This window comes from Rana temporaria, chromosome 10, assembly GCF_905171775.1.
Source record: "Rana temporaria chromosome 10, aRanTem1.1, whole genome shotgun sequence".
Classification (NCBI taxonomy): Eukaryota; Metazoa; Chordata; class Amphibia; order Anura; family Ranidae; genus Rana; species Rana temporaria.
Window position 1 is genome coordinate 22835665 of NC_053498.1, and position 62045 is coordinate 22897709.

At 44.1% G+C, this 62045-nt stretch overlaps 1 protein-coding gene and 1 pseudogene across 1 annotated transcript; both read left to right on the forward strand.

The window, feature by feature from the left end:
* Positions 1-8417: 8417 nt before the first annotated feature.
* LOC120915810 lies at positions 8418-25640 on the forward strand (annotated as a pseudogene).
* An 11480-nt stretch (positions 25641-37120) lies between these two features.
* Positions 37121-58668, forward strand: LOC120916436 (interferon-inducible GTPase 5-like). Its single transcript, XM_040327404.1, has 2 exons — positions 37121-37280; positions 55573-58668. Exons 1-2 carry the CDS (start codon positions 37267-37269, stop codon positions 56789-56791), a joined length of 1233 nt encoding a protein of 410 aa, XP_040183338.1. The 5' UTR covers positions 37121-37266; the 3' UTR covers positions 56792-58668.
* The last annotated feature ends 3377 nt before the right edge of the window (positions 58669-62045 follow it).

Sequence of the window (62045 nt, forward strand, 5' to 3'; positions counted from 1 at the left end):
TACCGAACCTGCCCCCAGCCAGTCACCCACAGCTTCTGTATGGCAACAGATTTGTGTGTGACTATCTTGATTACTTGGGGAGCCACAGCCTGGTCTAAATAATGTGTCCGGGTTTCAGTCTGCCTAAAACCCAGACACAAAATTCAAAACCCGGACTTGTCTGGGTAAATCCTGGACAGGTAGCAACCCTAGCCAGAAGTTGCCCTCTGTTATGGGCTCTATTTAGCCATCTTGGGCAGGTCAGCCAAAATCCTATAAGATTTGGGTGGCCACCTGGGAGGTGCCTATCTGGGAGGTGCCTAAATAGTAACCTGTGCGTTATTTAGGTGTGCCCACAGTGAGCGCATAGGACAGGGACTTAACCCCCACTTACCAGGGATAGTAAAGGCATAGGGGAAGGGGCAAGAACAAGATCAGAAGGGACTGTGCAGGATTCCCTGCCAGGATAGTACAAAAAGGGCCCTATACTCCTCAGCCAGCCTTCACGTCTAATTATGGACTTTAATACCAGATGAATGAATGAATGAATGAAAAATTTATATAGCGCGGCACATGCGAACTGAATCGCCTCTGGGCGCTGGTTGTTTGTGTCTCATGCCATCAGAAGAGCAGGGTCTTGATCTGCCTTCTAAACGACAGGTGGTTTTGCTCCAACCGAATGCTGGTTGGTAAAGCATTCCAAAGCCTGGGGCCCTGGAAAGCAAACCTTCTTTCTCCTTTAGATTTGTATTTGGTTTTAGGAACCATGACCAATTTTTGGTCGGTGGAACGCAGAATGCGGTTGCAATTGTGCGGTTTGATCTTATCGTTATACAACTACTATACTACTGTATACTACTTGATTCTTTCATTCTCAGAATGTGTTATACTTGTTTTGCCCTACTATCCTGTCATTTTTACATCTTGTATTGAACTGCATGAGGTTATCATTTTTTTTTGTAGTGCGCTGACATCTAGTGGCAGTTTTGGGCCACTGAAACTTGTTTATTATTTGATTTTAGTATCTTCCTCTGTCCTCCACTTCTGTTTAGAGCTAGTTAGTTTATCCTTAGCTAGACTCTCCCTACTTCTTCTATGTTCCCTCAGTTGGTTCTGGTCATTCAAAGAGACTCTGGAAAGTTATTATCTTCTTACCTTTTGAAAAGCTGGAGAAACACCCTCTGCACTGCTATTAGCTGAAGTAAAATTGTGTTGGATTAAAATTATTAGCTAGATTCAGGTATGTGAGCCTAACGCTACGCCGCTGTAAGTTAGAGAGGCAAGTGCTGTATTCACAAAGCACTTGCGTCCTAAGTTACGGCGGCGTATCGTAAATGTGCCGGCCTAAGCGCGCCTAATTCAAATTGTGAAGAGGTGGGTGTGTTTTATGCTAATGAATCGTGACCCGACGTGATTGATGTTTTTTACGAACGGCGCATGCGCCGTCCGTGGACATATCCCAGTGCGCATTGCTCCAAATTACGCCGCAAAGACTTATTGGTTTCGACGTGAACGTAAATTACGTCCAGCCCCATTCACGGACGACTTACGCAAACGACGTAAAAATTTCAAAATTTGACGCGGGACCGACGTCCATACTTAACACTGGCTAGGCCAGTTTTTTGTTGGACTAACTTTACACCTGAAAACGCCTTACGTAAACGGCATTTCTTTACTGCGACGGGCAAGCGTACGTTCGTGAATAGGCGTATCTCGCTGATTTACGCATTCTAGGCGTAAATCAGCGTACACGCCCCTAGCGGCCGGCCTAAATAGACAGCTAAGATACGACGGCGCCCGCTGTCGTATCTTAGCTAGATTTAAGTGTATCTCAATTTGAGAATACACTTAAATTTAGGACGGCGCAGATTCAAAGTTACGACGGCGTATCTACTGATACGCCGGCGTAAACCTCTCTGAATCTGGCTATATGTGTCTTAGAGTTAAGCTGCCTGCGGATGGTGCCAAGTCAGTAGGTGACAATGCTGTCCAGACAGACTGGGTCCAAAGAGGTATGTCAATGCATGAAGTGGCATTTGAAACACAACAATACTGTACCTGTTTGTATACTTAAAAAAAAAAAAAAGCATAAACATATTAAACAAGAAAAAAGCATTGCAGAAGTGTGTTTAATTAGAAAAAATAATGTAGCGATAATCATTATAATAATAATTTGTTATATCTGCTCACTAAATGTGCACGTTTGTTAAAACCTACGATTAGGTTGCGTTTTGCCATATCATTGCTGGGTGCTTTTGCGCCACCTACTGGTAAAATATGATAATGCATGTAGCATTGATTCTCACCAATATACAATACATAGATCTATCCTATACAATAGCATCTGGCGCCATTACACATTTGCCTAAATTGCTCCCATCCCTATTAAGGAAGATTAATTGACAGTAGCATTTTTCATGTCTGTAACCCAATACTGTGACACTGGGAGGCATAGATTGTTGATTGTCACAAGGCCTTCATTGTCATACACAAGCCCTATTCCCGGGCATGTATGCCTATCGTCCCAGTCTCGGATAATTGAGCTCTGTTAATTTCATTAAATTTTTTTATAGGCCTGTTCGGTTCAGATTGATCTGTGGGTGCACGAGTGTGTGTGTGGGGCCTCACTTATGGCATTTATTGTGTCAACGTTGTCAATATGGTTTTTGTAATTGTGGGGTTTTCTTGGGGGGGGGGGGTACTGTCCAATATGATCCATTCCAACTGTGAGTCATTTTTCAATAAAACTTTTTTCAATGCTAGTAACGGAGGTGTATAGTGTGTGTGTGGTAGTGTTACTTGCAATCAAAGGGTTAAAATGTATTAGTGAATATGTGGCGGACAATCTGACACTGTCTGAGATTGATGCTAACTGATGCTAACGCTATCTGGTGTCACCCGTGACACTAAAACAGTGATCAGAAAAAGATCTGTACACTGTACTAATGATACTGTGAGAGGGCAGTGAAAGGATTAACTGCGGGGGGTGATCAGGGGGTTAAAGAAAACGTTATTAGGGAATATGTGGTGGATACCCTGAAGCTATCTGGGACTGACGCTAACGCTATGGGGGTAATCAAGGGGTAAATGTGCCTTACTATGTGTTCTGGTGTCAGTGTAGTGCTTGTACTCACATTAGATGTTATCTCTTCGCACACTGGAACCGAAAAAGGGCTCCAGGGGAGAAGATCGCATCACTTCCTGTGTATTTGTATTGTAAAGACAGACACGGGAGGTTCTGTGATTTGTCAGAACTGATCAGCAGGTCCAGACCATAAATCATTGGCTTAGACATAAACCAAATCACCGCACCGCCGGACTGGCAGGATCGTGTGCGCGCGCCCCCTGCCCACGAATCTTGTACAGGTACGTGATTTTGCACAAAGCAGATCAGGATCTCCTGGCCTCCACCCACAGCTGACAAGTGACGATCGTCACAAGGCCTTCATTGCCATGCACAAGCCCTATTCCCGGGCATGTACGTCTATAGTCCCAGTCTCGGATAGTTGAGCTGTTCAGTTCAGATTGATCTGTGGGTGCATGAGTGTGTGCGTGGGGCCTCACTTATGGGGTTTATTGTGACAACGTTGTCAATAACGTGTTTTTAATTGTGGGGTCTTCTTGGGGGTACTGTCCTGGACCTCCTGGCCTCCACCCACTAACTTCCAGAAGCTTTGCCAAGCTTCTATATCCAGGGTGGGGAACCAGAGACCTGCACTGTAAAATCATCCAGCCTGACCTGCAGTAAACCGACCTAATTGCAGACTCAAAAAGTTACCATGAGTCATACCAAAATAGATGTACCTACACGAACACGGGTAACACGCTAGAGGTGCTACTCTCCACTGCATCATCTTCACATTACACCAGGGATCACTCTGAATGGTCCCAGATTCTGGCTGAACTTTCTGACTGGTTAATAGGCCAGGGCCCTGCAGTACCCCTTCTTGCGGCCTAGTTGTTTAGCAGTTTGCATTAGTTGGTGGACTACTGATACCAGCTAGCCCGACTTGCAAATCCTATGCCCTCAGACCACATCGATTTAACACAAAACCCCACAGTCTTTCCTCTGACCTTGCACCCAGCTTCCCTGGCATGCCTCCTCCAGATATCCACTGTGCCTTACTCACCGAACTTCTCCTGCCCTGTGTCCATGGTGAAGAACTTAACCGGACATGCGTACTGATCGCTTCTCCAGCTCCTCTGTTCCAGGACACCTCGTCAATGACCATGTAAAGATTAGGCTCCCTTCCAGCTACCGAGCTCCTCCACCGAGGCGCACACTCCCCAGATGGGGATGGGCCTCCTGCTTGAAGTCTAACACTCCATTCTTCACATCTCCCAGCCGACAACTCCCCTCCAGTGGGCTGGACCTGAGCTTATGAAAGAGGCCTGCCCCCTGCTTGGGGATTGGTCAGGGCTCCTCACATGAACTCCCTGTCATTCCAGCTCCCAGCCCTGCCCCTCTTCCAGAACATTCTCCCTGGAAGCAGGGGAGGCGCCCAAGAACTGAAGCACAGGTGGTCACACCCACTGCTACACTAACCACTCCCTGCCCCCCAGATCAAAACAAGCAGGCCTAGCCTGAAGCATAGGCCTGCCTAAATTTACACAAAAATCCTCACCTCTAGCACCTAATACAGTAATCAATGTTCATTTCCAACCTTGAGGTCCTTTTCTGTTCCTCGACAAATTTGTTCATTATTTTTTTATCAAAACAAAGATTGGCAAATTGAGTACATAGAAGGGTGATGGTACAATATTTGAATAGCAATAAAGCTAAACATATTGATTTATGAACAGGATGAGTACATGACAATGTAAAAATGTAACGAGTAGAGCAATCAATAAACCAATAAAGTATTACATAAAAGCATTAGAAAATTCCATCAGAAGGAAAAAAAATAACTAGTGACTATTGGTTCATTTTGCAAGAGCAGTAATAAGGAGATCAATCTAATAGATGTACAGTATATTAAAAACAGAAGAGATAGGGGGGTAGATTCAGAAAGAAGTTACACTGGCGTATCTATTGATACGCCGCGTAACTTCTAGGATGCTCCGGCGTATCTTTTTTCTGTATTCAGAAAACAAGATACGCCGGAATTTTGCTAAGATCCAACTGGTGTAAGTCTCTTACGCCGTCGTATCTTAGTTGCATGTTTACGCTGGCCGCGATTTACGCGAGGAATATGCAAATTAGGTAGATACGCCGATTCAGAAACGTACGTCCGCCCGGCGCATTTTTTACGTCGTTTACGTTAGGCTTTTTTCCGGCGTAAAGTTATCCCTGCTATATGAGGCGTATACTATGTTAAGTATGGACGTCGGGCCAGCATCAAATTTTCCGTCGATTACGTCATTTGCGTAAGTCGTTCGCGAATAGGGCTGTGCGTAATTTACATTCACGTCGAAAGCATTGGCTTTTTGCGGGTTAATTTGGAGAATGCGCACTTGGTTACGTTCACGGACGGCGCATGGGCCGTTAGTCAAAAACGTCAATTACGTGGGGTCAGCCTTCATTACCATACAACACGCCTACTACATGGATAATTTTAATTCCGCGGGCTTACGCCGGACCACATACGCTACGCTGCCTTAACTTAGGGCGCAGGTTCTTTCTGAATATAGAACCTGCCTCACTAAGTTACGGTGGCGTAGCGTATCTGAGATACGCTACGCCCGCACAAATTTACGCCGGGCTATTTGAATCTACCCCTATGTGTATAAGTACCACACAATATTAAAAGAAACAATTTGATCTCTTTGATCGATTTGATCGATTACTTCCATATTAGCATGAATAAGAGCTTTATTAGTTCTGCATATGGTTTCAGCTAGAATGAAACATTTAATTTTCCAGCCTTAGCAATGGTATGTTTTGCGGCTGTTAGAAGCTGTAAATGAAGGCGAAATTGATTGTGTGTGATTCCATCAGGTTTCAGGTTTAACCACTTTGTATCCAGGCCATTGTACTTTGACGGCCACAAGGTGGCTCTACAATGCCCGGAGGCCATCTATTGACGGCATGTCCGCCGCGCCACTGAGGTGCCGATGCGCATGCCTGTCGGCCTGATTCAACCTCTGGGTCTTGTGTTTGACACCTGTGTTCTAGAGGATTTTAGAAGGAAGGAGGGGAAGAGAGGTGGAGCTGTCTGGGGTGTCTCAGGGGGCCCTGACCAATCATCAACTAGGATTGGCAGGGGGCAGTCCTCCTTGATATACCCAGGGTCAGCCCAGCTGGGGAGTTGTTGTTAGGTGGAATAAGTTAGAGATGGAGCACTAGGTTGTCAGGGTCTTTGAGACACTCCCCAATCTAGGGGGCGGGGTGACCTTGGGCCTGTGGGGTTCGGGGGCAAGTCGGAGCCTTTCTGAAAAACAAAGAAGGAGATCTGGACAGGAGGCACAGAGAGGGACAGAGAAGGACAATGGAAGCTAGTGTTGCCAGGCAAGTCTCCAGGAGGGATCCACCGGAGTGCAGCGAGGAGGGGCTGATGAGTGACAGGCAAAGTTGGGAAAGCTGGGGAGGCATGCTGGAGCAGACTGGGAGTGTGCAGCCTGAAATGGATGTAGAGCCAGCAGGAGAGACTCTGATGTCATGGGCAGTGAAGTTGGGCAGCTGCAGTCGGGAAGGCTGGCAGAACCTAAAGAGGACTGACTGGGAGCAGTAGACCACCACAGGATAGCTAGTAGTAAAATACTTTTGTTCCACTATTTGTTGCTAGGGGTCCGTGGTCCTATGTAAAGGGATGTAAACATGACAGGTCCTCTTAAATATGAGATCTGGGTTCCAAAAGACCTCAGATCTCACATTTACACTAAAATGCAATAAAAAAATAATAATTATAATTTTATGTAATTTAGGTGGGGGCCATCTTTCCCTCACTCGTCTCCATGTCAGCCTAGGGAGAGGATGCAATCGCCTCCGCTGCTACCGACGGCTCCGTTAAGTGGCGGAGAGCTGCGGGAGGGGGGTCCTCTCCCGCCGCCGATAAAAGTGATCTTGCGACGAATCCACCGCAGAGACCACTTTTATATTAACGCGGACTGCCCGCACTTGAAGAGGATACCGTGGTTATGGTAGCTAGCTGCTACCATAACAATGGCAATTCCTCTTCAAAGTAGCGACGTAAAATGAAGGCGGCGGTCCGGAAGTGGTTAAAATGAATGTACTGAGGTTCGTACTGTCTGTTACATACCTGCTTGCGGCGCAGTCATTAACCACTTGCCGACCGCCGCATGTATATGTACGTCCACAGAATGGCACGTACAGGCAGATGGGCGTACAGGTACGTCCCCGCCTTTCCGCGGGTCGGGGGTCCGATCGGGAACCCCCCCGCTACATACGGCGGTCGGATTCCCGCGGGGAGCGATCCGGGACGACGGCGTAGCTATTCGTTTCTAGCCGCTCCGTCACAATCGCTCCCCGGAGCTGAAGAATGGGGAGAGGCGTATGTAAACACGGCTTCCCCCTGCTTCACTGTGGCGGCTGCATCGATCGAGTGATCCCTTTTATAGGGAGACTCGATCGATGATGTCAGTCCTACAGCCACACCCCCTACAGTTGTAAACACACACTAGGTGAACTCCTACAGCGCCCCCTGTGGTTAACTCCCAAACTGCAACTGTCATTTTCACAACAAACAATGCAATTTAAATGCATTTTTTGCTGTGAAAATGACAATGGTCCCAAAAATGTGTCAAAATTGTTCGAAGTGTCCGCCATAATGCCGCAGTCATGAAAAAAAACGGTGATCGCCGCCATTAGTAGTAAAAAAAAAAAAATTATAAAAATGCAATAAAACTATCCCCTATTTTGTAAACGCTATACATTTTGCGCAAACCAATCGATTAACGCTTATTGCGATTTTTTTTACCAAAAATAGGTAGAAGAATACGTATCGGCCTAAACTGAGGAAAAAAAAATGTTATATATGTTTTTGGGGAATATTTATTATAGCAAAAAAGTAAAAAATATTGCATTTTTTTTAAAATTGACGCTCTATTTTTGTTTATAGCGCAAAAAATAAAAACCGCAGAGGTGATCAAATACCACCAAAAGAAAGCTCTATTTGTGGGGAAAAAGGATGCCAATTTTGTTTGGGAGCCACTTCGCACGACCGCGCAATTGTCTGTTAAAGCGACGCAGTGCCGAATCGCAAAACCTGGCCTGGGCATTCAGCAACAAAATAGTCCGGGGCCATTTAAGCCCTTCTCACTATTGATGCAATCTGACGACACCCACAGTTTTGACGTGGCGCCGCAATATTGCCACATACCATTATTCTTGGGGGGGGGGGGGGGGCAAAAAAATTACCAATCCCTGGATGCATGATGTGCTAGTCTACACCACTGGCACGAAGAATGGACATTTGCTCTAGCTAAGGCAGGTAGAAGAAAAGTAAATAGCGTTGGAGCACGCCCAGTTAATGGATAATTTCCTAGGCTGGCCGTATGAAAAAAGTACCTGGACGAGTTCCAGTTTTACTTTCAGTTTCCTTTCGTCAGAATAGAAACTTTCTATAGATATATATACACCTGAACAAGAACGAGCGGAGAGAGACAGATACCCAAAGAACATTCAAGAAGAAGACATGTCATAACAAGCACGGTAACAATTGCTGGGATTTCCTTGAATTGTTTTGGATATTTTATATAGGAATGTATCCTTCTAGAAGCAGTTAGGCTGCATTTACACCTGAGCGTTGTGCTTTTAGGTGTTTTTCGGGGTGTTTTTTCAAGCTTTTGTATGCGCATCCTAAAGCGTTTGTGTACAGCGTTTTTAAGCATTTTTGAGCTTTGGCATTTTTTAATTAACCAATAGAAAAAAATATTATCTGTTTCATCATTTGTTGCTATATTTTTTTTCTTTTTTAGCTTTTTCATTCGCTTTTATTTATTATTTACTATTGTTTATTTATTATTTTATTTTTATTTTTTGTAAGTGGCTAAGGGTTAGGGTTTTATCGCGGGCCGTATCAACTTTAGGGTTGTACTCAAAGGCGCCGGCTGTATCTGTAAGACCAGATGTCCAGAGTACCGAAAATTATGTATAATATATTGCGCTGAGTATTAACTAAGATAATGTGAAAACCCCAAAGTATACGTGATTCAATATATACAAGACCCACAAACAAAAGGGAAAAAGACAATTAGTCCAGTGGATACACCAGAGTTTCTTCCGTGCACAACACCCTGTGTAATGATTGAGAGATGTTTGATCTAATCACACTATGCAGACTTCTGTTTCATATGTGCAGCACTTCCTCCACACTGATACAGCTCATAGAAGAAACAAGAGAAAAATCTTCATAGCGCAAATGGCATGAACAAATATAAGTAGAAAATTTCAGACTAGGTCTCACTCACGAATCCGCCGAGTTAAAACAGCATTTAGGATAACCTAGCACCAATCCTTCAAATTTAGCCGCTCAGCGTCTCTGATGAGCTCTCCTCATTCGGGTCTGCGATCCGTCCCGCTCGTAACTTCTCCCCCACGCGTTACGTCACTAGACACGTGACTTAATCATGGGTAACTGCTAGCCAGGTCTCAGCTGATGTTATTTATAGTCAGCGAGATACACAGGCACCAACGGGATATGCAGTAATGGAGTGTTTCATCTTACATCATCGCAGGCTCATAAGAATTGGTAATATATTCATATGTATAATTTTAATACAAGTACAATTAAAATGAGTACAATTATTTAAAATTATTATTATTTAAAAACAATCATTATTATTCAACCACTGGGGATATGTCTCAACATAGCAGCCTCCAGTGGTTACAAATGGTACAGCACTATAACCTCCAACCCATTATCCATTTATATGGACAACTGTGGGTATGAAACAACCCCCACAGGACATTAGTAATACAACACTTGTAATAGAAAATGGTAAAGGGGAACTCCAGTAACTTATCAGTACCATATTTACCATATATAATAAAATTATATAAATATATATATATAAACATAGAATATATATTTAGAACATGTTAAAATAAATTGATTTAAATTTAAAATTTAAAATTTAAAATTTAAAATTTAAAATCAGAGAGGAAGTCGACTCAAACATACACATAATTATAAAAATATATAAATATGTGAAAAAATGTATGAAAATTAAAAATCAGTAATCAGAGATGAAACAATTGAGATCAAATTCTATATTTAACCCATTCGGTGATAATGATCTCATTTCATGTATCCATCTTGATTCAGTCTGACTCAGTTGCCGTACCTTATGGCTCCCCCTCCAATGTGGATTATATTTGGCAATAGCCCAAAATTTAAGATCTTTGGGATTTTTTTGATGACACATGGAAAAATCAAAAAAATCCCAAAGATCTTAAATTTTGGGCTATTGCCAAATATAATCCACATTGGAGGGGGAGCCATAAGGTACGGCAACTGAGTCAGACTGAATCAAGATGGATACATGAAATGAGATCATTATCACCGAATGGGTTAAATATAGAATTTGATCTCAATTGTTTCATCTCTGATTACTGATTTTTAATTTTCATACATTTTTTCACATATTTATATATTTTTATAATTATGTGTATGTTTGAGTCGACTTCCTCTCTGATTTTAAATTTTAAATTTTAAATTTTAAATTTTAAATTTAAATCAATTTATTTTAACATGTTCTAAATATATATTCTATGTTTATATATATATATTTATATAATTTTATTATATATGGTAAATATGGTACTGATAAGTTACTGGAGTTCCCCTTTACCATTTTCTATTACAAGTGTTGTATTACTAATGTCCTGTGGGGGTTGTTTCATACCCACAGTTGTCCATATAAATGGATAATGGGTTGGAGGTTATAGTGCTGTACCATTTGTAACCACTGGAGGCTGCTATGTTGAGACATATCCCCAGTGGTTGAATAATAATGATTGTTTTTAAATAATAATAATTTTAAATAATTGTACTCATTTTAATTGTACTTGTATTAAAATTATACATATGAATATATTACCAATTCTTATGAGCCTGCGATGATGTAAGATGAAACACTCCATTACTGCATATCCCGTTGGTGCCTGTGTATCTCGCTGACTATAAATAACATCAGCTGAGACCTGGCTAGCAGTTACCCATGATTAAGTCACGTGTCTAGTGACGTAACGCGTGGGGGAGAAGTTACGAGCGGGACGGATCGCAGACCCGAATGAGGAGAGCTCATCAGAGACGCTGAGCGGCTAAATTTGAAGGATTGGTGCTAGGTTATCCTAAATGCTGTTTTAACTCGGCGGATTCGTGAGTGAGACCTAGTCTGAAATTTTCTACTTATATTTGTTCATGCCATTTGCGCTATGAAGATTTTTCTCTTGTTTCTTCTATGAGCTGTATCAGTGTGGAGGAAGTGCTGCACATATGAAACAGAAGTCTGCATAGTGTGATTAGATCAAACATCTCTCAATCATTACACAGGGTGTTGTGCACGGAAGAAACTCTGGTGTATCCACTGGACTAATTGTCTTTTTCCCTTTTGTTTGTGGGTCTTGTATATATTGAATCACGTATACTTTGGGGTTTTCACATTATCTTAGTTAATACTCAGCGCAATATATTATACATAATTTTCTGCACTATTTGTTTGACTTACATCATTTTATTGCTGCGTTTATTATTTGGTTATTTTGTTAATGGCATTTTTTTTAAATATTTAATTAGCGCTGTAGTACCATTTTTCACATGTCCAGAGTACCCCCACCATCAGAAGTCAAGAGTCCCCCACCCTCTCTTACATCACAGTGCACCCTCTTAAAGGAGAATTAACCCAAAAAAAGTTAATTAAATCCACAAGGGCTTTTTTTTACCATTACTTCTCCTTTATATTGGCTTTTAAAATTTACAAATGCTCCCAGGGCCTTGTATTTGACACATGTGGTTTAAAGGTTATGGGTTAATTAATTAATGTATTATTATTTATTGACTTAATATTTTTTTTTTTTTTGTTAGGTTAGGTGTTAGGTTATGGGTTAATATTAGGGTTAAGAGTTGGGGTTAGGTTTTTTATTTATTTTATATGTTTATTTGTATTATTTATTTTATTTCATGTATTTATTTAGTTAGCTAGTTATTATTATTATTATTTATTATTTATTTTTTCATTTAATTATTACACTTTTAATTATTGCATTTGAGCAGAAAAACTTAAAGGCACACAGTCTGCAGGTTATCGAATAATTATTTTGGCCACTGTATTCTCTCACATTTACATGATCTAATTCACTTGAAAAAAAAAGTTACCATAAATAACACAAAAAAATGTCCTAAAAGTGAAATTCAGGTTAGTGCCTTCACACTACAGCGACATGAAAGTTGGCATGACTTGACTTTGCAAGGCAACTTCGAGGCAACTTCGAGTCGCCTCCAGGACAGGCAACTTTGCTAGTGGCCAATCAAACAATAATCAGCTCTGTGGGAGGGAGGGGTTTGCCTGAGAAAACAATTTTCTCTTCCTGTAAAGCTGCTTGAGTTAAGACAGTGATCCGACTTTAGAGGCGACTTCCATTGAAATCAATGGGTACAAGTTGCCTAGAAGTCACCTTGAAGTAGTACAGGCATGGGCGTCCGCTTGGAAATTTTTTCAGGGGGGGGGGGGGGGCTTCAGCAGCAGCGATACAGAGTCGCATTTTACTCTTTCTTCAACCACTAGTGGGGGTTTAAAGCCCCCCCCCTCACATTAAAATGTAAAAACACCCCACTGTGCCCCCTGCATCTTTCAATATCTCTTTGTCACTACTGTGTACCCACTCTCCACAACTGCGACTCTGGACCCCTTTACATTACACAGCACCCCACAGCTCTGGACCCCTTTACATTACACAGCACCCTACATCACTGGACTCCTTTACATTACACAGCACCTTGCATCACTGGACCCCTTTACATTACACAGCACCCTGCATCACTGGCCCCCTTTACATTACACAGCACCCTGCATCACTGGACCTCTTTACATTACACAGCCCCCTGCATCACTGGACCCCTTTACATTACACATCACCCTACATCACTGGACCCTTTTACATTACACAGCACCCTACATCACTGGACTCCTTTACATTACACAGCACCTTGCATTACTGGACCCCTTTACATTACACAGCACCCTGCATCACTGGCCCCCTTTACATTACACAGCACCCTGCATCACTGGACCTCTTTACATTACACAGCCCCCTGCATCACTGGACCCCTTTACATTACACATCACCCTACATCACTGGACCCCTTTACATTATACAGCACCCTGCATCATTGGACCCCTTTACATTACACAGCACCCTGCATCACTGGACCCCTTTACATTACACAGTACTCTACATCACTGGACCCCTTTACATTACACAGCACCCTACATCACTGGACCCCTTTACATTACACAGCACCCTGCATCACTGGACCCCTTTACATTACACAGTACTCTACATCACTGGACCCCTTTACATTACACAGCACCCTACATCACTGGACCCCTTTACATTACACAGCACCCTACATCACTGGACCCCTTTACATTACACAGCACCCCTTTCCCTTGACTGAAACACTACACTATATTGACAGTATATTTATTTCAGGTCTAGAGAGGAACCTTTTGGAATGAGGGACAAATGGATTTGATTCCAGAAGAGGGACAGGCACTCTAAATAAGGGACAACTCTGTGTTTTGTTTGCTCTGTGTTTCCAGACTTGCTAAAAATACATCAGAAAATAGTCTAGTGTTACCTGTGGCAACAGATGTTGGAACAAACAAAGCACAGGCCTAGTAAACGATATAAAACGGCGCTCCCCTCCTCTATCCTCTGGCGCTCATATCGTATGTCACGGAGCTGGGTCTGTTTGCAAGGTCCCGCCCCCCTAGTTCAGCTCGTGTGATAGGCGGAAATCTCCCTTTTAAAGGCATGTTCATGTAGCACTACCCCCGAAAAAGCTGCTGGTTTGTTTTGGGTGGCACGTTACCTCTGTATCCCCGCCGTCTAGGGTACTTGATGAGAGCTGTAATAAAGGGAATGTCCACACGACAGGTGTCTTTTCTGTGCTTTTATTACCCAGCCGGGTAAAAACGATAATAGTAGAAATGGGTGAAGAGATAGAAGAATAGGAAATGGCAAATTCAGGTGTAACTGGAAAGGGAAACAGTCCTGCTTTCAACGACAACTTTACATCGCCACTCTAGCCAAAGTGGGTGTAGCGCACCTGGACAGGCCTCTCTCACCAGCCAGGCAGCCAGAGTGTCACTCGGATTTAGGATTTAGTCTCTGCCACAGACCCTCCCAAAGGTTGGAGAAAATAATGGTCCGGAATCCTCTCTCAGTAGATTCAGCACCCGGATCTCCTTCAGGTAGTTTTGGTCAAATTAGCAACTGACAGGCGACCAACATCCAGCCTCTCAGAACCAAGGTTGTCCTCCGATGAATGGACAGGCCCCTCCTGGAACACCAGCCCTGTGCTTGGTATCCTCATCGGTCAGCTTCCTCCAATTGGACGGACAGCTCAGGACCACCTTCAGATTGGGGACCCAGTCGATCACTGGGTCCGCACAGCAGATCAATTGCTCTGGGCCAACGTGGTCCCGGAACCATGAACACTGCGACACGTGCACACCCCGGCTAGGAGGGCCATTTGCGGGGGGTGTCGTGGAATGGCTACCCCAATGGTGGGCGCCGGACGAGGAAGAAGAACCCAGAGGAAATGGCGTCTGCCCCCCATTTATCCACATGTAGGGAAAGCACCATATCTTGTAGACCCCCAAAGGAGTAAAAAAAAATCAGGCCTTTCCAAACTAAAAGGCATACCAAGAATATAGGGCCAGATTCACAGAAGAGATACGATGGCGTATCTCTGATACGCCGTCGTATCTCACAGAGTATCTATGCGACTGATTCATAGAATCAGTTCCGCATAGACAGCCCTTAGATCCGACAGGTGTAATTGTCTTACATCATCGGATCTTAGGATGCAATACCTCGGCCGCCACTGGGTGGAGTTTGTGTCGTATTCCAGCGTCGGGTAGGCAAATGAGGATTTACGGTGATCCACGGCGGTTTTCGCGTTCGTTACGTCGTCGCTAGTAATAGTTTCCCGTCGCAAAGTTAAGGCTGCTTTAACATGGCTTAACTTTAGTCGAGCCATGTTAAAGTATGGCCGTCTTTCCCGCGTTGAATTTCAAATTTTTTTTTCTTGCGTAAGACGTCCGGGAATACGAAAGTACGCTACGCACGTCGCAGTTCCAAAAAATGACGTCACTTCGCACAAAGCACGGCGGGAATTTCAAAACGGAGTGCGCAGTACGTCCGGCGCGGAAGCACGCCTATTTTAAATGGCACACGCCCCTTTGAATTAGGCGGGCTTGCCCCGGAGGCCGCCGGCGTAAGTTTTCACGCAAGTGCTTGGTGAATCAGGCACTTGCGATGAAAACTTGCGGCAGTGTAATGTATATACGATACGTTACGCCGCCGCACTTCTACGTGAATCTGGCCCAGTAGTCTTAGCAAGTATGGAACTATTCAATATCCTTTTATAACTGACCCAAATAGATTTATTTTATAAGATGGAGAACAATGTAAAAAAAATCAACAAAATACCAACCAAAATTCATCTTTCTGTGCCAATATCTTTTAATGTGCCAATACTGTCCAATCATGGTTGATTTTCCTTTTGTCCAGCAGTCTGGTTCAACCATAAGAATGGATGCAGGTGCAGGTTATGGATTTAGTCCACTTTCTGATGAGGAAATACGAGAGATTGCACAAGCTCTACAACAAGGTGATGCCACATCAAGAGGGGGTACTGTGTCCGAAACTGAGCTGCGAGAGATCATAAATGCATTGCAGGAAACTACATTGTGTGACACAGCTGGCAGGATCACTGAGCAAGACAAGCGCCTGGAAAATCCTCTAGTGAACATTAATGTAACTGGAGAATCGAGATATGCAAAGGCTACTTATTTCAACGTCAGCCGGGGTCTTGATGATAATGAATTTGAAGGTGCTGCTAAAACTGGAGTGGTAGAAACCACAAAATATCCTTCAGATTACTCACATCCCCAGTAAGTATGACTTCCATCTCTTTAACCACTTGAAGACCAGGGCCCGGATTCAGAAAGAATTTACGTCGGCGTATCTATTGATACGCCGCGTAAATTCTAATCTGCGCCGGCGTATCTTTTTTCTGTATTCAGAAAACAAGATACGCCGGAATTTGGCTAAGATCCGACTGGCGTAAGTCTCTTACGCCGTCGTATCTTAGTTGCATATTTACGCTGGCCGCTAGGTGGCGCGTGCGTCGATTTACGTGATGAATATGTAAATTAGGTAGATACGCCGATTCAGAAACGTACATCTGCCCGACGCATTTTTTTACATCGTTTACGTTAGGCTTTTTCCGGCGTAAAGTTACCCCTGCTATATGAGGGGTATCCTATGTTAAGTATGGACATCCTTCCCGCGTCGAATTTTGAAAGTTTTACGTCGTTTGCATATAGGGCTGTACGTAAGTTACGTTCACGTCTAAAGCAATGACGATTTGCCGCGTAATTTCGAGCATGCGCACTGGGATTCTTTCACGAACGGCGCATGCGCCGTTCGAAAAAAAACGTCAAATACGCGGGGTCACATATAATTTAAATAAAACACGCCCACATCATCCACATTTGAATTAGGCGGGCTTACGCCAGACAACATACGTTACGCCGCCGTAACTTCGGGCGTAAGTTCTTTCAGAATACGGAACTTGCACCCTAGTTTACGGCGGCGTAACGTAACTGAGATACGTTACACCCACCAAAAGATACACGCTTGTATCTGAATCCGGGCCACGGCCTTTTCTGGAACTATTTGTTTAAAAGTTTAAATCAGTATTTTTTGCTAGGAAATTACTTAGAACCCCCAAACATTATACAGTGGAACCTTGGATTACGAGCATAATCCGTTCCAGGAGAATGCTCGTAATCCAAAGTATTTGCATATCAAAGCGAGTTTCCCCATTGAAGTCAATGGAAACTAAAATAATTATTTCCGCATTGACTTCAATTTTATGCAATACTGCAAGCGGCCAGAGCCTCGGAGACGGCCGAAAAGGCCTGAAGACCCTTCGGCTGACCTTGGCAAACCTTCGGAAAGACTTCCTACCCGAGATTTGCCGAGGTCAGCCGCGCAGTCCTCGGGCCTTTCTGTGCATTTCCGAACGGCGCTGATTGCTGTGATCGGCAATTTTCGGCTCGGCTCCGGCGCCCTTCGACACCAAAGGGCAAATGCGGTACTGCACACCGCTTTGACCTGAATCGTGCTCGTTTTGCGAGACAACACTCGCAAATCGAGTCACGATTTTTTAAAATACAATGCTCGTATTGCGAACCGCTTGTTAAAGCAATCCGAGGTTCCACTGTATATAAAAGACACTGTATTTTTGGGAAAAATACACTTTATTAAATAAAAAAAAACACACAATATTTACCCCAATTTTTTGTATTAAGTGAAAGATGATGTTACACCGAGTAAATAGTTACCCAACATGTCATGCTTTAAAATTGCACACGCTCATTAAATGGCAACAAATTACAGTATTAATAATCTCCATAGGAGACGCTTTATTTGTTTTTACAGGTTACCTGTTTAAAGTTACAGAGGAGGTCTTGCACTAGAATTATTTCTCTCGCTCTAACAATACCTCACATGTCTGGTTTGAACAGCCATTACATATGCTTGCGAGACTAACGTGTGCGTTCGCTTCTGCATGCAAGCACAGAGGTATGGGGTGCTTTTACTGTGGCAGCATGTCTCAGCTGGGTGGAACAACGTTATGTTACGTCGCTTCGCACTGTGGCCACTAGGGGCGCGCGCGTGCCTCCGAAGGCACGCACACACGCCTGCTGCTTGCCCCCGGGGCCTATGCGAGTGCTCGGTGGGCGCAATGACTGCCGGGCACCTGCGATCGCTCATGACACAGCGAGAACCAGGATCTGTGTGTGTAAACACACAGATCCTGGTTCTATTAGGGGAGAAATGACTGATCGTCTGTATATACAATGTATTACAGCGCTCTGCACTAATTGCTGTATAAATGACAATGGTCCAAAATAGCGTCAAAAGTGTCCAATGCGCCCGCCATAATGTCCGCAGTCCACGATAAAAATCGCAGATCGCCGCCATTACTAGTAAATTAAAAAATATATTAAAAATGCCATAAAACTATCCCCTATTTTCTAGATGCTATAACTTTTGCGCAAACCAATCTATATACGCTTGTTGCGTTCTTTTTGTTTTTTTTTACCAAAATTATGTAGAATACATATCGGCCTAACTGAGGAAAAAATGTTTTTGGATTCACAGACAGTAGGCGCACATTACGGCAGCCGCAGCGCATCCCCTGTCGCTACGCCGATGCAGCGCAGAGAGGCAAGCACTTCATTCAGCAAGCTATTGCTCCCAACGCTGCGTCGGCGTGGCGTAGATTTGGTGTAGGTGGAAGTGGCTTGACCCATGCAAACCCATGCAAATGAGGCGTGACCCCATGCAAATGATGGTCCGAGCGCCAGACAAGTACATTTAAGTGAACTGCGCATGCGGTCGTGCCGTGGACGCATCCCCTGCGCATGCTCACAACCACGTCGAACAACTGCTTAAGATATGCCGGATCACTGCCATACGCCATGAACGTATCCTACGCCCGCCAGACTCACGGTCCAACGGTAAACTACGTAAATACGCCGGCTTGTATTCCTTGGTGCAGACCTTTGCATGTCTGCTGCTGGGTTACACCTCCTTTATGGGCTTAACTTTACGCCGGGACGTACAACTTACGGCCACCACTCGTAGCCTGCGTCGGGCGCACTTACGTTCCTGAACCGCCGTATTTTCCTCATTTGCATATTTTAATGTCTGATCAATGGGATCGCCACCCATGCGTCCAGCCTAAATAAATGCGCCCACGCTACGCAGGCAAGTTACGTCGGCGGGATGAAGCCTATTCTTACGCGAATCTTAGTTTGTGGGTCTGGCGCACAGATACAACGGCGCATATTTGCACTTACGCGGCGTATCTTGAGATACGTCGGGCGCAAGTGCTTTGTGAATCCGGGCCATTGTGTTTTTTTTCTAAATTGTCGCCCCTCCTTTTGTTTATAGCGCAAAAAATAAAAACCGCATAGGTGATCAAATACCACCAAAAGAAAGCTCTATTTATGGGAAAAAAAGGACGCAAATTTTGTTTGGGTACAGCGTCGCACGACCACGCAATTGTCAGTTAAAGCGACGCAGTGCCAAATAGTAAAAAAGTGCTCTGGTCAGGAAGGGGGTAAAGCAGTTAAAAAAATAATCATATTTATTTTATTTTTTATCTTTACACTATCCCTTTATTTTTTTTTATTACTTTTATCCTATTACAAGGGATGTAATCGTCCTTGTAATAGAAAAAGGGTGACGGGTCAAAAAGACCCCAAATTTCCCAAATCTCTCATTTACCCATGCTTCTAAAAGTGATCCCGTGGCGAATCCGCTTGCAGGATCACTTCTTTTATGTGAAACAGAATCGGGCCATAGTAAAAAAAACATACCAGGGTTATAGAAGTTAGCTGCTGCCATAACAACTGTATTTAACATCAAAGTAATGACGTTGTTTTACTATTGGCCGGAGAACTTGTAGTACAAGAAAGGTAACATGCTACACTTGGAATGCCGTTTAACGACTCTTCCTGTTTAAATCGTGATCAGCCGTGATTGGACATGGCTGATCACGTGGTAAGAGTCTCTGTCAAGGTGAATATAATACTTCTTCCTATTTTAGGGGGAGTGCATTAGACTTTTTTTTTAAAAGGGTTTATTAACCTTAACCAAAAAAAACTTATGCAGATAACACAAAATTAGAAGTTCACTGTTGTACTGTCCAATCATACCTATATTAACAAGTGTATGGCAAAAATATTCCCATTAAATGTGACTTTAACCAGTTTTTGCGATTCGGCACTGCGTCGCTTTAACTGACAATTGCGCGGTGGGTGCGACGTGGCTCCCAAACAAAATTGGCGTCCTTTTTCACCACAAATAGAGCTTTCTTTTGGTGGGTATTTGATCACCTCTGCGGTTTTTATTTTTTGCGCTATAAACAAAAAATAGAGCGACAATTTTGAAAAAAATTCTATATTTTTTACTTTTTGCTATAATAAATATCCCCCAAAAACATATACATTTTATTTTCCTCAGTTTAGGCCGATACGTATTCTTCTACCTGTTTTTGGTAAAAAAAAATTCGCAATAAGCATTTATCGATTGGTTTGCCCAAAATGTATAGCGTTTACAAAATAGGGGAGAGTTTTATTGCATTTTTATTAATTTTTTTTTTTTTACTACTAAAGGCGGCCATCAGCGATTTTTTCGTGACTGCGAAATTATGGCGGACCACTTCGGACAATTTTGACACATTTTTGGGGGACCATTGTCATTTTCACAGCAAAAAATGCATTAAAAATGCATTGTTTTACTGTGAAAATGACAATGGCAGTTTGGGAGTTAACCACAAGGGGGCGCTGACGGGGTTAAGTGTGACCTCATCTGTGTTTCTAACCTGTAGGTGGGTGTGGCTGTAGGTGTGACTTCATTGATTGTGGTTCCCTATATCAGGGGAACACACGATCGATGACGGCGCCACAGTGAAGAACGAGGAAGCTGTGTTTACACACAGCTCTCCCCGTCTTCAGCTCCGGGGACCGATCGCGGACTCCAGCGGCGATCGGGTCCCGCGGCCGTGGTCACGGAGCTTCGGCTGGGCAATTAAAGAGGACATACCTGTACGTGCTTGTGCCCAGCTGTGCCATTCTGCCGACGTATATGTGCAGGAGGCGATCCTTAAAGCGGTTTCTCCATCCTAAAGTGAAGTCCGTGCTGATCGGAACCCTCCCCCCCTCCGGTGTCACATTTGACACCTTTCAGGGGGGTGCAGATACCTGTCTAAAGATCAGGGTAATTTGCACCCACTTCCGGCCCGGCATTCACAGGCAAAAGACGGCATTGCCGTCACATCCCGTCGCCCCCCCCCCGTTGTGTTGCTGGGAACACTCGGCTCCCAGCACACAGCGGGAGCCGATCGGCGGGCGCGGCGCGTCTCGCGCATGCGCCGTAGGGAACCGGGCAGTGAAGCCGCAGCGCTTCACTTCCTGGTTCCCTCAGCGTGGATGGAGGGGGGGAGCAGCAGGGTGACGAGCGATTGCTCGGGCTCTGCTGCGGACGGCGCTGGGACTCCAGGACAGGTAAGTGTCCTAATATTAAAAGTCAGCAGCTGCAGTATTTTGTAGCTGCTGGCTTTAATATTTTTTGGGGTGGGAACATCCGCTTTAAGTGGATTGAATCTGAGAAATAAGTTCAAACCTGTGATGGTTGAGGTGAGCAGTAATGATTAGGCCTTACCAGGGCCGGTGCAAGGATTTTTGCCAACTCAGGCGAAGGTGCATTTAACCCCCCCCCCCCCGGCGCGCATGCACGCACAGGGCACAACACATCAGGGTACAGTGCACATCAGGGCACAGAGCACAGCACATCAGGGCACATGAGGGCACAGTAAACATCAGGGCATAGCACATAAGAGTACAGCACACCAGGCCACATCAGGGCACAGCACATCAGGGCACACGACATTGAGGCACAGCAGACTGGGGCACAGGACATCAGGAAACGGGACATCAGGACACATGGCACATCAGGGCAAGGGGCACTTGGCGCACATCAGGGCATATTGGCACACATCGGGGCATATTGGAGCACATTGGGGCATATTGGAGCACATTGGGGCACAACTTTACCTGGCAGCCAGGTATGGCAGGAAGCATCTGTGATAAGTTCTCTCTCATGTCACGCTGCCCCGGCGGCCTCTCTCTTCTCGTCCATCCCAGATGAAGTCACAAGCAAATGGGGATGGACGAGAAGAGAGGAGGGGACGCCGGGGCAGCGTGACATGAGAGAGAATTTATCACACACACTGCCAGTGTGGCTGCAGCGCTCCCCTCCCTCCCTCCTCCTCTACACTTCACACACAGCAGGCATCTCCCGCTGTGTGTATCGAGCTTAGTGTGGAAAACTTGGTCGCGCTGTGAGAAAAGGTCCGCCCTCCACCTAGATCAGGCTTGTGTGATAGATGCATTGTTCTGCCTATCACACGAGCTGATCTAGGAGGAGGGCGGGACTTCTTCTCACAGCCCGGCCAAAGTTAACACACTAAGCTCCAATACACACAGCGGGAGATGCCTGCTGTGTGTAATCCTGGGACTCACAGAGACGAGAGAGAAACTGACACAGTGACACTATGAATTTTCCGCCTTGTTCCCTGGCGCCGTAAGGCAAGTGGCGATGTTGCCTTGCGCTAGTGCCAGCCCTGGGCCTTACTTAGCAACATCCTAGTAGTATTCCAGTCAGGCTTCATGGGGTACATAAGGGACCTACACTTATAGCAAGGACATTATTCATCTTTAGTTAGAGATGCACTGTTTGTTTTTAACTACAGATGCCCTTATCTGCAGAGGCAGTATTTGTACAGGTTAACTAACCCTTTAAACAACTGGCAGGGTCTCTTTAAATGTCATGATCCAGAACTTATGAAAAAATATTTTTTTATATTTCTTAGGTACTTTTCTGAAATTAATTCTTTGGAATCGGTTAATATTATCTCAGAGGAGGTAGTAGAGGAAATTAAAGCAGCTTTAGAAGAAGGTAACCTATGTTCAGCAACCGAAAAAACTCAGTCAGACTCTAAGCGAGATTGAAAATGCTCCATTAAACATGCAGTAACAGGAGAGTCAGATCCGGAAAGTCTACTTTCATCAATGCCATCCGCTACCTGGATATTGATGAAGAAGAGGGTGCTGCCAAAACAGGGTTACAGAGACCACCATGGAACCAAAACCCTATACACATCCACGGTACAATAGCGTGACATTTTGGGATCTACCCGTATTGGGTCCCCAAATTTTAAGCCATACGATTACCTCAAAGCTGTTGAGTTCCATCGATATGACTTTTTTATAATCATGTCATCGGAACGTTTCAGAACATAATGATAGGGAGCTGGCTAAAGAGATCAAGTCCATGGGAAAGAAATTTTTACTGTGTCCGATCAAAGTAGACTCAGATTTGCACGCTTCTCAAATAACGTCGGAAAAAGACATATAATGAAGAGGATTATATTGTATAAGATTCGGAATGAATGCATTAAATGCCTAAATGATGGAGGGATCCAAGATCCAAAGGTGTTTCTCCTCTCCTCTCTGGGACTTTAACAAATTTGACTTCATTCAAATGCAAGAGACACTAGAACAGGAACTTCCAAGTCAAAAGCGGGCATGTGTTCATGTTAAGTTTGCCCAATATTTCCCTCCCAATTTTAGAAAAGAAAAAAAAAAGCCCTACAGAAGCAGATCTGGAAGTGGGCAATTCTTTCCTGTGCTGTGGCAGCAGTCCCCATTCCAGGACTGTCAGTGGCTTGCGATGTTGGCATCCTGGTGAGAGAAATGAAAAAATACCGGGATGCATTTGGCCTGGATCAAAGATCACTTAAAAAGTTGGCCGACAGATTTGATAAAGATGTCAAAGAGTTGAAGTCTGTGATCAAGTCACCTATAGTGGTAAAAGAGATAAACAAAGAGCTTGCCATCACCTTATTAACCAGAGGAGCAGCCGGGGCACTTGTGCTCGTTGAATTTTTTATCAGTAAAATACCTGTGATTGGCACAGTGGTTGCAGGTAGCATGTCGTTTGGTACAACATATTACATGCTTTATTACATTTTGAAAGATATTGCTGTGGATGCAGAAAAAGTTCTCGAAAAAGCTTTAGAGTCTCCAGTTTAGAAAATGTTATCATATGTTGGGTACTCATGTGAATGCTACACACTCAGCTTCAAATAGACCTAATGATTACACATTGCAAATTGACACACTATGGGGTTTATTTACTAAAAGAAAATCAACTGAGCACTACAAGTGCACTGAAAATGCACTTGGAAGTGCAGTCTCTGTAGATCTGAGGGGAGATCCGAAATGATGGAAAGCTCTGTTGATTTCTACCATCCAATCATGTACAAGCAAAAATGCTGTTTTTTATTTTCCTTGCATGTCCCCCTCAGATCTACAGCGACTGCATTTCCAAGTGCACTTGTAGTGCTTAGTGGATTTGCCTTTAGTAAATAACCCCCCCTCGGATAAATGTGCATGGACTCATAACCATCGAACCTACATAAATGGCTGAAAGTGTGTGGACACCCCTCCTAATTTTTGAGTTCAGGTGTTTCCAGTGAAGGGTACTGTGAATACTACAGCAATCAACTGTTCATTCCAACTTTGAGAAAGTTTGGGAAAAGTCCTTTTCTGTTCAGCATGACTACGCCCATGTGAACAAAGTCAACTTTGGTATGGAGCGACCTGCATAGAGCCCTGACCTCAGCCCCAATGAACACTTTTGGGATAAATTAGAATGCCAAATCCCAGCCAGGTCTTAGTAACTGATTTCACAAATGTTCTTTTGGCTGAATGGGCCAAACTCCCTACAAAAATACTCCAAAATCTTGTGGAAAACCTTCCCAAAACAGTAGAGGCTGTTATAGCAGCAAACAGGGGACCAACTCCAAATTAGTACCACGAGTATGCCAATTTCTAGCTGAAGTCTTATCATCCAAAATCAGCAACTTACTTTGCAAGTGTTCTTTTGGCCAAATAGGCTGAAATCTCCACAGGCATACTTCAAAATCTTGTGGAAAGCCTTCCCAACACAGTGGAGGCTGTTATAGCAGCAACGAGGGGGCCATCTCTATATTAATGCTCATAATTATGGAATGGGATGTCCAGCAAGCTCATATTGGTGTGATTGTCAGGCGTCCACAAACATTTTACTGCGTAGTGTATTTTGCATTCAAAAACAAGTCCAAGTTTTTCCTTAACAACCTGTTATAGTGCACTTTTCCCCTCTTCTTTAAAGGAAAATTGTATTGAATCTCTGATTTAGAACAAAGTATACTGATAAGGACTTCTCATTTTAGCTTAACTCTATCGATTTGCATATTTGTTGTAAATCAGACACTCCTCAGAATGTATTACAACTAATGTTTCAGTAAAACAGCTAGGTTTCTATTATGGTTAGAAGGAGGTCCTGTATGTAGTGCTGGTCCCTAAGTTTATCTCATGATAGGTTGTCTAACTACCTCATTTGAGAGGCTGGTGACACAGTTGACAATTTGTTCAGACCGCCAATCACTGCAAATCAACTAAAACCCACGAGATTCCATCATATAGACCAGGGGTCTCCAAGCTTTTCAGCATGAGGGCCACGTCTTATATTTTAAGAATATTTGTAGGCTGAAAAATAATTAGTTTTATATAAATGTATTACATTTAAGTCCCCCCTTACATTCAAGCTTGACCAATGTAACTTTGTAAAAACAAAAATGCCATACCTGGATTTTTTCCTTGGGTAACTTAGTAGGCAAAATTCTGCTATGGAACTGTACTACTCATAAACCAGAGTAGGGGAATGGGGTTCAGAATTTGAACACAAGCAGACCCTCTAATTGCGCTCCTATATTTGTTTCTTCATTCTATATATTTTTACTAGTGCTGTCAGTTAAACGCGCTATTAACGGCGTTAACGCAAACCCATGTTAACGCCGTCAATTTTTTTATCGCGCGATTAACGAGGCGGCGTTCGGGGGTTATACCGGGATGATTCCTGCAGCCGCAGGCATCATCCCGGTACCGTTGTTTAGAGCGGGCGATCGGCTATCCAAACATAACAACCGATGCGGCTAAAAGCCGCTCAGTTTTTATGCCGGAGGAGCGGGAGGGGACATCCCCCCCCTCCCGCCGCCTTTCGCCGCTCTGACCGGGCCTCCCGTCCCACCGGGAGACCCGATCCTCGATCCGCCTCCTTCTGTGTCCAGGTTGGAGACTGACACTAAGCCGTAAGCGGCTTTGATTCAGTCTCCGCATTGAAACCACGGAAGCGGCGTCATGACGTCACTTCCGGGTTTCTCGGCTGCCAATGGCGCCGGATTTAAAAAAGTACACAGTATTCAGAATCGCCGTTTTTGGCGATCTGAATACTTTGAAGTGCAAAGGAGGGCTCGGAGGTCTTTTAGACCCCCGATCCCTCCATAAAGAGTACCTGTCACCACCTATTGCTGTCACAAGGGATGTTTACATTCCTTGTGACAGCAATAAAAGTGATCAAAATGTAAAAAAATTAAAAAACACAATTTAATATTATAAAAAATAAATAAATAAATAAGAAAACAAAAAAAAAATGTTTTAAAGGGTGAACCTCCTTAATCGCGCGATTAATCGTGAGTTAACTATGACATTAATGCGATTAATCACGATTAGAAATTTAAATCGCTTGACAGCACTAATTTTTACTTATGGCTATATAATTTTAGAAATCTCTATTACTTTTAATCTTACTAACGATATATACTCAAATACTGTTTTATACAATGTACAGTATATATCTGATTTATAGGTTATTATATTCAATTTTAAACATATTTTAATTTAATGAAATATTAATTAATACTTAACGTTTATCAATTTAAACCTCCTTTTACCATTGGTACTCAACTCAACTATAGTTAATACATCCTTGTTTTCTATACATGCTACTAATATTTTAGTTAATACGAATGTCAACTATAGATATATGTAAAAAAAAAAAAAAAATGTAATAAACAAAATTGACAAGAATTTTGGACATGAATGCTTCCATTTTTGTAAATGTTTCCTGAGAAAAGTAGGTATCCATTTTAGAAAGGAAAATACCTTTCTAAAAAAGGAGACTACCAAAATGGATCAGCAATTCACAGAATATAAAAGTAAAGGATATAAAATTACAAAATTCGCAAGACAATGGCATTGAGTGACTATTTAAAGAAGACTATTTAAAGTGACTGTGAGTTTATTTATTGTATACGTTTCATAGGATATCAAAATGCACAATACATTCCTCAAATCTAATCTTCTTTCTAAACTAAACAAGCTCAGTCTTACTAACCTTTTGTTATAATTGATAATACAATGAACTTTTATCAATTACATTGCCTGCTTTTGAAATGTTGGCATTCTTTGCAAGCTAAAATAAATGCTGATGATAAGTAAAATAAAAGTTGTGTTATTCACACTCAAGACTCTTTCTTCACTACTACATATTATTAAAGCCAGATATTACAATTGCGTTAACCTTTTGTATTTTAGCCACTTGCTTACTGGGCACATATACCCCCTTCCTGCCCAGGCGAAATTTCAGCTTTCAGCACTGCTTCGCTTTAAATAAAAATTGCGCGGCCGTGCGACGTGCCTCCCAAACAAAATTGACGTCCTTTTTTTGAGTTTTTTATTTTTTGCGCTATAAACAAAAAAAAGAGCGACAATTTTGAAAAAAAAAAAACAATGGGCCAGATCCTCAAAAGAGATACTCCGACTTAAGTGCTGTTCAGTCTGTGTGTAACTTTGGAAACGATCCTCAAAAGGCTTTTTCCAAAGTTACACAGAAGATCTGGCATGTGTAATTGATTTACACTGCCTAATTTTAGGATGCAGTACCGCATCCGCCGCTGGGGGCATTTCGAGTCGAAATGCCGTTGCTAGTATGCAAATTAGCACTTAAGGCGATCCACAAAGCTTTCTAGCTTCTTTTTTGCGCCGTAAGTGTTATTTTGCAAGTGTAAAATTAGGGCTCGTTTTACAAAGTGTAAAGTTAGTCACACCTTGTAAAGGCCCATTGCAGCGACGGCATTTGGTATGCTTTCCCGAGGGAGAACTCCACGTCAATTTGTAAAAAACAAAACCGGCATGGGTTCCCCCCCAGGAGCATACCAGGCCCTTAGGTCTGGTATGGGTTGTAAGGGGACCCCCCCTACGCCGAAAAATTGACGTAGGGGGTCCCCCTACAATCCATACCAGACCCGTATCCAAAGCACGCTACCCGGCCGGCCAGGAAGGGAGTGGGGACGAGCGAGCGCCCCCCCCCTCCTGAGCCGTGCCAGGCCGCGTGCCCTCAACATGGGGGGGTTGGGTGCTCTGGGGCAGGGGGGCGCACTGCGGGCCCCCCCACCCCAGAGCACCCTGTCCCCATGTTGATGAGGACAGGACCTCTTCCCGACAACCCTTGCCATTGGTTGTCGGGGTCTGCGGGCGGAGGCTTATCGGAATCTGGGAGTCCCCTTTAATAAGGGGGCCCCCAGATACCGGCCCCCCACCCTAAGTGAATGGATATGGGGTACATCGTACCCCTATCCATTCACCTGGAGGCAAAAAGTAAAAGTTAATAAACACACAACACAAGGGTTTTTAAAATAGTTTATTATTCTGCTCCGGACGCCCCCCCTGTCTTCGTTATTAGCTCAATTACCAGGGGGGGCTTCTTCTTCCGCTCTCCGGGGTCTTCTTCCACTCTCCGGGGGTCTTCCGCTCTCCGGGGGGGCTTCTCCGGACTCCGGGGGGGCTTCTCCGGACTCCGGGGGGCTTCTTCCATCTTCTCCCCTCTTCCGCTCTTGACTCGGCGAACCCCGGTTCTTGTGCAGCTCTCCGGTGCCTTCTTCTTCAGCGCTGGCTGCCTGCTATGTTTGTGTGTTAGCTCGATTTCAAACAGGCAGCCGGCGCGGTCTTCTGTGACGTCAGGGTCTTCTGGTCTTCTGTTCTTCCGATGTTGTCTCGTCGCCTGTTGTCGCTGTAATGATGGAAGCGCGCCTTGCATCACATTTATATAGGCATCACCGTCCCATCATGCTCCGGTAGGTACCCACGTGGTGGGTGCACGTGGGTAGGCACCCACCACGTGGGTACCTACCGGAGCATGATGGGACGGTGATGCCTATATAAATGTGATGCAAGGCGCGCTTCCATCATTACAGCGACAACAGGCGACGAGACAACATCGGAAGAACAGAAGACCAGAAGACCCTGACGCCACAGAAGACCGCGCCGGCTGCCTGTTTGAAATCGAGCTAACACACAAACATAGCAGGTAGCCAGCGCTGAAGAAGAAGGCACCGGAGAGCTGCAGAAGAACCGGGGTTCGCCGAGTCAAGAGCGGAAGAGGGGAGAAGATGGAAGAAGCCCCCCGGAGTCCGGAGAAGCCCCCCCGGAGTCCGGAGAAGCCCCCCCGGAGAGCGGAAGACCCCCGGAGAGTGGAAGAAGACCCCCGGAGAGCGGAAGAAGAAGCCCCCCCTGGTAATTGAGCTAATAACGAAGACAGGGGGGGCGTCCGGAGCAGAATAATAAACTATTTTAAAAACCCTTGTGTTGTGTGTTTATTAACTTTTACTTTTTGCCTCCAGGTGAATGGATAGGGGTACGATGTACCCCATATCCATTCACTTAGGGTGGGGGGCCGGTATCTGGGGGCCCCCTTATTAAAGGGGACTCCCAGATTCCGATAAGCCCCCGCCCGCATACCCCGACAACCAATGGCAAGGGTTGTCGGGAAGAGGTCCTGTCCTCATCAACATGGGGACAGGGTGCTCTGGGGTGGGGGGGCCCGCAGTGCGCCCCCCTGCCCCAGAGCACCCAACCCCCCCATGTTGAGGGCACGCGGCCTGGCACGGCTCAGGAGGGGGGGGGGGGGCGCTCGCTCGTCCCCACTCCCTTCCTGGCCGGCCGGGTACCGTGCTTTGGATACGGGTCTGGTATGGATTGTAGGGGGACCCTCTACGTCAATTTTTCGGCGTGGGGGGGTCTCCTTACAACCCATGCCAGACCTAAGGACCTGGTATGCTCCTGGGGGGGGAACCCATGCCGGTTTTTTCTTTGAAAATTGGCATGGAGTTCTCCCTCAGGAATGCATGCCGCTGTCATTTTTTTTTTCCCCGACGCAACTTTAAGCCGTCGCGATCCTCAAAACTCAGCGTAACGTAACTTCGCGCATGCGCAGTACGGCCGACGCGCATGCGCAGTACGGCCGGCGCGGGAGCGCGCCTCATTTAAATGGGACTCGCCCCATTTGAATAGGAACGCCTTGCGCCGGCGGAATTTTAGTTACACAGCCTGAAATTTCTAGATAAGTGCTTTGTGGATCAGGCACTTAGGTAGAAACTTTAAGCCAGTGTAACTTAAATTGGATTTTTTAAGTTACGTCAGGTTTTTGTGGATCTGGCCCAATATTTTTTACTTTTTGCTATAATAAATATCCCATTTTTTTTAAAAAAAAATATATTTTTTTTCTCAGTTTAGGTCGATATGCATTCTACATATTTTTGGTAAAAAAAAAAAAATCGCAATAGGCGTATAGTGATTGGTTTGCGTTTTTTTTACTAGTAATACAGCGATCTGTGAATTTTGTCAGGACTGCGATATTGCGGCGGACACATCGGACAATTTTGACACATTTTTGGGACTATTCACATTAATACAGCGAACAGTGCTATAAAAATGCATTGATTACTGTATAAATGTGACTGGCAGGGAAGGGGTTAACACTGGGGGGCGAGGAAGGGGTTAAATGTGTATCCTGGGAGTGATTCTTACTGTGGGGGGAGGGGACTGACTGGGGGAGGTGACCGATGCTGTGTCCCTATGTACAAGGGACACAGCATCTGTCTCCTCTCCCTGACAGGATGTGGAGCTCTGTGTTTACACACAGAGCTCCACGTCCCTGCTCTGTCATTGCTGATCGCGGGTACCCGGCGAACATCGCGGCCGCCAGGCACATGCATCGGCATCTCGGGGACGCGCCGTGTGCGCGCGTCCCCCAGTGGCCGGAGGACGTCAAAAGACGTCCTCCCAGATTTATAGAGCCACCTGGAGGCCGTCTTTTTACTACGGCCCGGGACTCAAGTAGTTATCACTATATTTGCTGGGTAGAGTGTCATACTATGCACTGTTGGCATCTTGCCTGTACTAGAACTGAAGACAAAACTTGTAATTTTGGATAGATCTGGCCGTAGATTAATCTTTTTTTTTAATCCTGTTCTGGGCACAACCCACATTTTGGATTCTCTTTTTCCCTCACACTCTCGATGATAATTGTTATAACGGCACCCCAAATGGGACAGGGGTTAAAGCCGTTTAGGATATTCCATTCCCGAACCCAAGGCAGCTATCCACAATCCGGCGAACATGACCCATACGAATTCCCCCATTAACGAGACTCACAGCTCTGTTTGAGGTTCAACAGGAATGAGACCCTTTATTGAGAAATACAGCTCTTATATACAATTAGGATACTGTAGTAACCAAATGAACAATGACCCAACTCCACCCACAACATCACACAATGCTTACCCAATGAGCCCCAATACACATCTTTTAGTAGACATCCTGACCCAATTTACATGAGCTAATTAACTACAGCTGATGATTCAGACACCTGACCTCTAGGCTGTCTGCTAACTCACAATACACATTATAATCAATAGACCTTCACACAATACAGGGTCAAATAGCACAAGCCACAATGAAAGATCCTTAGAAGCCATCCTAGATTAATTTACATCACAACAGACAGACAATTGGGCTGCAGTCTAAGACATATTCTGCATGTCCATTATTTTCTGGCTCAATCTGTGCCCAAAAGTGACTCCCGTTACAATTGTAAACAGGATAAATAAAGGTTCTTCTCTCTTCTGGCCAGGGGAGGAAGGCCGGTGACATCAGTGGATCACACATGCTCTGGACCTTCTCCACAAACGATACTAGGACTGGCTGTGGCATCGGACCAAGTGAGAATGGCGTAAATCATTTCTGCGCCCGGGAAGAAAATATCGGTTGTACCCCACTGGGTTAGTTCTCTCCAGTTTCTCAAACAGCTCCTTGCCCATTCCCCCGTGCTGCAAAGACCCGCCCTCAAAATGTATATTGGGGCAAAGCACTTCAAGCCATATCACTCCGCTAAGCACCAGTTGTAATGGAGTGGGCAGCGCCGACTGGATCTAAAGAGGAGGCATCAGTAAATGCGACTGCCGCCACCTCTCTTCTTATAAAAAAAGTCTCAAAAATTCTGTACTGTACGCCAACTTGTGAACATAAAAAATTAGTGTAGCAATACCCCAAAGGAGCTGCTGGTTTAGATTTTGGAAAATGCACGTGTAGCGCCTGGTTACTTCCAAGTACCGGTGCTTTGTTAAATTTAGAGGGGGATCAGAGAGTTAGTTAGCTCTGATCCAGTTAATCTATTCAAATTGGGTCTCTGTCTCAGCTTGGCTGTGCTGTGGGCTTATTCTGTTGCTCCTGGGGTAAGGTTCCCACCCCAGGACGATAGGTGGCAGCAGTGTAGTCAAAGTTTGTGTGCTTTTCCCCAGCTGCCTATCAGGAGGGTTTCTCCTCCCTGTGCATGCTGGGGGAGGGTATTTATGAGACAGACGCAATTGGTCTGGGTTCTTCTTCTTCGAGTGCGGCACCTGGGGTGGCCTACCAGGCCGGGGTGCACTTGGCGTGCGGTGTTCCTGGTTTCCGGGACCATGTTGGTCCGGAATATTTGAGCTGTGGAGTCAGAGACTTTTCCTTCAAGTTCTGAGTGCTACCAAGGAGGGTCTGTGGCAGAGACTTTTCCTCCAAGTTCCGAGCGATACTCTGGCTGCCAGGTACGCTATACCCACTCCGGCTGGAGTGGCGAAGAAGACAAAGTGTTGTTGGAAGCAGGACTGTTTCCCTTTTGATACGCCTGAATCTGCTATTTATCCTTCTACTTCAACTCTTCTATCACTGCAAAGTTGTATTGTTATTACCCGGCTGGGTAATAAAGAGCACAGAAAAAGACACCTGTCGTGGACATTCCGTTAATGCTACATCCACCATACACCCTTAGACGGCAGAGGAGCCATGAGGTAACATGCCACCCAAAACAAACCAGCAGCTCCTTTGGGGGTAGTGCTACACACGTTACCTCTAAGTTTGTTGTCCAGGGGAGAAAGTCTGTAGAAATTGGAATGTCCACACAAGATGCAAAACCTTTAACTGTAGGCTTTATTTTCACTGCATAAAACTTGCAAAGGAAGTAGAGAGTATAGAGAGAAGGGGAAGGTTCAGGCACACGGTACAGAATGCACAACAGTATTCAAAGTTCCAATATTCGCCACTCAATCCTGAGTGGGTATTGCTTACCCGGATAGACCCCTCTCACATGGCCCAGCAGCCGGAATGATGCACGAACAGCATAGAAACAGTATCTGCTACAGACCGCTTGAGAAACAGAATGGATAGTCAGGAATCCTCTGCCACAGGATTTAAAGTCCCAAACTGCCTTACAGCCAAAGAGCCTTTAAGCCAATCCAGCGGACTGTAAGGTATTGTAGGCTAAGGTGCGTCCTTCAATAAGTTACCAGGCCTCTCCCAAAGTACCAGCCTTCCGCTCGGTCCTTTCTGGGACAGGTCCTCCCCTGGCTTCCTTCATTGAAGGCTTCTTCCCTCAGGACAGACAGCACAGAATCACCTCCAAAGCGTAGGCCCCAGCCAGGATAACTGGGCCTACTCAACAGGAACACGGCCTCAGACCAGAGTGGTCCCAAGACTGAGGTCACGCACACCCACCTCGCGCCAGGAGGGCCACGAGACAAGGGACCTTGAAAACCGGCGTCTGCCCCTTAAATGTCCCCTCCCAGCATGCGTAGCGGGGTCACCACTCCCACTGCACCGCTGCCGAGGAGGGACACCTAATACACCATGGTACACCTGCATTCCAACAAGGGCCTGAAGTGGTAATGCCACCCACAGGCAACAAGGGAAAATACTACCAGGCAGTACCACAGCCAGAACAGAGGCAAATTTGTATATAATTCAACAGGTCTGGGCCCAACTATTGGCGCAGACATCCCCTAAATTTTAAATAGCGCCCCCATCTTTGGGAGCATGGCGCTACATTAGCATGATGGGGTTTTTCCCCCTTCTCCATGTGTGCAGAGTGTCTTGGGGGCCTGTGTGCACCTCAAATACTGCACACATGAATGATACGCCAGTGCTTCACCATCATACTCTCCATCAAGTAGGTCACAGGTGTCCAACAGATGTAAACATGCCTTGTAATAGAAAAAGCATCACAGGTCCTCTTAAATATGAGATCTCGGGTCAAAAAGACCTCAAATCTCATATTTAGACTTAAATGCAATAAAAAAATGTGAAAAAAAAAATTGTAATTTGGAGAAAAAAAGATGGCCCTTTAAGAGCTATGGGCAGAAGTGTCGTACTGACGTCGCTTCTGCCCTGCTACGTTATGGAGACGGGTGGGGGCCATCTTCTCCATACTTGTCTCCATACCCAACCACGACAAGAACCCGATCGCCTCCGGCTCCGGTAAGCATCGGAGGCCACAGGAGAGCGGCAGGAAAGGGGGGCCCTCTCCTGCCTCTGATAACGGTGTTCTCGCGGCGAATCCGCCACAGAGACCACCATTATCGTAAACCAGGCTGCCGCCTCAAGACGAGGATATTTGGGTTAGACACTGGGGTGCTTTGTAGGTGCTATAACACTAAAAATAGCCCCTGCAAAGTGCCCTGAAAGGGCCGCTGCTGTCTCTCCAGTGTGAAAGCCCTCGGGCTTTCACACTGGAGTGGTGCGCTAGCAGGACAGTAAAAAAAAGTCCTGCTAGCAGCATCTTTGGAGTGGTGAAGGAGTGGTGTGTATACCGCTTCTGCCCATTGAAATCAATGGGGCACTGCGGCTATACCGCCGGCAAAGCGCCTCTGGAGAACCCTTTCTCGGCCGCTAGCGGGGGGTAAAAGCACTCTGCTAGCGGACGAATAGCCCGCAAAATTGAAGGTAAAGCGCCACAAAAAATAGCGCCACTTTACGGCCGACACACCCACCGCCCCAGTGTGAAAGGGGCCTTATGGTAGCTAGCTGCTACCATAACAGAGATATCCCTCTTCAAAGTGCCGACGTGTATAGTCATGCGGCGGTCCAGAAGTGGTTAATTAATCTGTGGCTGATTAAGGTGGTAATTAAACTCACTTGGTGCCTTATCTGCATTAAATTTGCCTCAGAACCTGTGTAATTTATATGTGTTCGGGTTTAAAGGGATGAGGTGGTAACCCTCTAAGGCAGGGGTGGCAAACACAAGGCCCGCGTGATGAATCCGGCCCGCGAGACCTTGCCATGTGGCCCGCGCAACGGGCCCTCCGTTGCCACTGGTGATGCAACGGATCGTGTCTGATCCGTGATCCGCGGAGCGCACCGCTGCCTCGGCCTTAGTTAAGGCCGCGGCTTCGGCCTAGCTCCGGAGCGGTCGGCCATCTTGGTACACCCGGCTCCTGTGATGGACGTCCTGGAGATCCAATCACAGGACCGCGGGACGTGTGAGGTCCATCATAGGTGCCGCAGACTCCAGAAGGCGGCAATTACAAGCCTCCTCGACACCATGCACTAGGGAGCAGAATATGACAACACTAGTGCATGGGCGGGCGGCTCTCCTCTCCTCCCCTCCTTTCTGGCTGGCTGGCTGGCTGGATGGATGCTGTGACACATGATGTCAGGTAGGTGCAGTCATTGTGTATGTCAGGTAGGTCCATGTATGTCAGGTAGGTCCATGTATGTCAGTTAGGTGAGGTCAGTGTATGTCAGGTAGGTCCATGTATGTCAGGTAGATCCATGTATGTCAGGTAGGTCCATGTATGTCAGTTAGGTGTAGGGTTGCCACCTCATCCCTTTAAAACAGAACACATATGAATTACACAGGTTCTGAGGCTAATTTAATGCAGGAAAGGCACCAAATGAGTCTTAATTACCACCTTAATTAGCCACAGAACCTGTGTAATTAATATGTGTTCTGTTTTAAAGGGATGAGGTGGCAACCCTAGTTAGGTGAGGTCAGTGTATGTCAGGTAGGTCCATGTATGTCAGGTAGGTCCATGTATGTCAGGTAGGTGAGGCCAGTGTATGTTAGGTAGGTCCATGTATGTCAGGTAGGTCCATGTATGTCAGGTAGGTGAGGTCAGTGTATGTCAGGTAGGTCCATCTATGTCAGGTAGGTGAGGTCAGTGTATGTCAGGTAGGTGAAGTCATTGTGTATGTCAGGTATATCCATGTATGTCAGGTAGGTGAGGTCAGTGTATGTCAGGTAGGTGCAGTCAGTGTATGTCAGGTAGGTCCATGTATGTCAGGTAGGTCCATGTATGTGAGGTAGGTGAGGTCAGTGTATGTCAGGTAGGTGAAGTCAGTGTATGTCAGGTAGGTCCATGTATGTCAGGTAGGTGAGGTCAGTGTATGTCAGGTAGGTGAAGTCATTGTGTATGTCAGGTATATCCATGTATGTCAGGTAGGTGAGGTCAGTGTATGTCAGGTAGGTGCAGTCAGTGTATGTCAGGTAGGTCCATGTATGTCAGGTAGGTCCATGTATGTCAGGTAGGTGAGGTCAGTGTATGTCAGGTAGGTGAAGTCAGTGTATGTCAGGTAGGTCCATGTATGTCAGGTAGGTGAGGTCAGTGTATGTCAGGTAGGTGAAGTCATTGTGTATGTCAGGTAGGTCCATGTATGTCAGGTAGCCCATCCCATCCTATCCCACCCCACTATACCCCATTCCATCTCATCCTACCCCACCCCACCATACTCCATCCCATCCCATCCTACCCCATCCCATCCCACTCCCTTCCACCCCCATCCCATCCTACCCCATCCCATCTCATCCCACCCTACCCCATCCTACCCCATCCCATCCCAGGGTGGATGGAAGGAGAGTGGAGGGTGCAGAGGTCAGATATTGCACACGGTCCATAGCAAACTCCTGAATCCTGCGCTCCATAAAACCAGTAATAAAGAAATGCAGTGACAATTATTTATGATAATAGTGGAAACGTAGTCTTACAGATACAACCGGCCCTTTGAGGGCAACCATACTGCTAATGCGGCCCCCGATGAATTTGAGTTTGCCACCCCTGCTCTAAGGGTTGGTAAGCCGCAATATATGACATTTTTGATTTTGGGATTAATATTGCTGTAACTCTTTTCATACGAAGACCTCCAGGGAAGGTTGGGGGTCAGGGAAGCAGAACTGAGATAGCAGGCGTTGTATTTTAGGAATTTTAACAAATAGTATATTTTAGTATCACTCCTGTCGTTGAACACAAACAATGGAGATCTGTTTTAGTTAAAGCAGACAGGAGACACTGAAAGAGTTAATAGCGTTGGAGCACGCCCAGTTCACAGAAGAATTTCCCAGGCTGGCCTCATGGAAAGAATGCACAGATCCAGTTTTACTTTCAGTTTCCTTTCATCAGAATAGAAACCTATCTATATACGTATATACAGCAGAAAAGAACGATCGGAGCGGCAAAGACGTCCATAGAACCTCGAGAAGAAGATATGACATCCGAAAGGTAACAATTTTATATAGGAATGTATCGATATAGAAGCAGTTACATTTTTCTCAGTAGGTGGAATAGACTTCCTTCTAATTACACACATGCATTTGCTATTTTAAGCTGGCCCTGCAGCGATCGTTTTTGAACTACGTGAAAAAAAGAGGAATAGGAAAATGAAAGGAGCACAAAGGAAAATCGTTCTCGGAGGAACAACATTTTAAAGCTTGCATCTAAACATCCGTGTTGTGACGCTTGCTCACCGCCTGTTTTAACCCCCTAAAAGCCACACCGACGCATAGCAACCGCGGGCAAATGCATGCGACTGCAGGGTGTGTGCAGTCCATCTCCGTTCTGTGGAATGGGTCGCATCCAGCAGGCAGCATATTTACAAAGAAGTGCCTAACCACTTAAGCCCAAAGACCAGGCCACTTTTTGCGATTCGGCACTGCGTCGCTTTAACTGACAATTGCGTGGTCGTGCGACGTGGCTCCCAAACAAAATTGGCGTTCTTTTTTTTTCCCCCACAAATCGAGCTTTTTTTTTTGTGGTATTTGATTACCTCTGCGGTTTTTATTTTTTGCGCTATAAACAAAAATAGAGCGACAATTTTGAAAAAAAATTATATTTTTTTACTTTTTGCTATAATAATTATCCCCCAAAACTATATATAAAAAAAAAATTTTTCCTCAGTTTAGGCCGATACATATTCTTCTACATATTTTTCATTAAAAAAAAAATCGCAATAAGCGTTTATTGATTGGTTTGCGCAAAAGTTATAGCGTTTACAAAATAGGGGATAGTTTTATGGCATTTTTATTAATATTTTTTTTTTACTAGTAATGGCGGCGATCAGCGATTTTTTATCGGTACCCCGACATTATGGTGGACACTTTTGACACATTTTTGGGACCATTGGCATTTTTATAGCGACCAGTGCTATAAAAATGCATTGATTACTATAAAAATGCCACTGGCAGGGAAGGGGTTAACACTAGGGGGCGAGGAAGGGGTTAAGTATGTTCCCTGGGTGTGTTCTAACTGAAGGTGGGGTGGGACTGACTTGGGGAAATGACTGATCGCTGTTCTTACATTGTATGATCAGGCATTTCTCCCCCTGACAGGAATGGGAGCTGTGTGTTTACACACACAGCTCCCGGTTCTCGCTCTGTAACGAGCGATCGCGGGTGCCCGGCGGTGATCGTGCCCGCCGGGCACGCGCGTCGGCATCAGGGGCGAGCGGGGGGCTGAATGGTGCACGCCCCTATTGGCTGAACGGTGAGATGATGTAGATCTACATGATCTCGCCCAGCAGAGTTGACCTGCCGCCGTATAACTGCGGCGGCTGATCGGCAAGCAGTTAATATGATGTAGCACCACCCCCGAAGGAGCTGCTGGTTTAGATTTGGGCTCGGCGCCACCTTACTGTTCCTTGCGTTCGTCTAGGGGGTTCTCCTTGAGGAGTTTTCTGGAAGAAAGGTCTGAACCAACACAAAGTCTCTTTCAAGGGTTTTATTGAACAAACTTTCCAACAGAGGGATAGAGGAATGGGGAGGACTCCGGTATCTTACTTGCAGACCGCGAATATTCTCCTAGGTCCAGAGGAACAGGTCGCTAATTCTAGTCGCATTTGCGACCTGGCGCCCGGGGTTTATCGAACCCTGCTCTAAACACCTCTAAACACCTATGTGTGCATGAACACATAGGCTAATATGCAGGGGGGTTTGGAGGCAGAAGAAAAAATGATAGGATGTCCCAAACAGCAGTGTTAAAAATATCCAGCGTGCATGAGGCCTAAAAAGTCAAGTTGATACACAACATTTTATATGAATATTTATATTTGCATATCCAATTGTTGAAGCTCACCTTTTCACCTTCTCCAGGCTTTTCTTAAAGCAGACCTTCCATGAAAATGGAAGGTCCTCTTTACTGACAGTCCATTGGAGAGATTTCTCTTCACTTTTTGTCCTGTAGAAAGACAAGGAAGTAGGCGGAAATCTCTCTAAAGTAAGGGAAAAGTTGGGCTTTATATTTTTTTATTTTTGTTTTGGATAGAGTAATGAAAGATTAGAACCTTTGTCAGAATAGTATTGCTGTCTGTGTTCTAATAAGGGGGATTCACTCACTCTCTCTTTATCACAGAGCCCACTTTCACTGGGAAAACCAAAAGACTCACAGCTGTCATAGTCTGATGCCGCATACACACGACCATTTTTAATGGAAAAAAAAAAAATTTCAACCCGATTATTGTTAAACCTACACACGATCGTGAAAAAAAATGCTCTAGCAAAGCGCGGTGACGTACAACACATACGACGGCACTATAAAGGGGAAGTTCCATTCGGATGCCGCCACCCTTGTGGCTGCTTTTGCTGATTTTGTGTTAGTAAAAGACGATTCGCGATTTTCAGTCTGTTACAGCGTGATGAATGTGCTATCTCCTTTACGAACGCTTTTACCAGAACGAGCGCTCCCGTCTCATAAATTGCTTCTGAGCATGCACGGTTTTTTCACGTCGTTAAAGCCCACACACGACCATTTTTTACGTCGTTAAAAACTACGTGAAAATTTAGAGCATGTTCTAAATTTTTAATGGCCATTTTATACGTCGTGAAAAATGCTCTGGAGCCTACACACGATCATTTTTAGTGACATTAAAAAAAATGTAATTTTTTACATCCCGAAAAACGGTCGTGTGTACGCGGCATGAGGGTTCTTTATCTGTAGGTCTAGGGCATGGTTTATTGTTAAATCCACACAGTATGACAGCCACCTGTGAAATATAAGTATGCAAAGAAGCTCATAAACCAGCGATTGTTCAGTTTAACTCATAAAACTCAAAAAAGTACTTTTTATATGCCAGTTAAAACATATTTATTAAATTCACCTTCACATAGTAATGTGGCTGGTAAATGATACATCAACTAGTGATATATTTAGAATATAAAACTAACCACTTTGTACCTCAGACCTTTCTGAGATGGGAAAGGCACTTTTTATAGCCAAATGCTTAAGTCAAAGTCCTTGTCACACCTTTAGTCATACACGTCAACATGTCAGATTTCATTTTACATGGTCCAATTCAGTAGAACGCTTACCACAACCAGCACTACCTGATTTTATAAAATAGTGTTGTCCTAAAAGTGAAATTTCGGTTGGTTTAAACTGTTGATGGCAGCTGTTCTAGGTGTCTTTTCTTATCTGGTGACATATAACCTGTGGAACCCATCAAGTTCCAAATCCCAGGGTACTCTATCATTCATATCTCCTTTTTTAAAGACCTATTCATATTTTCCCCAAACCCAACACTTGACCTATGAATTCCCACTAGACATGTGTACACTGAAATATTTTGTTTTCGGAATTTTGTTTTCGTCCAAAAAAAATTTGATTTAGTTATTCCCTAAATTAATTTTTATTTATTTGTTTCATTAACAAATGCATTCTTGTGAAAATCTGAATGAAGGTCGAATCTGTCAGTTGAAGGCTTATGGTGTCTGTCGAATGTTCTAAGAAGATTTGACGATGCAGCTAAACTTTACAATGCGGTAATCGTACATTTTCGGTTGAATGCTCCACCCACAAGCTATAGTAGAATTCTAATGTTGTATGACTAGTAATAATTATATTTATTAATTATTATTACTAGTCAATCAACATTAGAATTCTTCTATAGCCTATGGGACGGAGCAGTTGACCATAAATGCCCGCTCACTGCAACTGCTTTGTCGAATCTTCATGTCAAATCTTTCCTCTCTATGTCGAATAATCTTGGACTAATAGAGTTGGGTTAGGCACATTCAACCGCAGATTCGATAGACACAGATTGCTATTGTCATCATCATGTCGAATCTTCTATCTATATCGAACTGTTGTCGCAACAAAGCGAAAATAAAGCATTTTTTTTGTCAGATATTTTGGATTCTGCACGTTCGTGATTGTTTGTGTAGCACTACCCCCCAAAGGAGCTGCTGGTTTGTTTTGGGCGGCATGTTACCTAATTTTCCTCGCAGTCTAGGGTATCAGATGAGAGCTGAGAAAAAGTTCAATGTCCACAATTTAGACTTCTTTTTCTTTGCTTTATTTGCCGAACTTGGTAAAAGAATAAAATAAGTAGTTGAAGAGGTGGAAGGATAGTAGGTAATAGGTTCAGGTGTATAACTTCTGTTTGGAAACACTCCTGCTTCCAGCAACGTAGCTTTCGTCGCCACTCTAGCCAGAGTGGGTACTGTGCACCTGGATAGGCCTCTCTCACTAGCCTAGCAGCCAGGATGTCAAACGGAAACTTGGTAAAGTCTCTGCCACAGACCTTCCCAAAGATGGAGGTATAATCGGTCCAAAATCCTCTCAGCACAGGATTAAGCACCCGGATCTCTCCCGAATAACTTCTTGTGAACTTAGAACTGACAGGTGACCATCATTCAGCCCTTCAGTAATGGTGCATCCTTCAAAGAAGTTCAAGGCCTCTCCTGAGATACCAGCCTCTTGCTTGGTGCTCTCCAAGACAGGTTCTTCATTGAGTGCCTTCCTCCCTTAGGACAGACAGCACAGGACCACTCTGCAAGCGTAGACCCAATCTGACTACTTGGCCTACTTAGTAGATCACAACCCTGGACCAACGTGGTCCCAGGGCCAGGAACACTTGAACACGCACCCCCGGCCAGGAGGGCCACACACGGGGGTGGTGGGACGACAGCCCAGAATCTACGACGACCCCTGACTAATGACGTCTGTCCCTTAAGTGCTCCTCCCCAGCATTGGCTGCCGAAGGGGAAAACCCAAAACACCTTGACCTGACTGCTGCCACCCTCCGCCTGGGGTGGTAACAGCACCCCAGACAACAATAGTGGTCACTCACAGTACAGTCATGGCTGGAACAGAGGCCAAAATTTAGTGAAAAATAATGCAGTCTGAGTTAACTAACTCTCAGACTACCCTCTAAATTTAAAGCAGCGCCGGCTAGAAAGTAGCAGGCCGCTACATTTGTTTAAAGGAACGTGAAAATCCTCAAAATTCGGACGAAAACAAATGCACGTGCCTAATTCCCACCAAATCTGATCACCAAATGTTGTAAGGCCATAGAGGGAATAAAAAAAATGAGTCTTCCCAAACTGATAAATATTCATAGGATAGAGGTCTTAGCAGAGATGGAACTACTCATCCACCATTTACTTTTATAACTGACTCAAAAAGATTTGTTGTGTAAGATGGAGAATGATGTACGAATATCAACAAAAATACCAACCAAAGTTCATTTTTCTGTGCTTATAACTATTAATGTGCCCATACTGTCTATGGTTGAACTGGTTGATATTCCTTTTCCCCAGGAGTCTGGTTCAACTGTAAGAATGCAGGCCGGTTGCAAATTGAATACATTTTCTGATGAGGAAATACGGGAGATTTCACAAGCTCTACAAGAAAGTGATGCTACATCAAGAGGGGGTACTGTGTCTGAAACTGAGTTGCGAGAGATCATAAATGCATTGCAGGAAACTACATTGTGTGACACAGCTGAGAGGACCACTCAACCAGAGAAGAGCACTGAAAATCCTCTAGTGAACATTGCTGTAATAGGAGAATCTGGATCTGGAAAGTCCACTTTTGTCAACGTCATCCGGGGTCTTGATGATGATGAAACTGAAGGTGCTGCTAAAACTGGAGTGGTAGAAACCACACAATATCCAACAGCTTACCCCCATCCCCAGTATAATAATGTCTTGTTTTGGGACCATCCTGGCTCAGGGACCCCTAGTTTTGACTCGGATAGCTACCTAAAAACTGTTAATGTCCATCAATACAACTTTTTCATCATCATAGCATCAGAAAGAGTTAGGCATAATGAGATGGAATTGGCCAAAAAGCTCTGGTCAATGGGGAGGAAATTCTTCTTTGTAAGAAACAAAATTGACTGTGACTTGAAGGCCAGCAAACTTCGTAGAAGGAAGACCTACAATGAAGAAAGAATTTTGACAGATATTCGAGATAACTGTATGAAAAATCTTATGGACTGTGGAATGAGACTACCAAGTGTATTTCTTCTGTCATGCTTAGAGGTAGAAAAGTATGACTTCCGTCTTTTTAAGAAGACACTAGAAAAAGAACTTGCAAGACAAGAAAGATAACATGCCTGCATATCCAACACATTTATATTTGTGATGTAGGCTGAAAATATGTGGCAATGTAAAAAAATATTATAATAATGAGTGTTCATTAAAAAAATAAAAAATAGATGAGCAGGAATCAAGTACATTGCTTATGTAGCCTTTGCCTCTTCACGGGTCACAAATGGAGCTAAAAAGGTATGGAAAAGAGGCTTTAAAAAAAACATGTTTTGTGTGTACATATTTAAATCTGTCATCCAGCCCTCAGAAGCATATAGATACAAATTGTCCCAAGCGTAGATCGGCGCATCTTTGAGCGGGCGGTAACATATCCTATTTACGTTACGGCTCCGCAACTTAGACGGGCAAGTGCAGTATTCTCAAAGCATTTGCTCCGTAAGTTGCGGCGGCGTAGCGTAAATAGGCCGGCGAAAGCCCGCCTAATTCAAATGTGGAACAGGGGGGCGTGTTTTATGTAAATGTTATGTGACCTGACGTGATTGACGTTTTTAATGAACGGCGCATGTGCCATCCGTGGACATATCCCAGTGTGCATTGCTCCAAAGTATGCCGCAAGGACGTATTGGTTTCGACGTGAACGTAAATTACGTCCACCCCTATTCACCGACAAATTACGCAAACGATGTAAAATGTAAAAAATTTGACGTGGAACGACGTCCATATTTAACATTGGTACGCCGCATGTACGCCACATATAGCAGGGGTAACTTACCGGCCGGGAAAAGCCTAACGTAAACGGCGTATCTGTACTGCGTCGGCCGGGCGTACGTTCGTGAATTCGCATATCTAGCTGATTTACATATTTCTAGGCGTAAATCAGCGTACACGCCCCTAGCGGCCAGTGGTAAATATGCATTTAAGATCCAACGGCGTAAGAGAACTTAACGCCGGTCGGATCTAATACAAATCTATGCGTAACTGATTCTAAGGCCCCCGGATATTTTTCGGGCCGATGGATTTCCAGCGGATCAAAATTTCCTTGACATGCTAAGAAACGATCCGCTGGAATCCAGTCCAGCGATTTGATCCGATGTCTGTACAGACTCAACCGGATCAATTCCATCCGAATCCATCCCTCGCATGCGTAGTAATGATTCGACGCATGCGTGGAAGTCCTTATATTACAAGCGTCGCGCATCGGTCGCCGCGTCATCATCGCGGCGACGGTGCAACACGTCACTGCGGAGGAAATTCCGTGGGGATTTTGATCTCATGTTAGTACAACCATGAGATCAAAATCCGCCAGAGGATTTATCCGCGGAAACGGTCCGGAGGGTCCTCGATCCTCTCGTGTGTACTAGGCATAAGAATCAGGCGCATAGATACGACGTCTCAACTCAAAGATACGCCGTTGTATCTTCCTTGAGAATCTGGGCCTTTATTCTTGAATATTAAAAATTGATTAACAATATTTCTGTGAATGCTTTAGCTCAACAAGAGACACAAATTCCTAAAAATCGTCACTACAATATAAGTCTCATTTAAGAATGTTCTTTTAGAAGGGGCGGGCACTTAAGAGGACCGACAATGTTAAAAGTACCCTCGTACGCCGCTCTAAAAACGTCCAGACAAAGCTATGCAATAGCATTGTGAAATGCGTTGACGTCACTTTCTGCCCGAACGCCACACTACGACGGCATCCCCATGCTGTGTTTCGGCAAACCTTTTTGAGAAAATAGATGGGGAAGTCCTCCACTTGATGGGCACAGAGGAAGGAGTGAGGGCCCGGCATATTTGTAGACCTGCACAAGCCCCTATAAAGGGAGAAGCGGTGGCTACAAGGCATCTTATGCATCAATCCACCAGGTGACACCCGTATGTACCCTTCAGCACAAGGCTATACGGGAAACTCTGAGTTACGCTATTTGAAGAGGATAGGCCATACATCTCTGGTCTGAGTATCTAACAGGAGTGGTAACGTATGACTGATGTGACACTACCTGTACTGTTCATATACTCCTACAAAGAGCTTATTAACCTTGTTGACAGACTAACTTTATACCGGGGTTTGTCGTGCAAGGATACATTTTTACAACTGGCACGTTTGAGAAACTGTCGCTACAGACTTTATTGGGTGTTTCCCTGATGGACCATTGGTCCCATTGGTATTGATTAAACCACAGTCTATCCACAGGATCATTGTTTGACTTGGTTTCTCCGGCCCCCCTCTCCCTTCTTTCCCCATGGCTCGAGCCTCCAGGGGGTTGGTACTGTACATGGTTGTCCCACAAACAGCAATTGCTGATTATTCGGCATGGTCCAACCTGTCCCAATATACCTGGTGTCCAGACGTTTTTGAGTTTAAGGTTAAATGTTTTATGTTGCATATGTCCCACATGTATGTGCATATATTTGGCTGGTCTATTGTGACCAACTAAACCTCAAATGAGAACATTTTGTGTCTAACCACAGTTATCTACCATTTTTTATATTCAAGAATAAATTGTTTTTACCTCCATTATTTAGTGACGTGTTTCTGTCATTCTATAAGCCCTTGCTTTTTCTCCCCCCCCCCCCCCCCCCCCCCCGTGTGTGAGACGATTTGGGTCACAGATGGAGAAGGTGGCTCATTGCTTCATGAGCATTCACCTAGAGTGGCAGGTCATCAAGTTCATGAAAAGTTGGCACCTCACCGTTGATCATTTTGGCCCCTTTTATGTAGACCACAATTGTACTGCGGCTCCTGATAAAAATGACTGTCACCACAGGATCGTTTGGTAAGGAAGCCTATGCTGTAATTGAAGAGGCTATATACTTACCTTTCCTGTGGTCTGTGTCTTCAAACTCAGGCACTTTTCTGCTCCCTTTACACTGCAGGTTTTCCACACTTCCAGATGTGTGAATATTGGCCCTTCCCACCACACACTGTTTGTCCTCTTGCAGGCTCTACATCAGGGGTGCCCAACCTTTTGAAGGCCGAGGGCCACTTAAGCGACTTAGTAACCAGTCGCGGGCCACAATGAGCGGAGTGGGCAGATGACAGGTCTGTGTCCACTCTGCATATGCAAAGCAGACACAGGCACAGCCCAATCTACTTTATGGGCCCTCTGATCCAATCAGATGGAAGGGGACGGATCCACTTCTGTTTGTTTTAGCAAATCGGATTCAAGGTAGGCAGGGTGTAAATGGACAAAAAGTCTTACATCTTCCACTCCATAGAGGTGAATAGAGGGTCCGATTGGGTTGGACCGTTCGTGTGAAAGGGGCCTAAGGCTGCTTTTACCCTGAATGTCTGCGGTCTACCCACACCGTGGGTGCAGCGCAGTGTTCCTGTGGTTTTCCCACCAGTTAGCTGCATTTTGCCATAGACGTCTATCATATCCTGCAGGTGTGGTGCACTTTCTGAAAAGCCACTTGCTTCCTCTACTGCCGGCTTCATTCACAACACTGATGCTCTGAGCTGGCAGGTCGGCAACCTGCAATCTGGGCTTGCCAACCAGCCATCCCAGAACAGAAGTTCGCGGGCCACATCAGAGGGCTCCGCGGGCCACATGTGACCCCCGGGCCACTGGTTGGGCACCCCTGCTCTACATCATTACAGGATACATGAGCCAGTTTGAGGAACCACGGAATGCAGAGCAAGTTTTTGACACGCCCAGAAGTGTGTTCTACGTGGAGTGGATTAGGATCAGCAAAGCAGCAGAGTTTGAAGGCACAGGTTACCTAGAAAGGTGGGTTTATAGCATTTTCTTTTACAGGGTGGATGTTCTTTAAAAGAGACCAGGTGGTGCAGGGTTGCTGTAATGGAAACCCCCACTGAAAGAAATGCTGTTGCTACCATTGCTGACTTCTTTCTAAAAATGCTAACCACCAGGTTGTTGACGCATAACAAGCATGAAGGTCAGGAAAATCTTAGTTAGGTCAGAGGTCCTTAGCCTGCATTCTTGTTCTGGGTTAGTCACTCAGAAAGCACTGAAAACCAGAATGGCAGCCAGGTAATCAGTATTTTCCAAAGAAGAGAGCTCAACAATGGCTGTTTTAATACTTCTTAACCGCTTAAGGACCGTGTCACACCGATAAACGTCTGCAGAATGGCACAGCTGGGCAGATTAACGTATATATATATATATATATATATATATATTGCCCTTTAAGACATGGCATTGTGGGCGTGCCGCACACACCGCAAGCCCTGTGAGTGTGACCGTGGGTCCCATGGACTCGATGTCCACAGGGATACCCGCGATCCTCTCACGGAGAGGAAGAACAGGGAAATGCTGATATAAACAAGCATTTCCCCATTCTTCCTAGTGACAGGACACTGATCACAGCTTCCTGTAATCCGGAGAGGTGATCAATGTCGTGTCACACACAGCCCACCCCCCTACAGTTAGAAGCACTCCCTAGGACACACTTAACCCCTTCAGTGCCCCCTACTGGTTAACCCCTTCAATGCCAGTGTAATTTTTACAGTAATCAGTGCATTTTTATAGCACTGATCGCTGTATCAATGACAATGGTCCCAAACTGGCGTCAAAAGTGTCTGATGTGTCCGCCATTAAGGCTCAGTCATGATAAAAATCGATGATTGCCACCATTACTAGTAAAAAAAAAAAATATTAATAAAAATGCCATAAAACTATCCCCTATTTTGTAGGTGCTATTACTTTTGCGCAAACCAATCAAACGCTTATAGCGATTTATTTTTTATTTGTTTACGAAAAATATATAGAAGAATACGTATCGGCCTAAACTGAGGGGAAAAAAAAACCTTTTTTAATATATTTGTTGGGGATATTTATTATAGCAAAAAGTCAAAAATATTGCTTTTTTTTTTTTTTAATTGTTGCTCTATTTTTGTTTATAGCGCAAAAAATAAAAACCACAGAGGTGATTAAATACCACCAAAAGAAAGCTCTAATTGTGGGGGAAAAAGGACGCCAATTTTGTTTGGGAGCCACGTCGCACGACCGCGCAATTGTCAGTAAAACCGACGCCGTGCCGAATCGCAAAAAGTGCTCTGGTCTTTGGCCAGCCATATGGTCCGGGACTTAAGTGGTTAATACCTTTCCAGCCTACCACCCCCCCCCCCCCCCCCATTTTTTTTTTTTTAAATCCTTGCATACCTTGTTGTGAGTTTTGAATATTTCAGATGCTCATCCGCTCAGCGATCCAGCAGTGTCATGCAGAATCCTGTCTGAATTTTGCCTCCACTTGGTCCTGTGCTGTCATCTTTTTATACAACGTCATCCTGAGGCCTAGGGCCTGAGGGTTTAGCTTCCGAGCCTCGTGATGACTTGCTACTAAGCCCACCACCCCTCCTACTTTCTCTATAAAGCACTGTACCTCCTGGGATATGTGACGTGCAGGGGCGGACTGACAACTCATGGGGCCCCCGGGCAATAGAAGACTATGGGGCCCCTGGGCTTACAGATGGCCACCACGCCAGGAGGAAGTGCAGAGGCGGGACAGCTAAAATCTTGGGATTTTCACCCTGGTGACGTGCACATTCTCTGGAGCCAAAGCAGGCATAATGCCTAGGCAAATGACGGGCATTAAGGGGTGGGACAGAACTTCACAAACAGTGCTTTTCACATGGGGAGGAGGGAACTTCCCAATAGGGATGAAGTTCCGCTTTAAGTACTGGTTTTCCCTAAACCCACCTCCAGCCAAAACGTTATTTGAATGAGGATAGTGTGGTGATGAGGGTTTGTCAGGATTTTGTTGCCCAAAGAGAAAAGAGGTAAAGCACAAAATAGAACAGTTGATGGCATGCAAGCTTTTTTAGATACTGTATCCACTTTATTATAGGGAAGGGTCATGTGTTCATGTGTATATATACAATAAAAGTCTATATCTTGTCAATGTATTTTGCATGCCAAAAAAGTTTTTATCTAAATCCTACAATAAACATTCTTAAATGGAAACTATAATTTTTTGGGGGGTATTTGTTTTATGTTTTAAACTAATATTATACAGTATATACAAACTTTGTTTCACAAATAAACATTTTATTACAGGGTGTACCCTTGACACTGGATTCCCAGAGCACTATGGGGTTTATAAGTAGAGAGTTCAGTTGAAGCTGTCCACTTTCAGACACTCTACCTGAAACCTCAGGAATTCACTGGGTGAGATAAAATAGAACAGGATTTGGAATGAATTTTAGTATATGGCCATAGTACCCTTTTAACCAATCGACACTGACCATACATGCTCTACTAAGAAGGATTCCATAAGAATGGGCAATGTTTCTTGAATATGGCAGCAACTGGATTGTTGAGGAGGTCTTTGATAATATCAATAATTCAGATTTTCAGCCTTTGATAGCGGTGGTTTGGGCTCCTTTGTGGCCCTTGTTCCTCCCTTTGCATTGGAGTGTTTCATCCCTTGCTGTTTTCATGTCCTAATTTCCAGGAGTTGGGTTCATGAGGCTCCTTTTGGAACATGTCTTTGCTTTTTAAGATATATATCAATGTGTTCCACAGCTTCCTAATGAAGAAAGCAAGATAGCCTATGAAATGCATTGAATGCTAATACACCCTCCACCCTAGAATCAGAACTAGCAGCCACTTCAATACCAGACACTTACACCCCCTTCCGGCCCAAGCCCATTTTCAGCTTTTGCTGTCGCTTTTTTTTATTATTTTGTTCCCGCAAATATGAGTGCCACTAATGAGGTGGCACTGATGAGGGGGCACTGATAGGCGGCACTGGTGGGCACTGATAGGTGGCACTGGTATGCAGCACTGATAGGCGGCACTGATAGGTGGCACTGGGTACTTATGGGTGGCACTGGGCACTGATGGGCACTAATAGGTGGCACTGATGGACACTGATAGATGGCAATGATGGGCATCACTGATAAGGAGACATCTGGCAGGCATTAGTAATGGGCACTGACTGGCACCATTTGTGGGCACTGATTGGCATATGTCGGGCACTGGGTGGCATACCTAGTCATCTCTCCATCGTGACCATCCCTGGTGGTCCTGGTGGCATCCCTGGTGATCCAGTGTGGGCATCCGCGGGGGAGGCCCCAGTCAGAAGAGCTTCTGATCGCCTCTCCTCTGCTCGCGTCTTTCACGGCCGATACACAGCTTTTCCTGTTTACACTGTGATCAGCCGTGATTGGACACAGCTGATCATGTGGTAAAGAGCCTCCGTCGGAGGTTCTTTACCTAGATCGGTGTAGCAGTGTGTCAGACACGCCGCACCACGGATCACCGCGTTGCACACCCCCACGGTCGTGCACTGGCAGTTATCCTGAAAAATTTCATATGGCGTCCAGTCAAGATAACTGAACCACCACCCGGCCGTCATTTTGCTATAGGCTGGGCGGGAAGTGGTTAAAGTGGTTGTAAACTTCGATACATGAATTGTACCTCTAGGTAAGGCTTACCTAATATGTACTATAAATATCTCCTAAACGTGCACTGTTTAGGAAATAATTGCTATATATGCAGCTGATGACGTCATCGGCGCATGTGCTCTGAAAGAATGGCCACCGTGGCAATCCTTTAGAGCCCTGTGCCATAACTGGCAGCTCCCGCGTGACAATGCATCGGTGGAGGGCTTAGTTTGCAGGTGCATACTAGTACATTATGGCTTTATTTTGCAGGTCAAAAAAAATAATAAACCCTACGGTTTACTTCATCTTTAAAGGATAAATGGACCGTTATCCTATAAAGAAATTTGGCTGAACTCTGGGGTATTTTAACCACTTAACCCCCGGACCATATTGCTGCCCAAAGACCAGAGCACTTTTTGTGATTCGGGACTGCGTCGCTTTAACTGACAATTGCGCTGTCATGCGACGTGGCTCCCAAACAAAATTGGCGTCCTTTATTTCCCACAAATAGAGCTTTCTTTTGGTGGTATTTGATCACCTCTGCGGTTTTTAGTTTTTGCGCTATAAACAAAAATAGAGCGACAATTTTGAAAAAAATGAATATTTTTTACTTTTTGCTGTAATAAATATCCCCCAAAAATATATAAAAAAACATTTGTTTTCCTCAGTTTAGGCCGATACGTATTCTTCTACATATTTTTCGTAAAAAAAAAATCGCAATAAGCGTTTATTGATTGGTTTGGGCAAAAGTTATAGCGTTTACAAAATAAGGGGTATTTTTATTAATATATTTTTTTTACTAGTAATGGCGGTGATCAGCGATTTTTTTTTTCCGGTACTGCGACATTATGGCGGACACTTCAGACACTTTTGACACATTTTTGGGACCATTGGCATTTTTATAGCGATCAGTGCTATAAAAATGCATTGGATTACTATAAAAATGCCACTGGCAGGGAAGGGGTTAACACTAGGGGGCGGGGAAGGGGTTAAGTATGTTCCCTGGGTGTGTTCTTACTGTGGGGGGGTGGCCTCACTAGGGGAAACACCGATGCGCAGTAGCGCATCGGAACTTATTATATATTATTCACTGATCTTCTGTTCATACATTGTATGAACAGAAGATCAGCATTTCCCCCCCTGACAGGACCAGGAGCTGTGTGTTTACACACACAGCTCCCGTTCCCCGCTCTGTAACGAGCAATCACGGGTGCCCGGCGGCGATCGCGCGGTGCCCGTCGCCACTAAAAGAGCCAACGTATAGCTACGGGCTCTCGCCCAGGAGAGCCGACCTGCCGCCGTAGAATGACGGCGGCTGGTCGGCAACTAGTTAAAGGTGGGTTTCAAAGAAAGGGTACACAAATCTTGTAAATTAATTGTAACCCTTCTTAGCAGGGGATAAATGTGTACCTAACAAGCCTGCATTTAAAAAATATGCTTATTAAATGAGAATTGTGTGATAATACAAAAAATTATTTTGTATCCAAACATTTAGTTAGATATGTTTTATACTTTCCAGTAGAAGCTGAAACGTTCCATCATCCTTTCTCTTTCTTGGTGTGTATGACAAAGGTTTGGTCTTTGATTTTGTTGCCATGTGCTACCTACTTTGCCTTATTTTTTTTTTTAAAGTACCGTATTTATCGGCGTATACCGCGCACTTTTTTGCCCTGAAAATCAGGGCAAAATTGTGGGTGCGCGATATACGCCGATACCCGCGCCGAGTTTGAACCACTGCGCCACTGGATGTACCGCGAGAGGAGCCGAGCCTGCCCGACTATACCTGAGTGTACTGCGCTCGGTATATGCCGGTGCAGTGGTTCAAACTCGGCGCGGGAAGCGGGGATCGAGCGGGGTGGACACCACGATGGCCGCAGAAGGACGCCGGACCCGACGAGGAGGACACCACCGAAGCCGCAGACGGACGCCGGACCCGACGAGGCCGCCGATGGACGCCGCGCAAGACACCAAAACTGTAAGTACTAAAATGTTTTTTTTTACAGGAATGCGGGTCCACTTTAGGGGTGCGCGCTATACGCCGGAGCGCGCAATATCCCGATAAATACGGTGCTATTGAGTGTTCATAATTAATGGGAAAATAAATATATTTCTATTAAATTTTTTGCTGTTCATTTCATTAGAAGATTTGTTCTTATTTCCTGTCCTGGAGACAGCAAAATGTGAGGATAAATGGAACATTCCTGTTCTAATGTTCTAATGACAGCTGATGGTTTTGCCATCACTTTCTGTTTTTGGTGACACAATGAAAAAATCAGGACAGACAGCGAGGGTGAATCTCCCCAGTGGTGATACAAAATGCAATAAAGACCCGTATAGGGTTCTGGTTGTGAATTTTCGTATCCAAAACTGAAAAAAAAAAAAAGCTTTAAAAGTCAGGCTAAAAGTAATATTTGTCATTTCTTGGCTTACTGTTCCTTTGGATCCCAAAAGCAGAAACATTACATTCAGTATCCTAGCAAAGGCTATTTTTTTAATTCCACGATCTTTAAAATTAGATTTTTACTCTAAAAACAGTTTTATAGAATTAATTTTCTTGCATTAATAAGGTGGGGCAAACAGGGCATTTGAGTAAGGCCCAAACTAAAATGGCAGAGGTGACCCATATGTTGTCATGCTGAATGTATTCTCAATAAATGCAAGCCCTCGCATTTCTGTGACAGGTAGGGTATTCAACTGTGAAGGTGATGTATTGTCAAACAATGGCTTTCTTCTTGCCACTCTTCCATAAAGGGCAGATTTGTGGAGAGCACGACTAATAGTTGTCCTGTGGACAGATTCTCCCACCTGAGCCGTGGATCTCTGCAGCTCCTCCAGAGTTACCATGGGCCTCTTGGCTGCTTCTCTGATTAATGCTGTCCTTGCTTGGCCTGTCAGTTTAGGTGGACGACCATGTCTTGGTAGGTTTGCAGTTGTGCCATACTCTATTTTCAGATGATGGATTGAGCAGAGCTTCAGGAGATGTTCAAAGCTTTGGACATTTTTCTATAACCTAACCCTGCATTAACCCTCCTGGCGGTAACCCCAAACGTGACTCGGGTTGGATTTTTTCTGTTGCGATCGGTATCCCCGAGTCACACTCGGGGTAAGCTATGCAGAGCCTGCAGCGTGCGCTGGCTTACCTTGTCCTGGATCCAGCGATGTCACTGCGCTGTGTGAGCGAGCGGGACCTCGCTCGATTGACACAGCGTCCTCCTGTTGCCGCCGATCTCCGTTCCCTGCGACGTTACGATGCACGGGAGCGGAGATCGGCGCCGAATTCAAAAACGTAAACAAACACCTTACATACAGTATACTGTAATCTTATAGATTACAGTACTGTATGTAAAAAAAAACACACCCCCCTTGTCCCTAGTGGTCTGTCCTGTGTCGTGCATGTTCTTTTATATAATAAAAAACTTTTTTTCTGCCTGCAAACTGTAGATTGTCCATAGCAACCAAAAGTGTCCCTTTATGTCAAAAATGGTTTTAGATCAGCTAAAAAACAGCGATAATAAATTATAATCACTTGCAGAATTGTGCGATAGCGATTTGTGGGGAAATTCATCATTAAAAAAAAAAAATAATGACAGCAACAATTCTGCAACTGAGAAAATTTCAGTGATTTTGAGTTGATTACATTATTGACTAATTTTTATTAGAATTATATTATTATTTGTTATAATTATTTATAATTATTTATTATATTATAATTTATCATTTTGTTTTTAAAAAAATGTCATACCCGGGATGCCTATTAGATTCTTGTTTGGTCAGATTTAAGTGAGTTATTCCTAAGAATTACAGGCCTACAGTATAAAACGCCAAATTTCCTTGCAAATAATTGTACCGCTTTTGGTACGTAATTCCAGACAGAATCATACCGCCAGGGAGGTTAAACTTCTCCACAACTATCCCTGACCTTTTTGGTGTGATGTGCCTTCATGATGCGGTTTATTCACTAAGATTCTCTTACAAACCTCTGAAGGCTTCAAGGAACAGCTGTATTTATGCTGAGATTAAATTACACACATCTATTTACCAATAAGGTGACTTCTGAAGGCAATTCCACTATATTTTAGTTAGGGGTATGAGAGTAAAGGGGGCTGAATACAAAAGCATGCCACACTTTTCATATATTTATTTGTAAAAAAAATAAATAGAAAATGTATAATTTTCCTTCCACTTCACAATTATGTGCCACTTTCTGTTGGTCTATAACATAAAATACATTTACGTTTTTTTGTTGTAATGTGACAAAATGGTCAAGGGGTATGAATACTTTTTCAAGGCACCTGTATGGCCCCATACACACGACCAAACATGTCTGCTGAAACTGGTCCGCGGGCCAGTTTCAGCAGACATGTTCGGTCGTGTGTAGGCCCGAGCGTGCAGGATTCCAGCAAACATTTGCCCGCCGGGCCTTTTCCCAGCGGGCAAATATTCCTGGACTTGTTTTAAAACAGTCCGCTGGAATCCTGCCCGCTCGGACATGTTCGGTCATCTGTACAGACCTACCGTACATGTCCGAGCGCCCGCCATCCCTCGCATGCGTCGAATGACTTCAACGCATGCGTGGAAGCATTTAACTGGCAGGCCCGCCCACGTCGCCGCGTCATCGTCGCGGCGACACCGCGGACACGCCCCGCGTATTGTTTACGCGCGGATTTCTGTACGATGGTTAGTACAGCCATCGTACAGAAATCCCCGGCCAGACATGTACGGTGAAAACGGTCCGACGGACCGGTTTCATCGTACTTGTTTGGTCGTCTGTACACGGCCTTACTCTTCTATTTTAACGGAGTGCCATAATGACCTTTTTAGAGAATGACAGGGTCTCTTTAAAATGTCATGCTACAGAACTTATGCAACATTATTTTTATTTTCATTTTTTTTTTAGGAAATTTTCTGAAATGGATTCTTTGGAATCATTTGATATTATCTCAGAGGAAGAAGTAAAGGAATTTAGGGCAGCTTTAGAAGAAGGTAACCTATGTGCAGCAGGCGAAACGATCAATCAGTCTCTAAAAGATATTGAAAATGCTCCATTAAACATTGCAGTAACAGGAGAGTCAGGATCGGGAAAGTCTACTTTTGTCAATGCCATCCGAAACATGGATAATGATGAAGAAGAGGGTGCTGCTAAAACAGGAGTCACAGAAACCACTAAGGAACCAAAAGCCTATCCACATCCACAGTACAATAACGTGACATTTTGGGATCTACCCGGAATTGGTACCCCAAATTTTAATCCAAGCGATTACCTCAAAGCTGTTGAGTTTCATCGATATGACTTTTTTATAATCATGTCATCAGAACGCTTCCGACACAATGATATGGAGCTGGCTAAAGAGATTAAGTCCATGGGAAAGAAATTTTACTTTGTGCGATCGAAAGTAGATTCTGACATGTATGCTTCTCAAATGCGTCGGAAAAAGTCTTATAATGAAGCAAAAATAATGAATGAGATTCGGGATGACTGCATTAAATGCCTACATGATGGAGGGATCCAAGATCCAAAGGTGTTTCTCCTCTCCTCTCTAGACCTTAACAAATATGACTTCAATCAAATGCAAGAGACTCTAGAACAGGAACTTCCAAGTCAAAAGCGACATGTGTTCATGTTATGTTTGCCCAATATTTCCTTCCCAATTCTAGACAAGAAAAGAGAAGCCATAAAGAAGCAGATCTGGAAGTGGTCAAGTGTCTCCGCTGCTGTAGCAGCAGTCCCTCTTCCAGGACTGTCAGTGGCATGCGATGTTGGCATCCTGGTGACAGAAATGAAAAAATATCGGGATGCATTTGGCCTGGATCAAGGATCTCTTGAAAAGTTGGCCGACAGATTTGGTAAAGATGTCAATGAGTTGAAGTCTGTGATCAAGTCACCTATAGTGGTAAAAGAGATCAACAAAGAGCTTGTCACCACCTTATTAACCAGAGGAGCAGCTGGGTCACTCATGTTCATTGAATATTTAGCTAGTAATATACCTGTGATTGGCACAGCTGCAGCAGGTGGCATCTCGTTTGGTACAACATATTTAATGCTTTATTGCTTCTTGAAAGATATTGCTGAAGATGCAGTAAGAGTTCTCGAAAAAGCTTTAGAGTCCTCTGTATAGAAAATGTTATCATAGGTTTGATACTCATATGAATGCTACAAACACAGCTTCAAAAAGACCTATTAATTACCCATTGAACATGTGCACACTATGACTAAATCTGTCTAGACTCCTTACCATCACACTTACCTAAGGCTCAAACTGTGTGGACACTCTTCCTAATTATTGACTTCACATGTTTCGAGTGAATAGTACTGTTTTGCATTTCCAACCTTGAGCTACAGTTTGGGAAAGGTCCTTTATCTGTCCAGCATGACTGTGTCCCTACGAACAAAGCCAGCTCCATCAAGACATGATTTGATGAATTTGGTATGGAGTGGCCTACATAGAGCCCTGACCTCACCCCCTATGAACACCTTTTGGATAAATTAGAATGCCAAATTGAAGCCAGGTCTTCTCATCCAACGTTAGTAACTGATTTTACAAATGTTCTTTTTGGCTGAATGGGCCAAAATCCTTACAAAAATACTCCAAAATCTTGTGAAAAACCTTCCCAAAACAGTGGAGGCTGTTATAGCAGCAAAGATGGGACCACCTACATATTAGTACCATGATTATGGAATTGGGTGTCCAGAAAGCTCTTATTGGTCAGGAGTCCACAAATGTTTCACTGTGTAGTACATCTTGCACCCAACAGAAAAAAGTCCAAGTCTTCCCTATCAGCCTATTATAGTGCACTTGAAAGAACCGTTCCCCTCTTGTTCTTCTTTACAGGAAGTCAGTTATTGGATAAGCAATGGGGCCACCATTGCTGGCCTCATCTTTTAAAATTCTGCTTGTTAGCTGCCATGCTGACCCACCACTTCATTATTTTGAGTCTCTGATTTAGAACAAGTGTACGGGTAAGAACTTTTGAATTGAAGAAGTATAAAAAAAACTCTTTTGTGGGATTTTAAGGGACTTTTGAATTTAGCTTGACTCTCCTGGGCTACATATTTGTTGTAATTCAGAGACTCAGAAAGCATTCAAACGAATGTTTCAGTAAAACAGCCATGTTTCTATTATTTTTAGAAGAAGATCCTGTATGTAGTGGTAGTCCCTATGTTTCCCGCTTGATAGGTTGTCTAGCTACCTCATTTGAGAAGCTGGTGACACAGTTGACAAACTGTTCAGACCACAAATCACTGCAAATCAACCAAAACCCATGAGATGCCATCATATAGACCAGGGGTCTCCAAGCTTTTCAGCATGAGGGCCACATCTTATATTTTAAGTACATCTGTAATTTGTAGGCCGAAAAATAATCAGTTTTATATATGAATGCATTAAATGTAAGTCCCCCCCCCCCCTTTACATCCAGGAGTACAAAGCAGAGTCCCTTCTTTCACCCAAGCTGGACCAACGTAACTTTGTAAAAAATGTCATACCAGAATTTTTTCTTTAGGCAACTTTGTAGGCAATGGAACTGTACTATTCATAAATCAGAGCAGGGGAATGGGGTTCAGAGTTTTGTATATGAATGCTACCATTTTTGTAACCGTTTTCTGTGAAAAGTAGGTATCCAATTTAGAAAGGCAAATACCAGACAAGAAGAGTACCAAAATGGATTAGCAATTCACAGGAAAAGTAAAGGAAATAAAATGATATCAAATTATAAAATCCACAAAACAATTCATAGAGTGACTGTTTAAATAATGATCACATACTACAGTGAGTAGTCAAATTAAATGTATTGTATAAGATTCATAGGACATCAAATTGCACAATTACATTTCTCTTTAATCTTTTAGAGGGCAAATTCATCTAATCTCCTCTCTAAACTAAACAAGCTCAGATTTACTAACTTTTGTTACAATTGATAATATTATCATGCTTTATTAATTAAATTGCTTTCTTTTGAAATTACGGCAAATAAAATAAAAGTTTTGTTATTTACACTCAAGACTCTTTCTTCAATACTCATATTAATAAAGCCAGATATTACAATTCCATTATCATTTGTATTTTTTAAATGTTATTTATTTATTTCTTACAGGTACGTATTAAGCACTGACAATTTACATAGCACTTTACATGTACAGTAGCTCCCCCAGGAGCTTACAGTCTAAGGTCTCAAACTCACATTCATACATACATATACTAGGGCCGATTTAGACAGGAGCCAATTAACCTACCAACATGTTTTTGGAGTGTGGGAGGAAACCCACACAGGCACAGGGAGAACATGGAAACTCCAGGCAGGTAGAGCCATAGTTGGGATTCAAACTGATGACCCTAGTGCTGCTAGTTGGAAGTGCCAACTACTTAGCCACTGTGTACAGTGTATTTATTTATGGACTTATTGATAGGATCAGGGCAGGACTTAGGGTGGTGGGGGTCCCTGGGCTTGAGTCACTTTCGGGCCCCCACGGGACCTTTTCGCGCGCCAAATAGTTTTCTTTTAAGCGCGCCACTCTGATACCGTTTGTCCGAAATTACATCACTGTCTAATAGTAATGCAGACAGGTTTTCTCAACGGCAGTAAACGAGGCACTACGTAACTGCAAATAACAATAACCAATCAGCAAACCTCAAGATGACTGACATTTAATTTAGCTAATTAAATTTCATTTTGCATTGCAGGGCAGGGCCAGGTAAAAATGCTAGACCAATCAACAAACTTTAAATAAAAAATTAAAAGAGGAAGTAAACTCAGCACTTCATATGAGGCTTTTCATGTCATGTAATGTGTAACATTATTTACAATATTGCCCAGTCTAATGTATGTAAAAACGATTCTTACTGTTTTAGTCATTTTTTTTTTTTATAAATTCTTTGTTTATTTCAAGAATTACTTTACAGGATGGTACATTGTAGTTCATCTACTTACTTAAACTATATCATAGAATTAATAGAGTGATGGCAAGAAAAGCACCCTACCATCCCCCCTCCCACTTCCATCCTGGTTTAGCAATACTTCTCCTTTTCCTCTCTTTCTTTCTGTCTCTTACAGCCCTACCCTCCCCCCACCCCTTCCCAAAAAAAAATATATATATATTATTATTATAAAAAAGCACCCGCTGGCTATTCCCCGCTCCCTCTCCCCGACTCCTCCCTATACCTCTCATACGGGGCCCAAATCGATTGGTATCTCTTATCCTGATCTTTCAGGCCAGAATCACACTAGTGCGTTGCGTTTTGGAGCTCTGTTGTCTTTGCGAATTTCTCTATAAGGTGTTCTGCAGATCAACTGCATTTTAGTTGCAGATCAGGTGTGAATTTGGAGACCTGGGAGAGGGGAGGGGGAGGGGGGAAGTGTATTGAACTGAATGAGACAAATACTGAAGAGAAATGAACAGATCTGCGAATTCAGCTGCGTACCCATAGAAGATAATGGGACTGAATTCGCACCTGAACCGCACCGCAAGACATAAAAACCGCACGCGGTTTGGAGGCAATACGCAGTGCGGATGCATCGCACATATGTGAACCAGCCTCATTGAAAACAATGTATTTTGAAATGTCCTGCGAATTAGATGCGGTTTAAGCCGCACTCAATTCGCATTGGTGTGAACCTGGCCTCAATGTCATTGTTAAATTCTCCATTTGTTGGATCTCTGCCACTTTTGCGAGCCATTGTGCTCTTGATGGAGGTATCTCCTGCTTCCACAAAGCTGGGATACACGCTCTTGCAGCTATAATAAGGTGTCTTATCAACGAATTTTGATATTTTTCCATTGTCATTGGAATGTCTAATAGTAGAACCGCCGATGGTCTGTCCACCAGATTAATTCCTGTAATTTTATCAATTATTTATGTTACCATTTGCCAGTATACCTGTATTTTTCTACACTCCCACCAAATATGTACTAATGTCCCTTCCGCTTCCCGGCATCTCCAACAGACCTCTGATGTTTCTGGGTATATTCGGTGTAATACCGTTGGTGTTCTGTACCATCTTGTTAATATTTTATATCCCCCCTCCTCATATTTACTTGCTACTGATGCTTTGTGCGTAAATCTCAAGATCTTATCTTTTTGTTCTTGTGTGAATGTCAGTTTCAGGTCTCTCTCCCATGCTTGTATGAATTTAAATTATTGTGGTATATCTAAATTTACTAATGTTGCATAGAAGTAGGACAGAGAGTGTCGTATTGACTTCCCTTCTAGGCATGTCTGCTCAAATTTAGACGGGGTCCTGACTATCGTATAAATACCTGCCTTTGTCCGGAGGAATGCTTCTAGTTGCATCAGCCTCAAAAAGTCTAGTTCCTGCATCCCTGCCCTTTCAATCTCTCCCCTTGTCATTAGTCGGTTATCTTTTGAAAAATGGATAACCCTGCTTATACCCTTCCGTCGCAGGGCCTTAAACCTTGGATCTGTCATTCCCATTTGAAAGGCATTAGTACCCAAAATCGGTGCGAGTGGGCTTGGGTATTCTGACAATTTCGTTTTTTCAAAAATCTTTTTAATAATCCGTATAGTGGCTCCTACCATGGGGTGTTTCTTTGCCTCTAAAGTTATTTCACTATCTGGGGTCCATGCCAGTCCTCCTAATGATACCTCTACCGTCGTTTGTTCCAATCTTATCCACGGCTTTTCATTCCGCCCACACCAATCCACGACTTTGGCTAAATGTGCTGCCTCCTGATATTTTATCAGATCTGGAAATCCAATACCACCTTTCCCCTTAGGTAGAGATAGAATGGTCCTGCTTAACCTTGCTGGTTTCCCTGCCCATATAAATTTCAAAAATTTTGATCTTAATTCTCATAGGTAGCTTTGAGGGATCTTAATTGGTAAGGCCTGTATTATATATAGAATTTTTGGGAGCACATTCATCTTTAATATGTTTATCCGCCCGAACCACGTAAAGGTCCCTTTGTCCCATTTGTCTAAGTCTGTTTTTATTCTTCTTGCCAGCGTTGCATAATGGAGCTCAAAAAGTCTATTTAGACACCCCGTTATCTTTGTGCCCAAATAATTTATATGAGAGTCTGTCCACCTAAAATCAAAATTTGTTTTAATCTGCTCCAGTGTTTCCGTTTTTACTTCTATTCCTAATGCTTCTGTTTTCCCGTAATTGATTTTAAAGTTGGACAGCTTTCCATACTCTCGTATTTCTGTCATTAGACACGGTAAGGAGATAATTGGTGATGTTATAAAAAAAATTAAATCATCCGCGTATGCCGCTACTTTCTGTATCTCTCCTTTAGCTGCTAACCCCCTAATATTCTCATTTGCTCGTATCTTCCGTAGGAAAGGCTCCATGGTCAACACAAAGATTATGGGCGATAAGGGGCACCCTTGTCTTGTCCCATTTCGAATATCGAAT